At 33.9% G+C, this 69,409-nt stretch overlaps 9 protein-coding genes and 1 long non-coding RNA gene across 21 annotated transcripts; 5 read left to right on the plus strand and 5 right to left on the minus strand.

Moving 5' to 3' along the window:
* Positions 1-6,318: 6,318 nt before the first annotated feature.
* On the plus strand, positions 6,319-10,890 carry LOC140875258 (auxin response factor 9-like). Its single transcript, XM_073278910.1, has 14 exons — positions 6,319-6,880; positions 6,994-7,112; positions 7,279-7,374; positions 7,563-7,619; positions 7,735-7,887; positions 7,970-8,054; positions 8,240-8,330; positions 8,592-8,756; positions 8,844-8,957; positions 9,049-9,121; positions 9,196-9,349; positions 9,444-9,982; positions 10,119-10,306; positions 10,392-10,890. The coding sequence occupies exons 1-14, from the start codon at positions 6,829-6,831 to the stop codon at positions 10,498-10,500; spliced, it is 1,995 nt and encodes a 664-aa protein (XP_073135011.1). The 5' UTR covers positions 6,319-6,828; the 3' UTR covers positions 10,501-10,890.
* A 1,965-nt stretch (positions 10,891-12,855) lies between these two features.
* Positions 12,856-15,444, plus strand: LOC140875054 (26S proteasome non-ATPase regulatory subunit 8 homolog A). Its single transcript, XM_073278599.1, has 6 exons — positions 12,856-13,044; positions 13,557-13,635; positions 13,742-13,844; positions 14,325-14,588; positions 14,950-15,061; positions 15,188-15,444. Exons 1-6 carry the CDS (start codon positions 12,940-12,942, stop codon positions 15,326-15,328), a joined length of 804 nt encoding a protein of 267 aa, XP_073134700.1. The 5' UTR covers positions 12,856-12,939; the 3' UTR covers positions 15,329-15,444.
* Positions 15,445-15,823: 379 nt separating this feature from the next.
* On the minus strand, positions 15,824-22,906 carry LOC140887505 (bZIP transcription factor 16-like). 8 transcript variants are annotated; one of them, XM_073294803.1, is made up of 14 exons: positions 22,721-22,906; positions 22,544-22,607; positions 21,998-22,100; positions 21,851-21,904; positions 21,699-21,773; positions 20,538-20,627; positions 20,382-20,441; positions 20,103-20,272; positions 19,587-19,641; positions 18,092-18,128; positions 17,746-18,011; positions 16,825-16,902; positions 16,608-16,733; positions 15,824-16,416 (listed from the first exon to the last, which is right to left on the minus strand). In XM_073294803.1, the coding sequence occupies exons 3-14, from the start codon at positions 22,067-22,069 to the stop codon at positions 16,180-16,182; spliced, it is 1,320 nt and encodes a 439-aa protein (XP_073150904.1). In that variant the 5' UTR covers positions 22,070-22,100; positions 22,544-22,607; positions 22,721-22,906; the 3' UTR covers positions 15,824-16,179. The 8 variants fall into 8 exon arrangements, with proteins under 8 accessions (XP_073150904.1, XP_073150879.1, XP_073150896.1 ...); XM_073294778.1 differs by having other exon boundaries at positions 22,524-22,607; XM_073294795.1 differs by having other exon boundaries at positions 22,444-22,607.
* Positions 22,907-25,010: 2,104 nt separating this feature from the next.
* LOC140879948 (uncharacterized) lies at positions 25,011-28,071 on the minus strand. The gene is made up of 3 exons (XR_012149558.1): positions 28,000-28,071; positions 27,405-27,495; positions 25,011-25,145 (listed from the first exon to the last, which is right to left on the minus strand). It is a non-coding gene; the product is annotated as an uncharacterized lncRNA (long non-coding RNA).
* Positions 28,072-32,860: 4,789 nt separating this feature from the next.
* Positions 32,861-37,785, plus strand: LOC140886563 (uncharacterized). 3 transcript variants are annotated; one of them, XM_073293206.1, is made up of 7 exons: positions 32,861-32,993; positions 33,751-34,309; positions 34,934-35,106; positions 35,298-35,393; positions 36,226-36,482; positions 36,900-37,120; positions 37,239-37,785. In XM_073293206.1, the coding sequence occupies exons 2-7, from the start codon at positions 34,001-34,003 to the stop codon at positions 37,611-37,613; spliced, it is 1,431 nt and encodes a 476-aa protein (XP_073149307.1). In that variant the 5' UTR covers positions 32,861-32,993; positions 33,751-34,000; the 3' UTR covers positions 37,614-37,785. The 3 variants fall into 3 exon arrangements, with proteins under 3 accessions (XP_073149307.1, XP_073149320.1, XP_073149313.1); XM_073293219.1 differs by having other exon boundaries at positions 33,982-34,309; XM_073293212.1 differs by lacking the exon at positions 32,861-32,993 and having other exon boundaries at positions 33,026-34,309.
* A 2,837-nt stretch (positions 37,786-40,622) lies between these two features.
* On the plus strand, positions 40,623-43,572 carry LOC140871862 (uncharacterized). Its single transcript, XM_073274606.1, has 3 exons — positions 40,623-41,165; positions 41,560-41,727; positions 41,836-43,572. The coding sequence occupies exons 1-3, from the start codon at positions 40,623-40,625 to the stop codon at positions 43,570-43,572; spliced, it is 2,448 nt and encodes an 815-aa protein (XP_073130707.1).
* Positions 43,573-44,485: 913 nt separating this feature from the next.
* LOC140875595 (uncharacterized) lies at positions 44,486-45,786 on the plus strand. The gene has a single exon (XM_073279320.1). It carries the CDS (start codon positions 44,583-44,585, stop codon positions 45,498-45,500), a length of 918 nt encoding a protein of 305 aa, XP_073135421.1. The 5' UTR covers positions 44,486-44,582; the 3' UTR covers positions 45,501-45,786.
* Positions 45,787-46,578: 792 nt separating this feature from the next.
* Positions 46,579-50,289, minus strand: LOC140890574 (26S proteasome non-ATPase regulatory subunit 13 homolog B). Its single transcript, XM_073298455.1, has 6 exons — positions 50,053-50,289; positions 48,694-49,140; positions 47,864-47,944; positions 47,383-47,579; positions 47,191-47,290; positions 46,579-46,973 (listed from the first exon to the last, which is right to left on the minus strand). The coding sequence occupies exons 1-6, from the start codon at positions 50,200-50,202 to the stop codon at positions 46,788-46,790; spliced, it is 1,161 nt and encodes a 386-aa protein (XP_073154556.1). The 5' UTR covers positions 50,203-50,289; the 3' UTR covers positions 46,579-46,787.
* A 1,942-nt stretch (positions 50,290-52,231) lies between these two features.
* Positions 52,232-55,991, minus strand: LOC140878329 (U-box domain-containing protein 4-like). Of its 3 annotated transcripts, none has more exons than XM_073281940.1 (5): positions 55,955-55,991; positions 55,011-55,289; positions 54,741-54,857; positions 52,584-54,602; positions 52,232-52,505 (listed from the first exon to the last, which is right to left on the minus strand). In XM_073281940.1, exons 2-5 carry the CDS (start codon positions 55,284-55,286, stop codon positions 52,449-52,451), a joined length of 2,469 nt encoding a protein of 822 aa, XP_073138041.1. In that variant the 5' UTR covers positions 55,287-55,289; positions 55,955-55,991; the 3' UTR covers positions 52,232-52,448. The 3 variants fall into 3 exon arrangements, with proteins under 3 accessions (XP_073138041.1, XP_073138046.1, XP_073138035.1); XM_073281945.1 differs by lacking the exon at positions 55,955-55,991 and adding an exon at positions 55,403-55,937; XM_073281934.1 differs by lacking the exon at positions 55,955-55,991 and having other exon boundaries at positions 55,011-55,937.
* A 2,572-nt stretch (positions 55,992-58,563) lies between these two features.
* LOC140893701 (plastidal glycolate/glycerate translocator 1, chloroplastic) lies at positions 58,564-61,737 on the minus strand. The gene is made up of 8 exons (XM_073302729.1): positions 61,327-61,737; positions 60,893-61,208; positions 60,222-60,483; positions 59,996-60,111; positions 59,819-59,928; positions 59,393-59,570; positions 59,167-59,296; positions 58,564-58,870 (listed from the first exon to the last, which is right to left on the minus strand). The coding sequence occupies exons 1-8, from the start codon at positions 61,636-61,638 to the stop codon at positions 58,717-58,719; spliced, it is 1,578 nt and encodes a 525-aa protein (XP_073158830.1). The 5' UTR covers positions 61,639-61,737; the 3' UTR covers positions 58,564-58,716.
* Positions 61,738-69,409: the final 7,672 nt, after the last annotated feature.

A 69,409-nucleotide genomic window follows, 5' to 3' on the forward strand; every position in this document is an offset into this window, starting at 1 on the left:
CATGTATTAAAATAACACGAACGAATTTCAACAACAATTTTTCATTTTATATTTCATTATTTTAGCCAATTATTATTATTATTTAATTTAGGAATTGCTTGTAGAGAATACTGGGTTCAACGAACCTAACAAGAATTGTACATAAAAATATGATAATTTGTCATCTTTCACAGAGCCAACTACTTCTGTTTGACCCCGTAGAGCTAATCCTTCTGAATTAATGTTTCATGTTTTCGGGGTTTTTTTTAATACAATAGTTATCTTATATTTTTATTTTAAAAAAACATTATAGTATAACTTTGGCATATTCTCCAAGTTGTCATTGTTCCACCATATTACATAAATAAATAGCTAAGACTACAATTGTTTTTTTAATCCAAAAAATTAAACAATGTTATCCCTTCCTTAGTGATATAAATTTCAAAAATAAATCATAACAATTATTGATATAAATTAATTTTTTAATAAAATAATATTAATCATACCATCATACCATCTTATTAAAGTTCCGCCCCAGCCCCCACCCGTACCGTGGTGTGGTAATTTTATTTTTTTTAACTATTTTGTTTTCTTAATTGCACAATCATCCTTATTTGTTTAGATATTTGTCATTTGACCCTTACCAATTTCAATTGTAGTATGACCCCTAATTATCTTTTATAATTATGAAGTTATCCTTATTTTAATATAAATCAAATTAATTAAAAAAAGACTTTAAAAGCACGCAACGCATGCGTAGAAATACTAGTTATCATATTAAGTGTGAGGTCACACCAAATTGGTATATTGGTGTGACATCTTTGTATTTAATATTTTTTAAAAGAATTTATTATTTTTTTATTTTCTACAATTTTAATAAAAAAACAAATTGTACATGAACGCGAACGTGTATGCAATATGTGTACGCAAAAACATATTATATAAACACGCAACACGTATAATTCGATACTAGTATTAATTATAATTTAGAAGCACAGTGGTAGGTCAAGTCACATGTGTGGCCTCGTACAACATGGAGTGGTCCAATCAGACATTAGCAGGCAAATTATTATCGGTACGTTGTAGGACCTACGCCACGTGGATCCGTTTGATGACCTGTACCTGTGCAGGACCACCGTATAAATATAGTCCTCGACACACCCAACCAAAAATACTCTTCCATTACAATTTTGTGACTCGTCGTACATGTATTGGGCATAAATCATAATATATTACCGCGGTAACGTAAACGTAATGCGTGTGTAACATAATATATAAACTAGTGTATTTGACACTTTCGTTGTGTGTGTAACGAAAAAAATATTTTTTTAGTTAAAATTAATTTTGAAAAAAATCTATTACATTTATGAAAACAAAAAATGAATATTTTTTGGATTAAAATATTAACTATAAGGAATAGTTAAAAGATCATGAAATATTTTTTGAATTAAAATATTAACTATAAGGAATAGTTAAAAGATCATGGATTATATTAGTTATTTTCCACTCTTTTTTTCAAATAATTTGAAATTTAAAAATTAATTGTCATACCAAGAAACAATGTTAGTTTTTCTAAGGCCCTCTTACTTAATAAATAGGTATAGATATAATGTGTTTGTATATAATATAAAATCTATTTTTAAAGTATTTAATTTTAATAAGATATTCATTTTTTTTTGCGATTTGACACTTTTATGAGATTTTTTTGCAATTTGAGGTTGAACATAATACGAGACAAATTAAAATTTTCTTGCTTAATATATAGTATGTATATATATATATATTAAATTTATTTCATTAAAATTTTGGGAACAGATTAATGCGTTAAAGGAATAATTTGTTTGACAATAATATTTGTTTGCGTTGTGTAGGCTTGATCTGATTAATAATAAGATCTAATTAAATGTTTAATCAGTCAAAACAAATATATCATAATTTAATATCAAATAATATTTTAGTTATCGCAATATTATTTATCAATATAATTTTATCAAACCCAACAAAACGGGCATATAAGTTATGGATATTTTGAAGAAAAATTACGCATTTAGGCATTATTTTATGTTAGGGGATAGCATATGGATTGATTATCATTCTTGTTGTTATCTCTTGCTGTTATCTTGTGCTTGATTTAAGATATTAGTGTCATGAAAATTTATCTTATCAAAAGATATTGATTTATCATATTTATATTATGCATCACTTATTATCTCATCTACATGTCAATCGTTATATCTTAATATATTATTATTATTTATTATTTTTAATATATAATAATAGATAAACCCCATAAAAAAACTGTTTTGATACGTTGAATAAGTTTTCAAATATATCCTTGATTATCTCTTTATAAAAATAGTCAATTAATCATTACCTTTGTCCACTATCTCTTCCACGATTTTTAAGGAAAAAAACCTACATCAATTAACTATCCCACTACGCACTAACTTCAATCATCTTCACAACTTTTCAATTTTCATCATATTTTTCATTTTACTTCTATTTTTTATTTTACGTATGATTTTTTTTTTCTAATAACATATTGATCAAAAGTAAAAAAAAAAAATAGAAAGACAAAAAAAATAAAGTGATCGTAACTGAAAATATTTCGTTACACACGTCACACGCAACGCGTGTACTATGTTTACTAGTATTAAAGAAAAAAAGAGCGCCACTTAGTAACCAAATTAAAAATAATTTGGCGAAGCCAAATATAAAATATCTAAAATACCCTTCAAAAAGCAAAAAAATAAGAACACAATCTATATCTCTATTTTAAACTTTATTTGACCATAATTAGGGGTGTCACATTTTACATAAATCCCGACCCGCCCTGATTCCCGACCCGTTCCCGTCCCGAACTTTTCTCGACCCGAGTGGTCGGGATTTTTTTCGACCCGATCAATTTCGGGATCGGGATCGGGATAGGCAACTTTTTCCGACGAGATTCCCGACCCAACACGAATATAAAAATAATATTTTTTAATTAAAAAAATAATTTTTTTTAATTTTATGTTTTAATATTAATGTTTATAATTATATACCATATAATTTTTTTTAATATTTATCTTTTTTAATATTAACATTGAGTTATAAATTTTTATTTTGTTTTTTAATTATTATGAATAATTATATGTTTTTTTATTAATCAAATAGTTGTTTTAGTTTATTTTTAATGTACTAAAAAAATATTTTATTTTTTAATGGTTATATATAAAGAAATTTTAATTTATTTGTAATATATTAAAAAATTGTTTGATTTTTTTCATAATTTTTTTTAAAAAATATTTACATAGATTTTTTTTTAAAAAAAATATTATTCGGGATTATCCTCTCCCGATCCGACGGGATCCCGAACATTCGGGTCCCGACACTTCTCGGGTGCGGGATCGGAAGAAAAAAAATATCACAATTTCTATCGAAACGGGAATAAGGCAAGGGGGTTATGGGACGGGTTCCGACCCGATTCGACCCCTAACCATAATAATATCTATTTTTATTTTTTCAATTTATTTTTAAATTTAAATTGATTTGAAACAGAAATATAATACATGTATATGCAATAAAACAACTAAATCTTAAATCTACATACTACTTACATTAACAATATAAAGGGAAATGAATTTCAAATGACATAATTATTTGACGAATTTAGAAATTCATCATAATCAACATGATATAACGTATTAAGTTATTAATTATAAGACGTGAATTTAAATTATACTGATAAATTTTATGAAATGAATTTCTTAACTGTGTCATTTTTGATAAGATATTAGATTTGATTGACCCGTCTCACAAATAAAAATCCGTGAGACCGTTTTATCATATACATACTAATCAATTTTTGGGTTATTATTCATCATGGTAGTTTTCGTTATATTTGCATTGTATCTATTAACTTCTAGCATTTTTAAAGAGTGGATATTTTTTTTCTTTTATTTAAACATATATTTTGAAAATAGGCAGGAAACACGACAACACGAACACGGATTAGTTGGGAAAAAAATTAGGATAAAATAATAATTTAAAAAAAAAACATAGAAAAAGTAGGACCCATTAGCTGAGGTAATTAATTATAAATTGCCTCGATGCTTTGAATTAATTAATAGTTGGTGTTATAGGAAATGTAGGATTTGGAAGAAATCGAGTGGGTTGCCGGGTGAGGTGGAGCCAACCTTGTTGCCTGCCTCGGAACAGGCGGCGAATCAGATGCCGACATTCTACGCCCTTCTTATTCAATTCTTTTTTTATTACTGTAATTAAACTCTAACAACTCAAGTTTCAAGTTTATTTTTTTATTTTTTTTTCGAGTCATGCTACATGTAAAAACTATATTTGTACAACGATTTCTATAATATAAAAATTTCATTTATTAAAATTGTACCATATAATTATTGTAAATATCGATGTACGATTATACAATGTAAAGATAAATTTGATGTTTTTTTGAAAAAAAAAAAAACAAAATTAGTCATTGTAAAATTTTTTTTTTTCCGTTATATTTAATCGGTTTCGATTTTAAGTGAGTTTTTGTTTTATCCATAATTTATCTGTGTCTGTAGGACATATATATATATATATATATACATATATTATAGTCAAGTTTCAAATATCTTTTTATCTTCATTGTTTTAAATAAACAGATGAAAATATCGTCTCCTATGAATCCAATTAGTTGATAAACACTTATTTTGTTAAATTTGCTATCAATGGTTCAAAATTTTACTAATTGAGTCGGATATCACGTCTTCGCACGTCATGTTCTAATTTCAATTTCCGAAGTCAACCTCAATGGAGGAAAAAAAAAATGAATTATTGTTTGTTTGGTTCGTATTTGAGATCAATAATTCTTCTTCTTCAAAAAAAAATAAAAATTTATTCTTCTTCTCCTCGAGACACTCATCCAAACTTTTATTAAGCATACTTATGTAGTATTTGGAATAGCTTATAGGAAGCATTTATCAGCATTTATTTAACAAAATTTCATAAAATTTCAAAATTTTGTGAATGAAAAGTTGATAAGTGCTTTTTATAAGCTTTTATAAACACTACCTTTTAATTTTATCGACTTGCTTAATTTTGTCGCAACTATAAAAATATTGACATATACATCATGGTTATGCTTCAATGCAAAGATTTGAAATTGCACAAAATTCATATGAGAACGTTATTCGGATCCATCTCCGATCCGACTTGAATAATGAAAAAAATCTCTTATCATGGATCGGCTCGATGGATATGTAGATCCATGAAACCATCTCACGATAGACCAATCTATCTACACAACAAGTTAAGAATTTCAGATCAACCCCACCTTTAACTTATGTAAATGTAATAGTTATTATGATTAATTTGAAATACGTACAACATGAATATAATTCAAATCCACTATTCGAATCATTTCTCAAATCAAATATATCTCTCCAAGTCAAATCATTTCATCAAACCACATCTAAAATTCACAAAACATTTTTCTAGTTATCGATTATCACAAAACTCACGTAAGCCGGTCTCACGGATCAATTTGTGAAACATAGATTTTTCGATGCTACCCCACGAAGATCCGATTTTTCAAATTTTTTGTCAATGCTTGCTCGAATGGGATCCAATGGCTCAATTTTTTTGCACGCGAGATGTTTACGTGAACATTTTCGTTATAACAAAAGAGCCGGTATATCTAGCAGATGATACTATCCATATGCTAGCATCGACAGAACAGTGAAACAGGTCTCCAATATCAGTGAAAAATATTATTTTTATTACAAATTTAAACCGAATCGACATGTCTACAAAGTAAGATATACTCATCCATTATTGACTTGAAATTGGACTTAAATATATTAATTTTAAATAAACATAGAACACAATTTAAAAGTATTGTTAAAATAATTATATCTTTGATAAAAAAAAAAGAAAAATCAATTTATCAGAAACACCACTTGACCAATAATTTGACGAAGGGGGGCTCGTTAAAAGTAGATTTAAAAAAAATGACAAAACACCCCAATTCAAGAATTACCCACGATTGTTATTATTATTATTATTATTTTGAAAATAAATTTGGCCACATAAAAGGAAAATTAAAAATGAATGATGATTTATTAATAATAAATAAGAAATATTAAATATGTAGCCCCCAACTTTTTTCTTGTTGCACAGTTATGGCATGTGTCCAAACGCTAGAAACTAACCCCACCAAACTATTTTCCGCCAAAAAAATGTCGTCACCCGGACCGGCTAACCCGGGTTAAACCCAAGCCCCCTTAACCATGGTTAAATCCGTTGGCGTTACACACCACACGCAATGTGTGTGTGTGCAGTGAAAAAGGAGACAACCAACCCACGTTCTGTGAAACTCACACAACTCAATTACTCACCATCGATTCAATCAATAAATAAATATACCAAAAACCCTTTTCCACAGGAGAGAAGCAATCAATCAGGCCGTATTTTAAGCTGTTTCTTGGATTGTTTCCAGTCGTTTCTGTTACTGCTCGTGCTCCCATGTTTATTTTCTTCGTTACATTTACCGTCTTTCTTTATTTTCCCGAGGCGACCGAGCTGGGTTTTCTGGTTTTGGTGTAGTGGGTGAGGTTTTTATCCAACTGCTGCTGAGGTTTTTTTGTTTGGGGGGATAAATCTACTGGGTTTTGTTGTTTGCTGCTGTGGATTGTGGTAGAGGTTGTTTTCGCGAGTGTTCGATGTGGTGGGTTTGGTGCTGATGGGTTAGTAGTGGGTGCATTTTGTGTTGCTGTCATATTATCTATATTTTCGAGTTTTGAGCCTTGATCGAGGGTCTTGAGGTTGATTTCTTGTTTTAAAAAGGAAGCTGTTTTGCTGTAATTTATGGCAAATACGGGATCGTTTTGTCAGCAGCAGAGCAGATGTTCAGTTGAAGGTCGATTTTTTTTTTGGAAATGACTCGTTAATTTACACCTCCTTCAGCCAGTTTCCTGAGTTGTTTTTTGGCTATATGTTTTGGGTTTAATTGTTCTTTTTGGTGAACTGCAGGGACTGGAGGAAAGGATATTCTGTGCGTAGAATTATGGAAGGCTTGCGCTGGTCCTTTGGTGGATGTTCCGAAGGTTGGGGAAAGAGTTTACTATTTTCCACAAGGTCACATGGAGCAAGTGAGTTGTGTTTGAATTTTTTCGGAAGAAATATTTGACTTTTAGGGGTGTTTAAATTTCAGATCTTTTGTATGGAATTACTGGACTTCATAACCGAAATTGTTTTTGAATTTACTTTTGTGGCATTCGTCTTGGGTTTCGTCTAATTTTGTGTTTTTTTTTCCAGTTAGAAGCATCAACAAATCAAGAACTGAATCAAAGAATACCGATGTTTAATCTGCCCTCGAAGATCCTTTGCCGTGTTTTCAACATTCAGCTGTTGGTATGGTCCCCCATTAGCTTTTCTTGATGTGTTATGCTCCTTTACTTTTTGAAAATTCGAGTGTTCTAAATTTTTCACACGCTTTTTCATAATTATCATACTTTCCCAAATTAGTAATTGAAAGACTTTACTTGTTAATTCTAATGGTATGATGGTTTGTTAATGTTATGGAATTTTATACTTTACAGGCTGAAAAAGACACTGATGAAGTTTATGCACAGATTACATTGATGCCAGAAACTGATGTAAGAACCTATCTTGATTTTTGCGTTTTCTTTTATTTTTTACCTGATATTCAGCAAAATGCTGTAAGGTTTAAATTATGAAATTTACACAAGTTTTATGGCTTCATTTTTGCAGCAAACTGATCCAAGAAGCCTTGATAACTCCCCGGAGGAGCCTCCTAGACCTGCAGTGCACTCGTTCTGCAAGGTTTTGACTGCGTCAGATACAAGTACCCATGGTGGATTCTCCGTCCTTCGAAAGCATGCTAACGAATGCCTGCCTCCCCTGGTAACTATTCGTTTACTCCCGATTGCTCGTTTCATCTATGATATGTTATTTTCTCATTGTTCCGCTGTTGCTCTCGGATCAGGACATGTCCCAACAGACACCAACACAAGAACTGATAGCCAAGGATTTGCATGACGTTGAATGGCATTTTAAGCATATTTTTAGAGGTGATTTCTGATTCCAACTACAGATTACTCCTTTAATTCTAGGTGTTCGTATTTTTATTGTTATTACTCACGAGTAAGTTGCTTGATTCATGAATTGCTATAAATGGTCCAAATATATATGGTAAATATCGGTTATCCTATATTCCAGATTCAACACTGACATATATTTGACGTAAACTTATCAGGTCAACCTCGAAGGCATTTGCTTACGACAGGATGGAGTACCTTTGTTACTTCTAAGAGATTAGTTGCTGGGGATTCTTTTGTATTTTTGAGGTTCTCAATGATGCATATGATTATGATAAATTCAATTTTCATTGCTTTTCCCGCTGAAAATATCACATGTTTTTTTCGATGAAAAGTTCCTCTCTTTTTGCAAAGCGTGTTATCCCTGTAACTTTCTGAAAGTTTTCTACATTAGATTATCAAAATACCCCAAAGCATCACGGTTGTGAGTTGCCAAATGGCAACCAGATATTTTTTAATATCTTAGTTTTTTGCTCTATAGTCGATAATTTTGTGGCCTTCTCTTTCCAGGGGAGAGAATGGAGAGTTACGTGTTGGGGTCAGACGGCACACCCGTCAACAAAGCTCGATGCCATCGTCGGTGATTTCAAGTCAGAGCATGCACCTCGGAGTGCTTGCCACGGCATCTCATGCTGTTTTAACTCAAACACCATTTGTTATTTACTACAAGCCAAGGTATGATATAACTTAGCCTGCAACAATGTTTATGCGGTTTAGCTGTTAATGTCCTTATTTGCCTTTTCTGTTTCAAAAACTTTCTAGAACAAGCCAGTTCATCATAGGCCTTAACAAATATCTTGAAGCGGTAAACCATGAATTTGGAGTTGGCATGAGATTCAAGATGCGTTTTGAGGGCGAGGATTCTCCCGAGAGAAGGTTAATTTTATTTTATTTTTTACCATGAACTACCTTGTTATTGAGTTTGCATGTTCTGAATGACTAAAAATTTTCTTTTCTAAGCAATCAGGTTTTCGGGTACAATAGTTGGTGTTGAGGATAAATCTTCCAATTGGGAAGATTCTAAATGGCGATCACTCAGGGTTCGTATTTTTGGTGGTATGCTGGCTTCTGTTTCATGCTTCCATAAACCCTGAAACTGAAATAATTTTTTCAGGTTCAATGGGATGAACATGCATCTATTCCAAGGCCTGAAAGAGTTTCTCCATGGGAGATCGAACCATCTGTGGTGACAACACCCACGAGCATTATGCAGACCCAAACGATGAAGCATAAAAGGCTTCGTCCGCATGTTGAAATCCCCGTTCCTGGTAAGATTATCCTTCCCTGTATTTTTCTGTATTGTCTCAACAACATTTTTATCATAACCTCGTCGTATCTCATAATTCTCGTAATTGATTTTAGAAACACCAACTTCAACTGTGTCAACTGCCTGGAATCTGGGTCACGAATCCTATCAAATTAGTTGCAATCTTGAGGAACAAGGGATCAACAACCATGTGGTTATTACTCAAACTACACCCAACCTAAATGCTTCTTTGAATATGATTGCTGAAGAAATGGAAGAAAGTAAAGGTGCGTCGGCTAGGTCTATCATTTTGAGCCCTTCAGCATCAAGCTTGGGAAAACAAAGCAACAGTCCTTTGTCTTCGCAGAACGACGGAAAGAAATTTGATACTGTTGTAACATGTCGGTTATTTGGGTTTGATTTGAAGCGTCCCTCACTTGTGAACCTCTGTGAGAACTCTACTACCAAATCATTGGACACACGAAATGATGGTGGTGAAGTGTGCGTTCCAAGTACAGTATTATCATGTTATTCAGAGCAGAAATCCGGTGGTTTCAAGGATTTGAAAGACATGAAGCCGGACCAGGTGCAAGTACCAACCAAGGAGGTTCAGAGCAGACAGAATCAGAGTCATTGGTTTAGAAGTCGCACCAAGGTATACAAAGAACCAACAAATAATGTATCCAATAAACATCTTTTTGACATCGAATTATTACCAAATAAGCATCAATCTTTGCATCGAGAGTTTAAATCGAGATTATATGCTTTTGTTTAAAAAATTATTTGAGTAGGTACAAATGCAAGGGGTTGCTGTTGGTCGTGCTGTGGATTTAACGGCATTGAATGGATATGAAGAACTCATAACCGAAATAGAAGAGATGTTTGAAATCAAGGGAGAGCTGCGACCCCGAAAGAAGCTGGAAATAGTGTTCACAGATGACGAAGGGGATATGATGCTAATGGGTGACGATCCGTGGCCGTAAGTTTGCCAACTCTGTTAGTTTCTGCACATCAAACCCTTCTTTTCTTGGGCTTGCTCGCCTATTTACAAACTTTTCTTGCAGAGAATTCTGTAACATGGTTCGAAGAATTTTCATCTGTCCTAGCCACGAAGTGAAGAAAATGAAAGGAACCAAGATCCCTTTACCTCCGTCTGCAGAAGGCGAAGATTGAAGTGCAATTTACTCGTTTGCTTCTGATCCTTGGACCCCTCCACTTCATTTAAATTAATTTCCTTGTATTCGATGGAACGAGGTGGACGTCTCTTGCTGATGGACCAATGGACTAAACCATGTAACACGTTCACTAAACTAGCTTTAGATAGTGGCTGAATCTTGACACTTTTTTAGGTATTGACAAAACTGTACTAGTATCAGGGCAGCTGATTAAGAGAGATTAGAAGATGTGCAATTAGGGAGGTTGTTTGTGGTGAAAATGGATGAGAAAAAGTTTAGCCATCCTACATCATATGTAAATAGAGTGTGTGTGGACTTTGGCATCGAGTACTTGAGCCATTTCTTATGTCTCTATTTCAACAAGTAAAAGTGGTGTCTTTTAATGCCATTTCCTTTTATTTTATTTTTATACAATAGGTTATAAGGTTAGGAGATTTTTGCTTTAAATTGGGATTAACCCATGTTCCTTTTTTACTGAGAGAAGTTTATGTCGCTACAATAAACGAAGTAATTGGCGTTTTTTAGTGCCATTTATGTTGAAATTTATGTGTTCGGGTGAACGAACTGAATGTTGGACTTTGTTGTTTAATTCTCCACTAAGTGGGAAGGGACTCCTGATTTGTTTTTGTATTATATAATTACAATGTTTCGGATGATTATATTTTTGGTCGAAATGATTTTGCCTTTGCCGGAATTTATGCTTTAACCTTCTTGTTAGAATAATTTACCCATTTTTATTTCAACTAGTTGATCTAAGAGTTGTGCTCCACATAAAGATAGACGATTTATTTCAATCTATGTTGAAGATATAACTTTCGTGATAGATCCAATAATAGTTTGTAAATGCAAAATATAAGTGTAATCCTATTTTATATTTTCCCTATTTGGAATTAATTTTCTCAGAATTTTAATTTCGATCTAAATTGAATTCCTACGTACGGAAACGAAGCACGTGACAATAATTGAACTTAAGAAAGGGAGAGCGATGTGAAAGGTTACATAGTGCTCGAGTCTGAAAAACAAAGTAACTTAATGATGATATTGGGACTTGTTGATTAGTGCATATATCTTGGACCATATTAATAATATGCTCATTGAGTGCCACCTCTACTAGGTTCCAACAAAATTTTATTTGGTCAACTTAACTTATTAAAATTAATTTTTTAAAAACATAATCATGTAACATAGCCTGAAAATTTGGGCCAAAAGAAATTTTAAATTTTTGTAAAGGGGAAATTGTTTGAAGTTATTTATATTAACAATATATATATATATATATATATATATATATATATATTATATTATATAGTAGATATCATCTAATTAACTAATTTACAATTAATTTGTGAAATTTGATTTGAAATTATAATTATATTTTAATTTAGTTTTTATAAAAACAAAAATTATTAGACAAATTAGTATTTTTTTTATGACTCTCTTTTTTAGCCATTATATGTTTTGTTATTTATCAAAATGACACTCATTTTGTGTTCTTTGATTATTATTTTTTATTTACAAAAATGATACACGCCTTATAAAATTTATATATCTATTGTGTTTTTGTTAATACTTGTTAAGAAAAACGTTTTTTTTTTTTAGTTTTACAATTTTTATTTTTATTTTTTGTTTTCGTTAAAAAGACGGGCTGAGATTTGAATGTAATAATGTTTTTCATTTTTGTATATGTATAACTAATTTGTCAACATGATTCAAGTCTAAAGAATTTAGGATGTGTTTACTATCATTGATGGGATTGTGAACGAATGAATACTAAATTATATTTATTATTATTGATGTGATTGTACATGTTGATGCTTGGTTGATTAAGATTAAAAGTCAAAGTATGATTAAGCTGGATTTAAAAAGGTGTTTCCTTTTTTTTTAAAAAAAAAATTCGAAGTATCATCTCTCGCAAATCTTCCTTTCAAATTTACTTTACTAGGAGATAAACAAATATAATTGCTCATATCTTAGCTCGAACGACCTATTCTTATGCTAATCATACTATTTAGTATCTACCACGATGCTCCTACATTTCTAAATGATGTACTTGTGGGTGATTGTACTGGCTCTTTTTCTTGAATAAAATAAAATGATGGTTTTGATGTTTTTAGAAAAGGTGTTTTTTTGTTCCCAAAAAAAAAAAGAAAAGGTGTTTTTATTTTTATTTTTTAAAAAATGTATAATATTTGGAAATGACGTGTTATGGGCTCGAACTTTCATTACAGGAGTTAGGTTTGGGCCACCCCAGAAAAAAAAGGCTCATGGGTTGTGGCCCAAAATATGTGGGCCAATGAATGTCGGGTCGACCCCGATTCTTTCACATCCGAACTGGTTAGATCCATCTGCGGCACAATTCTTTTCTTCTGCAGAACGAAGAGGACGGATCCTTTCACATTCTTCTGAAAACCCTAAAATATTTCTGAAGACGGAAGAAATGGATCCGAAAATCACAGAGGTTACCCAAATGTTTGAGAGGTTCCAAGCGGCTTTCGTGCGGAAGGATTATGATACTTGTACTACACTCCTCTCGCAGCTCAAGGTAAATATTTCATTTTTTTTGGGGTTCTGAATTCAACTAATTTTCGTAAATATGTATCGCTCTTTGTTTTAAATTTAGGTTCTTGATGTGTAGTTTCTTGTCTCCGTTGAGATATGCGACTGTAAAAGTAATGTCCACAGTGGGGAACCTTGAAATGTTTCGATTTTGCTTTATCTAATGACAGGGAAAAGCTTTAGTTTTCGTAATTAATATTCGTACTTAGCTATATCGTTTAGAACTTTTGGCTGAAATCAGTATACGAAGTGAGATCTGAATTTTTATTTAGGCCACTAGTATGAACTAATTCTTTTGCCAATGTATGGGGATATGGAATTTTGAGGAGTACGGTCAAGGAACAAATTTTTGTAGATAGTTTTCTAAGTGAAACGCCAGGAACATGGTTTTCTCACAAGTTCAATATGTAATGTGCTTAATTTCAGGAATCATCATTTCTTTGGAATTGATGGAGGTTGATATTGGTAATGAACTGTGTATTGTGTATTTTATTGCAGGTTCTATTGACAGGATTTAAGAGTCTACCTCCACTATTTCAGGAAACACCAAATAACATCCGTGAATTGACGATAGCAAGTATTGTTGTCCTACTTACTACTCGTATCTTTTGGGATGTTTATCATTACATTCGAGATTGATTTTCTCAATACTTTTTACGTCTTCTGCTTTGACCTGTTTTCAGGGGATATATATGAATATGCAGTTGTTCTTAGTGTGAGAACTGAGGATCAGGATGCTTTTGAGCGGGATTTTTTTCAACTGAAACCCTACTATACAGATGCCCGGTAACTTAACTTGATTTCTACGTGCTGGCACAAAAGTTTATTACATGTTAATTTGGATAACAGTGAATCAGAAATCGAGTTTTAATTTATTTCTTGAAAATTATATAACCATGCTCCTCTTAGTTGGCTCACCTGAAGGTCACAAGCCTTTTATGGATCTTTTGTTTTTCATTGGTATATTGATGGATCAGTACAAGTGTTTAAGCACTGAATGCTATTAAAAATATTTTAGAGATTATTTCCCAATAAAACTAATTTAGTAATTGATGATTTGACTATATCTAAAGTTTATATTCTTTGTTGCTTGGTTTCATGTTTCTTAATTGATAATCAAACTGATTTTGTTCCATGCTTTCATATTTTTATTTCATGATGAATTATATGTTGACAACTGTTTTATGTATAGACTATAGTGCACTTTGAAGTGTTGTATTTAAGTTCTTAGGCATTTGTTTTTACCATTTTGATGTAATGGAACAGCGGCCGTCTAACACCATCAACTCAGGAATATCCTATTTTGGGTCTCAACCTTTTGAGGCTCCTTGTGCAAAACAGAATCGCTGAATTCCACACCGAGTTGGAATTACTTCCTCCTAATGCTTTAGAGAATGCTTGCATCAAGCATGCGGTTGAGTTGGAGCAATCTTTCATGGAAGGAGCCTACAACCGTGTTTTAAGTGCTAGACAAACTGTACCTCATGAAACATATGTTTATTTCATGGACTTACTGGCAAAGACAGTCAGGTAATGTTTCCTGATCATCAGGAGTTAACATCAGTAAAAAAGGAAACTCACCTGTTGTGTGTGTTATTGGTAGATTGAGTTGATTTATTATTGTGAGCATTTCTGTATTTGTATTTTGGTCCTACCATGCAATTTGATAAACTGATGTTTTCCTTTTAATTTCACTTGTTCATCGGATTTTCTACACGATGGGCATCTAATATCTTTTCAGACTTCTCTTTGCATATCTGTAGATTGTAGTTCCTGTTTTTGATCAGATCACACAATTTTATGTTATATCCATTTATGTGATTATATCCGTTTTTCAATATACTAAGATCAAAATTCCACTTTTGGGGACTTAATTTATTTTCGGTGGTAGGGATGAGATAGCTGGATGTAGTGAAAAGGCATATGATTCCCTTTCAATAAAAGATGCAAGGCAAATGCTGCTGTTTTCTTCGGACCAAGAATTATCCGAATACATAAACGAGGTAAAAATTGTTGCCCGTATTTTTCCAAATCCCCCTCCCCCCAGATTTTACTATACACACTAGCATGTTGCCTTTCAATGTGGCATTGGAGCAGTGATACTTGGTATATGATGTCGGAATATGCAGGAGCATCCCGAGTGGGAGATCAAGAATGGGTCTGTATTTTTCCAAAGATCCAAAGAATCGACTCCTTGCAAGGAGATTCCATCTTTGCAGCTGATCAACCAAACACTCAGTTATGCTAGGGAATTGGAGCGGATTGTGTGAGAGGAGTCTTTACGTGCTGCCATTTTATATTTGATCCTTTGCTTCAACTGTACTTTTTAGCTACCAATGTATTACTCTGTTTTGATTTTATTGCTCGTTTCCTCATTACCTGATAACTGTGATTCCCGTTCCATCTCATTTTTTTTGTAATGACTTGGAAAAAATGTGATGAAAGTTATACTTTGGCTCAAGCATTCCATTTTTCCCCATATTTCACACTTTTGTTTACTTGGGAAATTTTCATCTTGTAGCGTAGTGTATTTGGGGCTCTAAACAAGGTTAAGGTCTTTTTTGTTCAAAGGAGAGAGCCACTGATATCACAAGGTCATAAACATATTTTTATTTTGTTGAACGAGATTAAACTGACGAACTTTACACTGACATGAGATCTAGTTATTTTTGCCTACATGTTCACTACCCTTTCCATTTTAGAGCTATTAGTTGATCTTCTCCCAACAGAGTGTTATAAAAGTATGACAATAGCTGAATTGGCACGTCAAAAGTCATCATATTAATATTAACCAACAAAAAGCATCAAGCTAAATGAACAAAGGCGTGTTTTATTGTGTAATCTATTCCGGGAACCGTTCCTATGACCAACCATTTTAATAAACATAAAAATACAATCCAACACAATGTGGTAACAGAGTCACGGGTACCGACACCGGTCATCAGCTCAATGACGCTTGTGTTCGTCGACCGGGAAAGATTTGGTCAAAACAAACACGATCAATAGTACTATTAGACACAGCTTCTGAGACTAAAAGGACAACGGAGCTCTCAACTATATCACTATATCATACCATGTAATTTACGGGGTTTCCCAGTCACTATCAGTTAAGTCATTGAACTCACTTTGCATGAGAGCTACAAAATTCATCGCTCACTCTGCATGTGATCTCCAGTCTATTAGGTGTTGCTGCCTGATCGCTGATCATCTCGACTGCACCTTGGATCTTCTTGATCGGGTAGTTCACCAAGTCGCTCCTGTAAAACCACATTTGGCGAATAATTTGCTGGCAAGAAAATCTTACGAAGTGTACCATAAAATGATCAAAACAGCTTCCTCGAAGCCTTGGTGAATAGTTCTGGAAGAAAATTATTTCGATACTTGGTCAAAGCATTGCCAAAATCACCGGTGATCTATAGTGTTTTCTGTGAGTGCAAACTTCTTAAGTGACAACAGAGGAGCACAAGACACAACGAAAATTCAGCATCAGGATCTTGTTAGATGTACCTCTTAAGTATAACAAGATTCAGGCTCAAATACAGATAATACCTTGAGTGACACATTCTGAGCAAGAAGTTGCTCGTACTCATTCCTTATCCGAGCCAATTCTGTCCTGAGAGATGCATTTTCTTCTTTCATTGCTTCTGCACGTTGGGCAAGTTCATCGCATTCCGCCTGAATTCCACAACCAAAAACAAGCAATACAATCAGACATCGTGGAGGCGAGATTAACTAAAATGAGAAAATGGAAGTATTTGCCAGTTACCTGCTTGCGCAATCTAGATCGACGAGCAGATTCCCTGTTTGACTGCTTTCGTCTCTGTCTTTTGAGCTCCCTTTCATCCTGGTGGACTCACAGTGAACATGTAGAAGGTCAAGGTCCAGATGGCAAAACACAAAAATATCTTCTCTACACATAGGAAGTAATGTTAATAAATCACAAGTTAAAAGGAAACAGCATAGACTCTGTCGAGACAGTTTAGTATGTAATCTAGAAAATTCTCCACAATAAAAACCGATATTCGATCATTAAGTATTACCCACAATATTGATCAATCAAAGATTTGTGAAATCAGGATGATAACCGGTGAATCAAATCATAAAACTATCAAAATTTGTCATTAGATCCCCAACAATCTTCATTTTTATGATCTTGTTCTGTTGCCATTCAATGTTCTTCGATCCATTTTCCTTTTTGCTTTTCTTCAGATACTCGATCAACCTTTTATTTTTAGCATGATCTCATATGCAATCTTTGATAATGTTGATGGATCTATGTCGGTCACGAAATACATGAAAAGTAACCATTGTTGCATTGCATGCACCGGTAAAAGAACACATGAAGCGACGGTTAGTATGACTTTTCCCATTGTTGATGCAACATTTTAATGGCTTTATATGTTGTGACTCAGGTATTCAGTAAAATAAGCCATATTTGACTTAATATCTGGAGAGCGGTATTCGACTGGTCTGAGTGAACAGGTGACCAATAAGACTATTTATAGGCTCTAGACCGCCTTCATCTTAAAAAAAGAAAAAAATATCCTCACTTCACTTAAAGGAACTAAATAATTCTCGTCATGTCAAAACCTTCTTTGGCAACTTCAAAAACCAAGTATAAGAAGAATAAACGAGGCCCAGGGCACCCACCACTTATTAGGTTACAAAAAAGGAAAAGAAATGTAACCTGTATCCAGGGCTGTGACTGAGCATTGTCCCGTGATCCAGAAGCGACCATTCCTCCAACAACTGAAGAAGCAGGTACCTTTCCTCGCATTGCAGGTATCGCAGAAGCCGGAGCAGGACCCCAATAATCCATTCCAATGTTCAAGTTAGTTGTGGGACCAGGAATACCACCTACAGCCCCTGCTGCTGGCATTGGCACAATTGCCATTGTTTGATTTACCATAGGGTGAGGCGTGGCCAGCCCTCCATTTTGAGAATTGTGTTCAGCTGTAGCAAGATAACAAGAGTCATGACAAGATTCAGAAACTAGATTAAGACAGCAGAAGTACAATCTACAAGAACCGTACCTGAATCTTGCTGGCCGCCAGACTTCTCTGGCAATTCCTGCAAAAAATATAGAAGGAAGTTCAGAAGGAGAAAAAAGTGTGATCCAATTTTTTGAGAACACATGATTATTTGCAATCTCGTTGGAGGATTTTCAAACATGTAGGGTGAAAACGGAAAGCAGGAAACGCAAAAATCTTATCCGATCGGGTGAAAACAAGACCTATTAAACTTGATCCACTTAATTCCGGTCATTGACTGGGCGGTAAATTTTAATATAAACCTGATGTGACTTATAACCGTGTGGCTTTCTTCATATGCGAGCAACCAAGACCAGCACGTAGCCACCAGTAATAACAAATATATATTTCAATTTTTTACCGACAACTTTTTCAGTACCTTTTTAATTTTATTTTGTATGTTTTAGTAATAAAAAATACGTGCTACTTTACATTTTAAAGAGAACTCTAATTTTTCGACATTTCTCAAATTATAATTATATGGTTTTAAAATATATATATAATCATATGCATCCAGGCTGGGTGTTTACAGTGGAGTTTCTTTAACACCAATAGTTCTGAGTTAAAACTACCTCAGCCTCATTTTCTGGGCGAGTTAAATTGTGACTTGTAGCCCGAGACTATGTCACCCCTAGTGACGGGAAAAGAACAAAAACCAAACATAAACTTCTCAGAGGTCATAAATCTTCAACACACAAAACTTATCTTAGGAGACTCCAAAATTTCTTCGTTTCTCTATAAATGCTGGAGTTTTTGGCCAAGCGCGAGCCAATTGCATAAAGAAACATTTCCCTATGGTCTTTTTGGCCAGTTACTATATGACCCAAATGTACAAAGCAAATATCAAAGTCAAACTCGATAGCTTGAAATATGTAAAAACTGCTGCTTTGCAACGGCACCAGAGCAACATTCAAGATTACCATAAAAGTGAAACATTATGAAATCATGCATTTATGCTCATTATTAAGATGGACTAAAGAAGACTTTAGAATTTTCTTTACCTATTTTTCCTGTCATATCCAAATTTCAACAGATAATGACTGATCTTTGATATGGTAACCAGTAAGAAAGTTGTATCTTCATGTTTAAAATGGTGCCAACTTCATGGGACAACCAGACTGCTAATATTTTGTGATTACTAAGCTGGAGAGTATTATAAGTTCTAAAATTGTAACTGATTACCACCAGTGGAATTTACATGGGATCAATTGTCTATCCAATATATATTCTCAGTACAAGTTACTGTGGATTATTTTTTCTGAATACAGAGTACAGCACCTAAATGGACCTATATTTGATTCAAGAATAATCCAAACTACACAATCACAAACAAAAATGTGTCTCAAGATCTGCTGATCAAACAGCAAAACTTTTAAGGTGATGTATGTTAAAATGTAACGTAACATTATTCATTGATTGATGCCCTGAACTGCAAAAAAGTTTATGCATGGGATTCTTAATTTTTAGCAACTTGTAAAAGTGCAAATGTAAAACTTACATTTTCAGAAATAGCATCGCTTCCTTCACTTGAACCTTCACTTGCACTTTCAGCACTAAATATTTTGACAATCAAACAGCTCGATTAAGAAATTTAGCACAATGTTCAGCACCAACAGATTATTTTAAGAAAAAAACACAGGTAACACAAATTCGCCCTCATAATTAAATATGATAGGACAGGTACCAGCAAACAAATGGGAAGGAGAACATCAAAAACAACAATACATGATGATCCTCAAAACCAAGGGACAAACAAGAAAAGACCAAAAGATAAGGGATATAGAATTTTGTCTGACAACAAAAATAATGTTGTCACAAGAGCTGATATCAAAATTGGATAATTAATTGAAAACATAAAGTCTATACCAAAGTCACTTTCCATGTCCAGGACCTACCCCCCATTAAGCTACAAATTTTGCGGATGAGTGAGCTTTCATAGTTTCACATGCTAAATACACGAAAAATGATGTTTATTTAAGTCCTTTGATTGGGTTGGTTCACACATTCACCATACCTTTTAGAATGCAGACCATTTGCAGATGCACCTGACATCTTGCCAGGTTCATTATTCTTCCCAGTGATCATATTTAAACTGCCTAAACTTCCCTTGGATCTTTTGATTGGCAGTTTTTCCTTCCCTTCAAATGACTTGCCATCCACCTCCATGTTGCTAGGAGAGGTGGCCTTTATGTACATATAAACATTATTTTTCAATTAGTTCATGGGATGATTAGTATATATCGCATTGAACGAAGAATGGAGGGAAAAAATCTCAAGTGCCGTGTTGACTCACAGAGGCTTCAGCAACACCGTTTGGAGAAGGCATAGTGAAAGGACTAAAAGGATAAGATCCCTAAACAAAATCAAATACACAAGGAAATATTGAAGCCACTGTATTGAGATGAGCTTGATCACAAACATGCAACAATAGAAACTTAAGAGAATATACCGGAGCCATAGTTGGATGTGCATATATACCCCCATGAGGGTACATAGCGACGTATGGATGTGGAGGGGTGCCATACGGTGGAATAAATTGCTGCAAGTTGCAGAACAAAAAAGATATATATGACTGTCAAGCAGAGCCTATAGTTATTAAAAAAAACAATCATACAGACATATAGAGAACATAAGAAAATCAAGTACAAAGGTTACAAAATTCCAAATGCTAATGTAGGTAATTGTATCAAGGCTCAATACAAAATTGGCAATTAGAAATAATCGAGGGAATATTAGTTCACGAATAAACGCACTTTTAGATACCATGTGCTGGATGAACTCGCTTAAGCATGAATCACGATATGTTTTGCAAGAAGTCAGATTCTACCACTTATAACAACATACTAAGGTTTTCCTCTCCTGCCCACTTATGGATATAAATCTCTCCTTTATCAAACTTTTCCCTTGTTCACAGATACTTAGCTCAAGAACTGTTTCTACAAATTTAGCAAATCTGATTACAAACCGTCTTTGTTAATCAAACTTGTACCATCCCCGAACCATCAATTCTTTATGTTCATACCTTCCCTCAATAACCAAAACCTGGATAAGCTAGTCAGGAACCAATACTGGGATAAGTTAGCTGCGCAGAAATATTTTGTCACATAACTTAATACTTTCTTGTTGGATTCATCTTAAGTTTGCTCTGCAAGAGCAAGACTGTGTTTCTGTAACTCTGTTGGTATCTCATTGGAACATTGCACTATGATTTCTGGAAATTCAATGGTAGAACTCGAAGCCCTCAAAGCATGCTATATGGTTGTTGTTCGAATGAATCACAGAATTTAGGAGCAATGCAACTTCTGAAATTTATAAAGAACCACACTTCATTTCTTTACAGTGCATGATTGATATCATGACTGCTGAGGGGATACACTACAGATAAGCTGAAACTTATAAGTATAGTAAAGGCTGTAAAGCGACAACAAATTATTGTAGTCTTCAAATGTCATATGTTGAAATTTAGGTTTGCTAACTATTTGATTCTACACTTGGTTCTCATCTCCGAGAACCCTATGTGCATGTAAGCTGATATATATTACTAAAAAAATGATAATATTTGCTAGATTTGCCTGAACCAAAAAATAAATTAAAAATATATATATTGTACCTGAACACCCCACATGTAAGGGTGGGCCTGTGGACTTGATGCCAAGAACCCAGGGGGAGGCATAGGAGAATATGCCTACACAACCACCAATCCATGCCATATAAATATAAAATTCAAAGTGAATGAGGTACAATCAGATGAAAAATAGCAACCTGAAATCCAGACCAATCAGCAGCAACCATGCCTGAAACAGCTGGAGCATGTTCCTGGAAATTTCCCAAAAAATGCAATTTTTAAATCATAAGCTAGTAAAAACTACTATAAGAGTACATGATACCAAGATCCACCAGCAGGATGACCTGTAAAGGAGTCTTTGGTTCCTTTGCTTCTTTCCCCTCCTTGGAGGATTTATCCACTTCACTACTTCCCATGTTTTAGGCTACACCACCTCCTCCAATATCACTATAATCATAACGGCACAACACATTTAGCAAGATGCTTTGCCCATGTTAAAAAAATAAAAAAGTGTTTGATCTTAATAGAAAAAATGGCAGACAGGAAATCAAACTCTTTCCCAGTACATGGAAATTACAAAGTAAATTACGTGCATAAAACAACATAAAATTGTGAGGATGATGATAAGGCCTTCGATATCCGGATAAGAATTATAAAGCAAAAAGGCTGTAATCGTAAAGCAGAATAATAACACGTTAACTCTCCAAAATTACAACCAGACACACAGGCAGATGCAAGGAAAACACCATTACACATTGACTCGCCCAAGAATGAAGAATAGGATACAAACCTGGAAAATTTTCACCTTAAACTCACGTGAATAAACTGAATTAAAGAGCTGATAAATAATTCCTAATTCGAAAGATATACCACACAAAATGAACCCTAACTCGGCAATCTTGAACAGGGAACTCCGCACAGCTGCAAGGAAGCTCAAACCCCAACCCTTCTTTCCTTCAACAATAGAAGCAAATTCAAAAGGTTTAGAATAGAATTATTACGTCATGCGAAATATTTGGGCCAAAAACAACTCAATTTCGTGGAATTACTCAAAGCTGAGTCGTAACTAATTAGAGTGGGGAAAAAAATTTGGGGGAAGATTCAGGAAATTAGGGCTTCCTCTGTGAGATCGTGGACATGCTCGTGTCCTTTTCGGAAGATTTGCAGCGAAAGAATGCCGATGTGGTGTCCACCGTGGATTCGGAATATTGGATGAATGTGTATTGTATGTCGTGGAATGTTTAATGGCTACGATTGGGCTGCGTATGTCTCCTGTTTTTATTTTGGGATTCGCTTTATAGATTATCTCCACTTGGATTTCGAGTATAATATTCATAATACGTGTATTTTATATTTTTATTTATTTATTAATTTATTATTTATTACTTTTATTTACACGAAAACTTTTGAGCCGATATTACATGTTCAATGTCATGAGACGAGTTTTTATTTAATATGAATCATTATATTTATGGTTCGTTTTTTTTTTGTGAGACATATTTCTTGTTTGGGCGATCGATTATATTGAACTAAATTGATCAATTTCACGAATATAGGTACGTGAGATCGTATTAAAAAAAACTTACTCATTTACATAGATTGTTGTCATGAACAAAATATATAATAAAAATATTCAATTATAAAATTGCAATTTATTATGAAGAGATGTCTTTTATAGAGATGTCTTTTATGTGTAGTTAAAACTAGCTGAACGCACACGTGCATATAACGAATTTAATAAGAAGATGTTTGGCTGAGCTTATAAGCTCTATAAAACAGCTCTACAAAATAAGCTGTTTTCGATCTTATAAACTCTTAAAATTTGTTTGGTTAAAAATTTTCCAAATAACTTATAAGTTGCTCAAAATAAGTTGTTTGACAACTTATAAGTTGTTTTTTAAAAAATAAAGGTGAATTTACTTTTTGAAAAACATCTTATTTTAACAACATATTTCTCTAAAATATCATTAAATATTTTCATAAATCTACATCATATCCCAACCTATTAATATTAAATATTATTTAAAAAAAAACTCAAATAACATAAATATTTCTAAATTAAAATATTAAATAGTTTATTTTTTAATATAGTATTATTCTAAAACTATTTTCGTATATGCATATTTTCTTAGAGCATCCACATTGGTGCATTAATAAATGATTATTAACACCTATTAATATTATTGCACCAATGTAGGTGCATTGATTATTAATCTGGGCTGCTATCTGCATTAACGTATTAATGCATGAAGGAGATAGGACATTCTTCGAAAAAAAAGAGGTTTTGAGTGTTGGGTGTGTGCACGCGCCAAACACAAAGATCTGGCGCGTGCACACACGCTCTTTGTGGGAGAGTGTGAGTGGGACATAGCCTCTCCCATATTCTGCAATTAAAAAAATGCAAAAAAATAAGATCTTATAACACCATTATACCGATAACTCGTTACATTATCTTCATATCATTATACCATTTTTTTAAATTTTAATAATAAAAAGATCTTATAACACCAAACGTATCAACATCTTTAAGTTGTTTAAAATAAGTTTACCTAAACACTTTAGCAACTTATTTTTAAAATAAGATTTAACAACTTATAAACTCATAAAACGGTTTTTAAGCTTTGAGAGCTAGCTTGTTAGCTATTTTTAATAAGTTTAGTCAAACAATATTTAAGTTAACTAATATATCTCGATCGAAATATAAATAAGTTGCAAAAATTATGTTTTGTGTAAAATAAGATTAACAACCGAAAACCATGAAACAAATGAAATACGAAAACCCGTTGGGTGTTTTCTTTCCATCCAAGTTGAAAGAAGACAGAAGGAGGCAATTGTCTTATGTCTATATTAAGATTTCTATGCACGTAATCTATTAATATATAAAAGCACAGTTTTTGCTAAATATGAAAAGTTTTTGTCAAAAAATTGTTCCAACAAAAGAAATATCATTTTATATCATCGTATAAATCATTTTATTTGACTTATATTAAATGCACTAACAATTTTCCAAACACATCTGACAAATCCCACTCTTCAAGAATTCATAAATATATGGTGTTGGGTAAATAATTACAAAAAATTAAATTCTTATAAAAAAAAAAGTAAATACAGCTCTTAGAGCTTTACTATTTGACTTACAAATCTTGCAAAAACCCAATATTCAATAACTCATAATTACATGTTGTCCCATAAATAAATACAACTAATTATATGCCGACCGAAAACATAAATACTGCTCTTATTTCAGTCTTGGATTGTGTTATTATTTGAATTCAAATAAAGAAGTCCAACATATTGCAATTTAATAATATAATCAAAAAAGAACTATAAATAATCGAACTACACACGATCAAATTTCATCTCCCAAATCTGATATCACATCACAAATCACAAATTTTAAAATGCTTCCACTGTTCAGCACTATCCGTCAACTGGATAGTCTGAATACACGTTGGGCCCTCAAACTCAGATTGTTGCGGTGCTACGAACAACCTGTTTTTCAAAAAGAGACATTCAGTATAGAATGTGTTTTTTATGATGAAAAAGTAAGAAACTTTATTACCTCATCTTCCGTCAATTCAAATAATTATTTATTATGTATTTGGTAATGAAAAAAGTTTTTTTCTATTTCACAGGGTTCTCGCTACATGGTAGTATAAAAAAAGAAGAAATGATAAAGAGATTGATACCAATTCTCAATGAAGGACATATTTTTGCCATAAAAAATATGGTGATTGTTCATAATGGAATGACATACAAGACTACACAGAACAAATACAAATTGATTTTTAGTACAAATACTAACTTCTGTGAAATCTTTGATGATACATTTCCAAATTTCATGTTTGAATTCAAGCCTTTTTCTACACTAACCATTGCTGGAGACGTGGTGGATGAAAGGTATGCTAATAATTTATAGATTTTAATTTAGTTTTTATTTGCAGGTAATAAATATTTGCTACAAATAATTATTCAACCAAAAATTATTATTAGTAGCATTTGATTTTATGTTTTCACCAAAAAAAAATATAGCAAATTCCAAGAACAACATTAATAATTATAAACGAAAAAAATTAAAAGGCAACATTAAAAGTTAATAATTACGTACACATATAATATTTAAGTACATATACAATAATAATATATTTAAAATTCCAAAATATAAATAAAAATATATATATAAGAGTTCTATAAATAATCATACACATAAGCCGACCATATTTGGAGACCTCAACCATAAATTAAGTACATATATAATAATATTATATTAGTTGGAAAATATACAAATATTAAGAGTCAATCTTTAAGTACATATATAATAATAATAATATATTTAAATTTAAAATTTCAAAATATAAAAGTAAAATAAATAATCATACTTTCAATAATTAATTAATGAAATTGCGTACAAGTTTTAAAAGACAATTTTATCTGAAAAATGTTAAAGTTTATTCACAACTTAATCAATAAATTTTTTTAGAGTTTCAAACATGGAAGACAAAAAATACAGAACACAAATAGTTATGCAAACAATAATTATTAATGGTAGTTGCATAAGAATTTAGAATAAACGACCAAAATTAAAAAGCAACATTTAAAAGTTAATAAATAAATTACGTACATATATAATATTTAAGTACATATACAATAATAATATATTTAAAATTCCGAAATATAAATATAAAAGTAATATAAATAATCATACACATCGGCAACCATATTTGCATAAGCCAACCATATTTGCACACCTCAACCATAAATTAAGTACATATATAATAATATTAGTTGGAAAATATACAAGTACTGTAAATAATAATCTCATCATGTATTTTAGATTTTCAAAAATATCATTAAAATATTAATACATTTAATAAGTACATTTATTGAAATTGCTTAAAAAATTTTAAAAGATCTTGTCGGGAAATTGAAATAAGTTTGGCTAAGGAATTATTTACAATACAATAATTAATTTTTTTAGACTTTCAATACATTGAAACAGAAAATCAACACTACCCCATGCCTATCATATTTACACAACCCAACAATATTTGGACAACCGAAGCATATTTACACAGTCTAAGCATATTTATATAACACATGTCCGATCACACAGATAAATTTTAAATCCAACATCAAATAAACACCATTTGCTAAAAAAAAATCTCCCACAAAGCAAAATGATCTCTAACAAGTAGAATCAACAAAATCTCAGAAGATAAAAACAAACGGTATGTTTTTCAATTTCGTATATTGCAACGAATTTTTGAATGTAATATATTAATGCATTACATCTTATTTCATATGTTTTTTAACATAAATTTCCTACAAATAGTTGACAAGAAATTAGAGTGCATCATCTTTTAAAGAAACCAGCTTGAAAAAATGAAAAGGTTGACAACGTCGACAGTTATTAATAAGTGCACCAAGAGTAATTCCCACACAAACGGTACGATTCTCATGTATTCGTCACTATCTCCATATCAAATTTCAAATATGATATCGCGTCTCTTTTTTTTCTGCTGATCTACTATGTATTTATTTTTTATATTGCATCTCTGAAAAAAATTAAACACGAGAGATTTCAAATATGGTAATGCATCACTTTTTTTTCGTTGATCTACTATGTCTCTATTTTTCTGTATTGCGAGTGATTTTTTTTTTTTTTTTACTAAATCTACTGTCTTTATTTTCTGTATTGCAACAGAAACAATATTTGAAAATATACAAAAAAAATATTTGAAAATATTTTACGTTTAAAGATTAGGAAAGTATGGATCCTTTGTATCCCACACAAAAAGATTGAACACAGTTCCACACATGGATCTAATTTTCCGTCATAGATCTGCCTCAGAAAAAACAAAATTAAATACCAATGACCATAAGTTAAAGGTAAAAAACAAAATAAAACCGAAATAGATCAAACAACATAAAAGAAATTCTATGAATTTCTGAATCTCAAGTTTACAATATTTTTTTTAAAGTTTGAGGTTCAGATCTGTTAAAAAAATGTCTAATAGTTTTCGAATAACTGTTGAATATATAAATCTGAAAAATATATACCAGATTTCCTGTTCAAACAGAGTAAACAACAATAGCTACATTGTAGATCTACTCTGTCGTAGATCTGTCTGAGAAAAAAAGTGAAACACCAGTTACCAAATGTGTGATATGTAACAAAAACAAAAGAAAACTGATATCGATCCAACAACATAAAAGCAATTCTATTATTACAATAGATTTTTTCAAAGATACAAGTTCATATCTTAATAAAAAATATTTCTCATATATTTTCGAAAATAACTATTGAATATATATAAATAAATCCGAAAAATATATACAAGACTACCTGTTCAAATCGATACAAACAACAATATCTGTGCGAAAACCTGTATAATTACAAACTCCGAAGAGTCATTAGGATCTCGCCATTCAGAAAAAAATGAAGATCAAAAAATCGTAAGAAACAGAGAAAAAGAGAAATAAATGATATGCTTCTCATCTGCCGACATATAGAGAGTAACCTATTGGAAGAATTAGGTTAAACTCTTCTTTGGGCTAAATACATAATTTGCATTGGATTTTTTTATGGTCTATTGGATCATTATTTCACATAGAATGGGGCTTAATTCAAATTGATTTGACATATTATTTGTAATTTTTTTTGAGAAAAACGGCCCAATTGACATGGATTGAACTACTATATTTTATTTTTTGAATAGATGACAAATAATTATCTTATTTATATCAATTTTGATTACGATTTTAAATTAGAATAATTTTAATATGATTATATGCTTTTAAGCTTTATAATTTTATTTTTTAATGTTTTTAAATAATATAATAATAACGATAAAAAAATCAAATCATTTTGACAAGTTGGACGCTTAGTCGTCTTAATTTTAGATTTGATTAAGTTTAACTTGAAAATTATTTTTTAAAACACATGAAACATAATTATATTATTTAAATAAAATTTTATATTTATGGTTTTAAATTTCAATAATCTCTTATATATTTTGAATCTAACAAAAAAAATTAGTTGTTAAGTAATAATAAAATAATATTGATAAAAAAAAATCGAATCTAGATTTGGTTGATATATTGTGCTGTAATATATTGATTGAATTCGTCCAAATCCACTCGTGTTCACACCTCGAAAGAGTTTGTACTATTTTTAAATATTTATTTTAGTTGTTTTTTTAAAAAACTAAATTAGAAATTTACATAGAATTGAGTATATTTATTTTGACCCTTTTATGTTGTTGTGTAGAAAATCTGGAGGTTTTTCAGAATGTGAAATAAAAATTTTATTTGTTAATTGTATGATTTATAATTTTTTTATTTGTATTTTAAATATTTATAGAAATTTGCATAGTAATTATTTTTTTAATAATATCATCCCGTGCATCGCACGGGTGAAATACTAGTATATACATATATATTAATTTTGTTTTGTTTTAACTAACTATTGTGTAAACAAATCTACACACTATATTAAATTGATAACTTTAAAATGGATTTTTTTATAAAATTTTATTTTAAGGTGACATGGTTATTTTAAAATTTTAAAATAAGATAAAAATATAATTATTAGAATATCATAGTTTTTTTTTTTTTGACGGTTAGAATATCATAGTTAGGTCATATACATATGTAGTAAAATAAATTTTTCCTATTTTTTTTAAATAACAAATATCTTTTTTGTAATTTGAGAAGACGATATTTTTGTTTATCAAAAAATACACCGATGAGGTACTTACACCCCTGACTCTAAATATAGACTAGTGTATCGATGCATGCTTGTGAACATACATACATACATACATATATATATATATATACATATATATATATATATATATATGTATATATATATATATATATGTGTATATATATATATATACATACATGTATATATATACACACACACAAATATATATATACATATATATATATATATACATGTATGTATATATATATATATATATATGTATATATATATATATTTGTGTGTGTGTGTGTGATTGTAAAACCCTAGGCGTGAAACCAACGACGTTATCATATAATCTAGGTGTGTGTGTCTGTGATCAATTATTGATGTAGCAGTTAAAAAAGTTTATGTTGTGTCACGTCACTGTTATATCAAAATAAAAAAAACCCATATTTTTTAAAAACATTCTTCCGTTATCCTAAACCTCTACAACAACTTTTTAATGGACCCCACTTTTAATTCTCTTGTTTTTATTCTAAGTTTCATTTACCATATAATCTTAATTCATATTTTCAATTAAAACTTTTAATAGTATTTAAATTTTATTACATTAATTTTTATAAAATTAAAAATTTGACAAAAAATAAACTAAAACATATAAAAATTAGTATGTATTGTCTAGTTTGGATCATTTGAAATTAATTTTAATGAAAACCAAATTACTGAGAAAATAACATTACATAAAATGATGAAATTAAAAATAAAATACAAAAACCAGAAAAATGTGATTGCACATACAAATAAAAATCCAAATGCAAATACAAATACAAACACAAATACAAACAGAAATACAAACAAAAATACAACTACAAGTTCAAATCTAATACATATCTCATTTTGTTAAATCATTTCACAAGTATGGAGATGCACACGAAGTTGTTTCTCCGTCATTTTAGTAGTATCTTTCATGAGGTAGTCATACTCATGTTGGAAGACTTTAGATTTCTTGTTTCATTAGCAACATTCAAACCCTCCAATTTATCCAATTTTCGGTGAATGAAATCTGTAAATTTTTCCATACATTGTCCATGTTTTCTTTGATCATCTCTTCCAACAATATAAATTTTTTTTTACCCTTCCTCTTAGCTGCTTTTTGTCCAAATGGACGAGTGCGGACTTCATATTCATCCACATCAACACTCGTGTCTGGATTAGAAGATGATGTGTGTGTGCTCCCGATTCAAATGCCACTGTCTCTTTCCTGGAGTGATGGTCTCCTGATTGTGGAACGTACTTCTCACATTCTTCGAGAATTCTCCAAACATGTTCGTACTTGAAAGTCTTGTTCTTTTTATTACTCATCAAGCCTTCATGTGTCTTGGTTAGTATATCATCGTCACTCCAGCCGCTTACACGGTTGCTATGTCACTTATTATAAATTCCACTAAACTCACTCACCAACCTTTGAAAGTTAAATAAATGTGATTTTACCTGCTTCAATTGTCTCTTTGCAGTTCCAACAAGACGATGTTCATTGTACTCCTATGTAATACTTTTCCATAAAGCTTCATTTTTTTTGTGCATTGCCAATAACTGGATCAGTGCTTACAAAAATCCATGACCTTGTGAGCACCTTTGTCTTTTTTCAGTGAACAAGTAGTATTCTTGTTCTTTAGATCATCTTCTTCATAGCCCGTCTCTGTATTTCTATCGAGGTCAATGTTATTGAGCCCAAATTGAGACGAATGTGGCAGAAATTGAGACTTCGGTACAGAAGTTGGTGTTGCGGCCTCTAAACTAGTCCTTCTTGATTGTTCTGAAGGGAATGTGGATCTTGTTGGATTGTGAAGTCCATAGGAAGAGTAGGACACATGTAAAGTTGGTTGCTCATCATCGAAAAATACTCACGAGGATACATAATATGCGGAGTTCGATGGACATTATTTGGATTAATTGGAAATTTGGAGGTATCGGAAAATTATGAGGATGTTGTGTACACATGAAATGTTTGAGAAATTTTGAGAATATTGTGTAGGACGAACGTTGTAATTTTGAGAAGATTAATTTTTTCAGTATTTGAAGAGTTCAAATAATTCATAAAAGCTCTGTTGTAATTTTCATCCATGTTAGATAAAATTACAAGTATATGATAAAAGAGGATGAAAGATGTAGAGAGAGATATTATGAATTTGATGAAAATAACGAAGAATTGAGAGAGGTATTTATAGGAGAAAAAAATAACTGTTGTAAATTAAATATAAAGTCACAGAATTCAGAACGTCTCAAAATATTGCCTAACGATTACATGAATTTGTGCAGTTACTTACACAAAGAAACGAAAAAGGCAAAAAAAGAAAACAAAAAAATAAAATGGATGGCAGCAGGCAACGATGCTCCTGCTACATGCTGCTGATACGCGTGTTATACACACATGTGCGTCACAAGAGCTTGCGGTTGGAAGCATTTTTTTTTAAAAAAATGAAAAATTGGTCTTAAAATCTCGGAACCGATAAAACCCACCACCCCTGCAGTGGGGGTTGCGTTTTTAGTAGGGCTAAAACATGGACGCGGTCGTAAAATTCCATTAAAAACACTCACATTAGTGTTCATATGTGGGTATTATACACTCAATGTAAAATCATTATATTACATATACTCTAATAACATCAAACACCAATTGAGTGTATATCGCCCACATATGAACATTAATGTGAGTGCTTTTAATGAAATTTTATGGTCGCGTCCATGTTTTAGCCCAAGTAAAATATGACCACCAATGTGGGTGCTCTAATACGGGCAAAGCAGATTTTGCACTTTTTTGGCAAATTTTTCAAGATTTTGTTAAAATAATAATAATAATAATAATAATAATAATAATAATAATAATCATTTTTGAACCATTATGAACCGTTAGAGTCTTAGACACTAGACACCATTGTCTCAAATCCAACGACTTGTAAATTAGTAAATCAGCTACACTCTTGTTCTTTTTTTCTTTTTTTTTTTTTAAATCGACTGACCTTTTTAGTACATGATAAGTTAACGGCGAGTGAAAGGTTTTTTTTTTATTATTATAAAAAAAACCCTATTAAATATACAAAATTGAATTATTTATTTGGAACAAAAGAGGAAAGAAAATAGTCACTAAAACATGATAGATACGTTGATTTTACAAAGATGAATATCATTTTCTCAAATAAAAAATACTCAGGGGTACAAAATGAGTGTAATTAGTAAATAAGAAAACATATATTGTCTAAAAAAACCATATAAAATGACTAATTCGCTTAATAATTTTGATTTTATTAAAAATTAAGTTAAAATATAATTGTATTTTCATCTCAAATTTCACCGTATCGATATGTATTAATATAAGATAGTAAGATAAATTTTTTTTATTATAAAAAAACCGATTAATACGAAATAACAACAAAGGTTAAAAATGATAATTATATATATATAATTTAAAATCTCAGGGTCAATCAAATGGCTAAAAGTGAGTTCCAAAGTGTTCGCAGGAAGCGAGCCCCACCTTGACCTCGCGTCCGTGTCTGCTTAGGTCTCTTTTCCTCGGCTTTCAACCATTTCCACTTTCTCCGATCTTCGTTACATTTTTCTTCGAGAGAAAGGTATGATTCTCTCCTTTAATTTCTAGCTCGTTCATTTTTTTTTTGTTTAATTTGTTGCCATTGTTGGAGTATTTGTTTGATACAGGCATATATTTAATTATCGTGTCTCCGATTGTATGAATGAACCTCATGTATTTGGAATTAATTGTCTTAACATCGTCAGAAATCGCAATCTGGCAAACAGATGAAAATGTTATTGGAAATAGCTGGTGGTTTAATGTGAAAAAAATGGTTTCAGTTTGGACCGGAATGCTGTGGATGTAATCGCTATTGAATTTAGAGTTTTTTCCCCCTTAAAAAAAAATTATTTAGAGGAGAGCTTTCCCGAAACTAGAATTTGTGCCAGCCATCAGCTATGATCTCACTATTGGAGGGGCAAAATGTTCCACCACATCCAGTGTTCCAAAATAATTTTATCGTGTTCATGTTTTCATTTTTCTAGCTAATACCAGTTGGTTGATTAGGGATTGATGCAACACTTAGCATTCTTGATGGACATGACCATCTTATCATCAGAGTTCCCATTTCTTTACCTCTTTCAAATTTGATTGTCGCCACACATTTTCCCATGGATTATATTTGAATGTCTTATACGTTTAGCAATTAATTGGATGACAGTCTGTATTTGCTTGAATCAATGACTGTGTTACACACTCATGTTGAGATAAGACATTCTGTCTTCTTGGGAGATGAGTTAAAAGGACGTCTTTCCCCTCGGTTGATAAGGCTTTGATTGCTGTTATGCTAATGTTCGCAGGTTCTCATGATCTCATCTCAATTGTTTTTTATCTCAAGATGATGCCATCACGGAATTAAATGACATGGATCGAGAAACAAGATCTTGGCATAAACACTTTTGACCTCGAAATCTCACATTTAATAATTCCGATAGTTGTTTTTTCATTGGCATCTTCTTCTATTCCTTGTTGTATAACTTCCAGTCTATTTGTCTGCATCCTGAAGGAGTTCATTTACTTATTGATGATAGTGAACATAGCAAGTCTGAGATGGCCACCTTTGTCAACAATAAAAATGCATCCAAAACTCTATCTATTTCATCTGGTTCTAAATCTTACTCACGGAAGCCTTTAGTACCAATCACATTGCTAAATCAATGGAAAATTGGAAAGGGAGCTGGTGTTCAGATAGCATCATTTCTTATTAAAGCTATTGCATTAGAGATGGTGCGGAGGTTTTCAAGGGCGACATGTCCTTTTATCTGGAGTGGGCTGCAAGCATTGCAAGTACTTTGTTACCCCCCATTCAAGTGGATTCAGCGCTGGAATCCTTTTGGAATGTTGGTTAAAGGCATGCAGGTGGGTTCTGAACTGAAAGATTGCTCCTTTTAATATGACTGAACCCATATGTGATCTGACACAGGTCATTTTATGTTTGTGCCAAACGTATATTTTTATGTTTTACGTATATAGAATTGAGGCTAAAGCCTGTCGTGAAATCATTTATGATTTCAAAAGTATAATTACAGATTACTAGTGACACTCATCTCATTTGTGGTTTTCGTTTCTTTACTCCGGAAACTGGTGTACTTGTTTTGTCTTTTGTATCTCTGCGTTCCTTATCGCAAACATTGTTTCAGGCACAATTTTGGGCATGTTTTTTGTGTGGTGGCCCCAACCCCTATGAAAGGGATGTGACAGACAAAAATTAACAAGTTGTGAAGTGGTAATTTAATCCAACAAAATGCTAATTTCATTTTTTTTTTGAAAGAAATTTCATCAGTTTTTCAAAGTTTATAAAATGTCACTGGGTAATGGAGGCAATGACACAGCTTACTCAACATTGAAACAGAGTGTTGTGTTTGTTGTTGTAGTTGATAGTTTTTATATCTAGAATTAGGACCTGGCATCATTTTGGGAGCTTTAATCCGTTGGCACTATTTTCTGAGGCTAATTTCTGGACTGTTAATTGCCTTTTTTCAGATGTTATCACGCCCTTTATTGGTTCTCTCTATTGTGGATGCCTTCTCTGATCATTCAGACAGCAGCAATCCTGCAGTTGATAATACTGAAAATAATAATATCAATGACGATTCTCAAGCATGTTCAGACTCTCATTCAAGATCCTCATCTGTGCAGTGTGATGATGACGTAAGGTGTGAAAATAGTTGTTCATGTTATATACCATTAACATTAATATTTTATGGATGATTTCTCTAGCCTTGCCTACATGTTACCCACATTTTCACTCTTCCATGCTCATGGAAACTCACTGCAGTGTAATTTTGATTCTGTTAAGACTTTTTTCACTGGATTTTCTGTTCTTTGACTTTCTTTCATTGTACAGAATTGGCAATGAAAAACCTGAAGACGTGCCTTCCACAGGGTGGTTCTGTAATCTTTGTAAAGAGCTGGAAAATCAGGGAATTACTTTGCCAGAGAGGTGAGTAACGTGAGTTTGTTACTTGTAGTGTTAATAAATCTGTTGAATGGCTCTTTTAAATAGAAAAGAAAAAGAGAAGAAAAAACATCTCATACTTAGAGTAAAATTTACAGGCCTTTGTCTTTACTTTTTTGTTTCTATTTTTTATGCCTCACATTTTCCCATCACATAATCACCTTTCTTCTGTTATGCTCTTCATATTTCCCAATCCCAGTAAATGTTTGGATTCAAATTTTTTTTCGGATTTAGAGAAGATATGTGTTCCTAGTGTTTTCTTTTCATTTCATTTTTGTTTTAGAAAAACCTTTCGTTTTGTGGCCAAAACAATTTTTAAATAGTTATTTTGCTGTAACTTAAATTGGTATTTGACTAATTTATTCCATCTTTTACTTATTTATTATTTCATCTTGGAATGACGATGAAAGTATTCACTCTGAAAAGTGATAGTGGTGATTATCAAGTATTATCAACAGTGATTTACAGTCTTTTCCAGCTGAACATAGTCATTTTCTTTTGCATTGGCTTGAAATTTCCTTCTTTCATTCAATCTTGGTTTGGCGTGCCATCAGTGCATCATATATGATGTGTCACATGTGTTTATGCCAAGCTGTGTATTTGTGTCAATATGTAGAAAATATAGTTTGGTAATAAGATTTGTAGAACCAGAGTAAATCAAGTTAAAGAAAAGATATTAATTTTAGGTTTATTGACATGTTATCCCGAATAATTGAAGCCAATTTTTTCCTTCATATCGTGATCACCAATCTGTTAGTTTATGTATATCATGTAATTTCTTGTCTATATGGAGTATCACATCGTTGTCTTTGTACAGAATTAATGAAGAGGAACTCCAGAGGTTTTATGTAGCCGCAAATGGGGATATATCGAACTTGTTTCTATCAATTAAAAAAACAATACGCTGGAGAGAGACTTACAGACTTCTCTCCGAGGAGGAACTTGAGATGTGGTCAAATATGATTTTCTGGCATGGTTTTGATGTGAAGCATCGACCCTGTCTTATTGTTCGTCTTGGGCTGGCATGTATCACCTTGTCGTCCCGTGATAGACCTTGCTTTGTGCAGGCAGTGGGTATGCTCTACAGCCACTCTTGGAAAATTTTTGGTGTTCTCCGTATTGAATTTTTGCTCTGAATATCATGTGTAATGAACTAGCTGGTTGAAGTGAAACGTCAAAAGGGATCATTTTGAGTACAATGCTTTATTTCTTTTCGCCTGTTTTCCCCATATTTTTCCACTCCCTTGATGCTAACAGAATGTTAGGGTCAGTTGCAAGTTTATGAGTCATTGTCTTTGTGGTGTCTAAGCCTTCACATCTTTTCTCGCAATATATGTAACACTCCTCACGTCATGTTCGCTAATATTTTTGTCCTTGCAGCTTAACTAGCACCATATTTGTTCCTCTGATTCTTTGATTCACGTACTCAATATCTATGTACTTGCAAAACCAGATATTGTGTGCTCGGCTAATGTCTGTTTGTAACTGAAGTATCTCAGGTGGAGCACGGTGTCCTTTACTTGGTGGATGGAGAGAATCCTCAAATTACCGTAATAGTGGATTGTCATGGGTTGTCACCTTTGAAAATTCCCATGCAAATGATGAGACACTGCTGTAATCTTTTGCAAGATAACTTCCCAAATGTTCTTGGTTGTTTAATCATTATACGGTTACCTCCGATAGTTCGTGTTATGGCACAAACATTTATACAAGTAAGCTTATGACTACTTTACGTGACAAATGGCTTGACACAGAGAAAATAAAGCCAGAACTTTTCATCCGCATATCCAGTTATTTAAATTTGTGCTATTTTTTCTGTCCCTTACTCAGGTTCTCAAACCAGTCACCAAGCAAAAACTGAGAATCGAAGGAGTGGCATATCAGAAAGTTCTTTCCGATTGTTTCGAAACACTTCCATCATATCTCGGTGGTTTGTGCTCTTGCGCAAGATGTGGTAAACTGGGAAACGGCAACATGCCACGAAGTTTGGATACCCATGCTGGGGCATCAGAGGCAGTTGCTGAGATCACAAATGCCGAGGATTTCTCATCCATCGCACCAACTTATCAGTATGATACACTCGTGGACAATAGCTGCAGTCAAACATTGCGCGCTGCTGTCATAGGTATTCTCATTCTCTGGGTTTTAATCGCTTTTATTGAAGGAATATATGATCCCTCAAGTCGTCCAAATTTTCCCCCGTGATGTTGTAATAGAGGAACGACCCTATTATCTAGGTTAAAATGTCTGTATATCTAAGCAATGTAGGTACCGATATGTTGTAGTTATTTGTCAACAGTTTGGTACGGTGATAAATTTGTAAGAAATAATAAAATTCCGTGAAGTGAGGAATTGACACCTTCTTGAAAGTCTCCAATTTTTTGTCCACTTTAAATTTGGAACAAGGCTTGAAGCCAAATTGCAGACTGTTGTTATAAACGGACAGGAAAGCCAAATTTGAGTAAGAATGACACTATTTTGAGAGGCATTTAGTGACTTGAGATTACAAGATATCCTATTTTAAAAAGAACCTACCCGTAGATGATGTGGCGACGAGAAATGGCGTAAATTGACCACAGTTTGATTTTCTAGATCATGGTGGTGTATCATGATATCTTTTGTTGTAGAACTTCGATGCATCAACCACCATGTTTGCAGTGCAATATCTGTATCAGACTCCAATGTCAATCGTGTGGTTTTCAATAAATTCAAGTTGAAATTAATGCTTAGCGCACATTAAGTCGTGCTTTACGTGACCCACAAGGTCCAAGAATATTCAATTGGCTCCACTTAGGATAATCACGGTGACTCTTCGGATTCCGAACAAATAAAGAGAGGTGACACCATCTGTTTTTACTAAATCTTGTCGAATTATTAACCTTTAATCTTTCTCCTTCTCTGTTTGGCTCCACTTCAAATGGGATGTGGTCTCAAATTGCTGAAGCCATTATTAATAATCGCAGCATCAATCTCACTTCCATTAAATTAATCCAAATCATTGGCCGCAACGTTCTTGATTTCTAATTCGGTGTAGCGTTCACATTTTAGGTTCTGTGATTAAAATTAAAAGACATAATCGGCCCACTTAATAATCATGCGCTGTATATCTTTATCTAGGGCAGAATTAGTGGAGGGAAATAATGATGTAAGCTGGCTTATGTTATAAAGAATTCAAATATATCTGCACTTAGATTTTAGTTGGATCCACATCAAATTAGGTGTGACGTTACAAAAAGAAAGAGAGAAATAATAATAGTACAATTCCGTGTAAAAATAATAATAAAAAATATATATTACAATTTCGGATGTGATGGGTAATTGGGATGTCCTAACTTGCGTGCGTCAGCATCACATTCGCATATGCTGACATGACATTTTGATTTTTGTCGCATATGTATGAATGACGTCCCAATAGCAAAAATAAAAAGAAAATAATTTTCATTTTAACCCATTGAAATTGGAATATCACTTGTATTTGTATAATCGCTCAAAATTTTACTTGGACTAGCTTGAATTTTTTTTAAAATTAGCTCAAGATTTAACCATGCATAGCCAATTCGATCAAAAAATAAATAAATTTCGTTGTATTTTGGAAATTGTTGATTTCAAATATATTTCGGATGAAATTTGAAATTTCACATAACAAGTAAATCAATTTTCAACCGTGATTTTAATTAGGTCTTCTGATGACTTACATATCCAACTATCCAAAGATAAATTTTTTGCCAGAATACGAGAGGCAACGTACAAGTAAAGGTGAATTATTTTATTAGGGTTAATCTTAATTAATCACCAAACCTTAATCCTATTGGTTAAATATTTTTATTTCTCCTCTACACGTGACTTAGTCAAATGAGACAACTATTCTATATGCAAGCATTTATTTAATAAGGGAATTTTATCTTTAATCACCCAAAACTTAATTAATCATTAATTGCGAGAAATGCCCAAACCCATTAATGAATAAACAATATGTTACTTTCACCATTTTAATTAAAAGCAAAGATAGATGGAATATTTTTAAAAATATATTCCAGTTGACCCGGCCCGGCCCGACACTCATGGATTTCGCCTTTATTGAGTGGGATCCCTACACTTATGGGTCGTAGAACGACAGCTACCATTTTTCTACGGACAAATTTGAAAATCTAAATTCTTTTTAACTTTCTTTATTGTCAGCTGAGAGTTGAGACAAATTGCAAGGAGAGTAGGTACTGATTTGGTGTACGTACAAATACACACATGTAATATATTAGAGAAAATTACACTAACATCCCCCATCAAATTGCAAAAGGCCCTTGATATTTTAGCTATCACAATAAATGATCAAGGAACCATACTCTAAATTTCTGTCGTTTTAGCTAAAAATATTATATTTTAGATATTATCTCTATTTATGTCGAATATATAGATGTTGAGTATCGAAATATGAATATTTGCATTCATCTGCTATATATTTGACACTCACTTTTCTTATCCCTTATCACGCGTAAAAATTATAACATATACAAGAGATGTGAATGCTAAAAAATAAAAAATATAAAAGAGATGAATGCAACTTACCCTAAAAGATATACTTTTCACTTTGCCTCTACTGCAACTTTCTATTAGAGTCATATCAATGTTTTAGCTACATCACACTCACCTTGATTACATGCACTTATACTACATTTCACCCCATTGTAAGTAATATATATATATATATATATATAACATTCAAATTCTTGAGGTATATATATACAATTATGATAATTCAAAATTCGAGGATGTTTGTGTGATTAAAACAAAGTAAAAGTGTATATACACACGCACATTATACAACCAAACAAATGAATGCTCCACCTATAAGCTTTATCCAATATATGCTTAGATAAGCTATATTCGCACTTCGGCAATAGATTTGCAACCAAAAAGATAGTGTTGTTATATATCTATATGGCTTTTTCCTCATTGATATTCATCACATATATATTATATCAAAATAGTAGCAAAATATAACTTTTACTTTAACGAACTTGTGACGTTATTTTAATGCCACTAAGAAGGTTCGCCTCGTCCCTCATTGACCCTTTGCCCTCTTCAAAGGATCAAAAACTCACTTTCTAAACGCAATATCTTTTTGCATTACAAAATCCCCCATTTCACCTCCAACAACATGCACCATCTTCTCTTGGTTAGCCTCTAATCCTCACACGACAAAAACCAAAGTTGGCCATGTCGTCCCAAATCGAATCAAACCGTTTCAAGGCAATGTGGCGGCGCTGCCTGGCCTCAGCCTTCCGCACGGCCATAGCATGCACCATAGTCGGCGGAGCCACCCTTTTTGGCCCGGAGTTTCTCACCCGACAAGTAACATTGCCAGCATTTTCGTACGTGACAGTGATTCTCATCATGAACGACGCCACCTTAGGCGATTCTTTCCGCAGCTGCTGGCTGGCGCTTTACGCCACCGTGCAAGGCGTTTTGCCGGCCATCTTCAGCTTGTGGTTGATCGGTCCGGCCAGGCTAAACGTCGGGACCACGTCGGTGGTGGCGGGACTGAGTGGATTCATAATAGCTCTGCCGGAAAACACTCACTTGGTATCGAAGCGTATAGCGCTGGGACAGATTGTTCTTGTGTACGTTGTAGGTTTTGCTAATGGAGAGAAAACAGATCCCATCATGCATCCCGTGCATGTGGCGGCGAGCACCGCCTTGGGGGCGGCGGCTTGCGTCTTGGCGACGTTGTTTCCGTACCCAAGTTTGGCTTTTTGTGAGGTAAGAAAATGCATGCATGTGGTGGGGAGACCCTAGTGCGTGACATGCATGGAAAACATATATATAAACCCTAATAAAGTGATACACACGTACACACAAAAAAATAACAAAAGCATATATGTACATACACACATATATATAAGTACAGACACACACTCACACACGTGTAATTAGGAAATTATGAATGAATTAATGAATCAAATGTATATATTTATTGATAATAGTAATCTTTTTAACTGATAAGAGTTATTTGTACCAAGAAAGTGATCAATCACTTGATGATTACTAATTTATTACTAGTCTTAATTATATATATATATATATATATATATACAAAAAACAAATAAAATTATCAAGACTAATATTGGCCATGCAATGTTGTACAATATTTCAGGTGAAAGAGAACTGCAAACTCTATATACAAAATGCTTCCAAGAGGCTTAAATTATATATGAAGGCTTTCTCCGAAGAAGATAGTACGGCGTCGAAGGGATTGATTTCGCAAGCCAAGCTTCTTAATACCACAGCAACCAAACTTCTAAAAAATATCGAATCCAAGCAAGTAAGAGTACTATGGATTCCCACATGAAATAATAAATTAGTATTGATTAGGTAAAATCCTTATTAAAAAAATGTATATTGACATGTCATGCTACAATATTTTGAACAGGAGAGCATGAAATGGGAGATAATTCCAGCCATGTTCTTTAAATCCTACAACAAAAATCCAGCAGAGAAATTGACAAATCTTGAATCCATATTAAAGGGAATGGAGATTTCCTTGACAGATTCTTCCGAATTCCCAGTTAAGAAATTGGATTCCCAGCTGATCAATAATGGCCTTCTTGTGATGGAGGAGCAATTCTTGAACCAAGTTAACAACATGGCCGTGGAAAAGACGATCTTACCGCGGTCTGATACAGAAATGGATTCAGTATTTTCTCAAACCTTGCAAACCAGTACCGTCCCATTAACGAGCAAAGATTTCCCCTCCTTGTTCTTTATGTTTTGTTTAAAACTCATGCAAGGTAAATCGACACGATCCGTTTTACCCGAAGTTTCATCCAAACCAGGATCAGAATCATCAAATGAGCACTCACAGAAAGAGAAAAGTTGGCCCTTGATCACAAAAGTATGGAGTTTCAGTCCTATTACAGTTAACAGAACAAGATTAATGCCTGCCTTAAGATGCTCAGTTTCTTTAGGATTCGCGGTTCTGTTTGGATTGATATATAGTAAGGAAAACGGCTTCTGGTCGGGTCTTCCTGTGGCGATAAGCCACGCTGCAGCACGCGAAGCGACGTTCAATGTTGCAAACATTAAAGCACAAGGGACAGTTTTAGGGACGGTCTATGGAGTGATGGGGTGCTTTCTTTTCGAAAAATACGTGCACATAAGATTTATTTCACTGCTTCCATGGTTCATTTTCTGCAGTTTCTTGCGAACCAGCAAAATGTATGGCCAAGCCGGTGGGATTTCTGCGGTTATAGGGGCCGTGTTAATCTTGGGAAGAGATCATTTCGGCACCCCTAGTGAATTTGCAATAGCTCGAATCGTGGAAACTTTCATCGGTTTATCTTGTTCTATAATGGTGGATATGCTCTTGCAGCCTACAAGAGCTGCTGTTTTGGCCAAGATTCAAGTTTCCAACTGTCTCCAAGTGTTGCACGAATCCGTGGGATCGGTGAGCATCGCGACGTGGGGCGAGTTTTTCTTAGGAGAGCGGCGAAAGAAGCTGAAAACTCATGTAAATGAGCTTGGAAAGTTCATGGAGGAAGCTGAGATGGAACCCAATTTTTGGTTCTTGCCTTTTCATAGTGCTTGCTATAGTAAGCTCAAAGTGTCTTTGTCAAAAACGGTGGATTTCTTGCTTTTCGGGAGCCAAGCACTCGTGTTCCTAAAACAAGAATTGTCAAGAAATGGAGACACCAAGATTTTAAGACAAGATTCTATTGTCAAACTAGAATCCGACATCAACCTCTTAAAAGATGTGATTTCCTCTGCCATAGAACTCTTTAAGGAAGTTAGTTTGGTGAGATCACTCGAGAAAATCGAACGCGAGTTCGAGAGGAGGAGAGATTCGCTCGATCTTGAGTTGGGAAAATCCTCGGTTGCATGTGTGATGGAATGGTCAAAATTCGATGATGATGCGCTTGAAAAGAACACAAGTTCTTTTCTTCAACATTTAGAAGAAGTTGTGGATGAAATGGAGGTGGATGAAGTCAAGAACCAAGTGATTTTGAGCTTGTGTTGTTTGATGTTTTGCATGAGAGGTTTGCTTAGAGAGACCAAGGAGATCGAGAAGGCAATGAAAGAACTCGTTCAATGGGAGAATCCCTCGAGTCAAGTGGATATGGTTGATATTTTATGTAAGATTTGCGCATTGGGAAAAAGTGTACAATGTTAATTCATGTGAAATTAAAGGATATACAATGGTTATTGCTCTGATTCTTACAAATATATTTTGAAGCCTGATCAATCTTTTTTTTTATTTAATTGTACCCCATCTTTATTTTTCTGAATTCATAAGTAAGACAATATTATCTCATATTCATTAGTTAAAAAAAATAGATAAGATAAAACAACAATAATTATAGATTAATTCATATCTATTGTCTGAGTATAATTTATGAATAACACTATTAGCGCAATAAAGTAAAATGGCATCACTATTTTCGAGTCAAATCACAAATGCCATTAAAACCAAAACATTTCATTTTTCCAAATTATATATAAAGTGAAATTATAGTATATGTAAATTGGATGTAATTTAGATATATGATATATCAGATCTCTCTCAGTCGTCTCACATATATTTATTTGTGAAAATGATCGATCCGATCCATATGTATAGTAACAAAAATTTTGACATACAAAATAATACATTTCCATGAGTTGAATTGAATAATTAAATTTGTCTCAAAAAACTACTCGCGACGAGACAATTACACAAAAATTTTAGTAAATTAAGAAATAAGTAATTGAACAACATTATATCGTGAAATATCTACATATGGTGATGTCATTTGGATATTTATCTTTTTATTTATTATATATTTAGATCTTATTAGAATCTTTTTAATTGGTTTATTACATTGCATATTTATGTCCTAAAATCTTGTAATTTTCTAATACAAAAGTATTATTTAAAAAAAACAAAAATATTAAATAACATGATATCTTATTTTATATAATTTTGCTCAACATTTTCAAAAGTAAAGCTTATATAGAATTAAGATGCATATATGAGATTAAATATATATTTTATGGAATTCTTACCAATTTCATAGGGGAAAAAAAAACAAATGATTGAAAATCAAATGAGTTTGACTTTGTGTTTTCCGGCAAGAATAGATTGGAATTGATAACAAAAAATGAGTGAGTTTGCCCTAATTTAATTTAACACAGAGCTTGGAAATGGCGGCCCTGATTTACCAAATCTTCTCCTCCTCCGCGCTGGTGTCGCTAGGGCTGTACCACCTCGTCTCCGCCACCAAGCACCACCTCAAATCGCCGCGCGATTACGCCGCCAAGCTCTACCACCCCTTCCCCAACTCCAACCAGCAGCATCGCTTCCTCAGGTATTTACAGCTTCACCTCGTTATCGTCTTCCTATTCATCGCCCTAATCCACCAGCTCATTGTCTCCTCCGACGCCGATCCCCTTCTCAAGGGCCGGACGCCGGTGCACCGCCTCATATCACTGCAGTCCGCCGCCGTGATATTCTGCTTCATCCTCCTCTCCGCCGCGGTCCTCGTATCCGAAGCCACCTCTCTCCTCCCTCTCCCCTCCGATCTCTTCTTCGCGATCGCCTCCGCGCTCTTCTTCCTACAGTACTCCCTCTCCGCATCCGACGCCGCGGTACAGACTTCGGATCTCCAAGCCAAGTGCGATTCCGTCGCGGCGCATGTTTCCGCATTGTCGTCTGCCCTCTGCCTTGTTCTCTGCTGTGAGCCCAAACTCTACGCGGCCGATGCTGCTCTCGGAGCCTCTTTCTGCCTGCAAGGGCTGTGGGCCCTGCAAACAGGGCTATCGCTCTACGTGGATGCCTTCATCCCGGAAGGCTGCCACAAGCTGCTTGATGTCGTGAGCGGGGTCGAGGGATCGACCAAGTGCGAATTGGATGACTCGAAGCTAAGGGCAGTGGCAGTCTTGGATCTCATGTTCGTGCTTCATGCCCTTTTCGTGCTTGCCATTTTTATCGTGACTTATGCTGTTATTGCCAAGACTTTGGGTATCCGCAGCAGATTTGGATCATATGAAGCCTTGCCCACAGGGGCTGCTGCAGATTCCAATCATATTCAGTTAAAGACTATTGCCGGAACTCAAGCCTGATCAGCGAGGTATTTTGTCTTCTTTAATCCTATGTTGAAATCATTGTACTTCATACCAACAACTTCGAGTGAATTTTTGTCGACGAAAGCGAGCATGTACGATGTGGCCAAATTGAAATGATTCTCGTTAAGCAACGCGTGGATATTTGATAGGAATTCTTTACCTCAACTATTTTGTTGTATCTTTCACTTGTTTACTCGATGCCAATGTACTTGGAGACTAAACTAGAAATCTGATGTTACGGCATGAAGTAATGCAAAGAATTCCTTACAATATCCAAACGATTATAAAAATTAAGATGCAAAACTTGCATTATAGATCAAAACAAGATTTCCCTTTTGCCCTCTTTGTTCTGTTAATCTCAATAGCTTTTCAAGAAACCGAAGAACATTGGGAATCTAGTGGTTTGGGTTTGGAGGGATCGGATGAAATAAAATTCATAATCGAAGAAATATCCTCTCCTCCACTAACTCGCACCAGCCATGACATTGAGTAAACGATGAACCTTACTTCACTGTTTAAGTATATAGCATGCAGAAAAAGTTTGCTAAAAATTGATGTAGTCCTCAAACATCGACATCTATAAGGTGGTAATATTTGATTCAACTACTATATTTGTGTTTTAAATAGAATCTATTTTGCATAAACATTTTCTCTTTCTTGCCCACAAACCTAAATTTTCGGTACAATTCATTGTCCGCATTTTGCAGCACATATATGCATGTATTAATAATAATAAAAAAAAGATTTTAAGTTTTTAAACTGAACGTAAAACTGAAATTGCGTTAACTCGAGTCTCGAAGCCCATAATTTTCATTCCAAGTGTTTACCAGACAGAACACTTTTGACGTGCAAAGAGCCTCGTTATACCAGAGGCGGTGCCGATAGCGACCTTGGCAGGTGCTTGTTCATATAGAAGGAAAAAGTTCATTCAGTACCTCTCCCTTTCTAATTCAAATCGACCGGTAGATTCGACCCCGATTATGATTTCACGGAGTCTTTATTAAGTAAAAGACGCAGTACACAATTTTCCGATAACTTTCTGTTAAATGAAATCATTTGTGAAAGTAGAATATCATCGAAAAGCATGATGCTGCATCGAACATATCAAGTCAGAAATATGTTGCTAATGGTCCGAAGAAAAATTTTAAAACAAAAATACAAGCATGGATGGTAACATACAATGCAGCCCATGAAAACTCTGATTTTAGATCTTTTTAGTGAAATCAGTAGTAGTAATTGCCTCTAAATGTAATCCGCAGAAATGACAAGGATAAGCCAAAAAAGTTACGCTGCAACAAGATCTGGTGTTTCCGCCTCCACAGATAACAAAGCAGTGTGTACTTTATCTACCCAGTTGTCGAGCCTGTTGCGCAAGGACTTGATCTGAGGAATTCCAAGAACTCTAGGTTGCACCCACGATACATAAACAGTTCCCTCAACTTGATCAATTATCCCCTCTATCAGATGCACCTGCAGCAACAATTAGGCAGCAGTAACCATCTAACCAGGCCAAATACATAATTTGAAGTCCAAAACGTGTCTGGAACAGTTAATGCTACTTTTTCAGTTTAAACCTAATATGACATATTTAAGATGATGTCATAAACCCAGAAAGTTGTAATACCGAATTCAAAATATCACTTGAGAAAAAATTGGATTAAGAAGATATCAATTCCATCGTACTTACTGAAAGGCTCTTCATGAGAAGATACTCCACATCTTCTACGGTAAGCTTTGTCCGGTCAGCGATGACACTCAGTGGAATAGTTCTATCATCTGATGAACGGCTGCAGGCAACAGATGTTTCACGAGCTCATCAAAAAATAGAATAGCACAGTAACTCATTAACATCAGCCATTATGTAATTCTCCTAATTCACCTGAAAATAATCTCCATCAAGCAGAGAATGTTTATCTTTTCCAGAAGCTTTTTCTCATTCTGGACCAAGGCAGGTTGGGTACGCAGAGCAGCTCCATGAACATTACATAGTTCTTGATAACGAATTAAATCACCAGAGTTGAACGCTTCGATTATGTAGTATAACCACCCAACTTTAGTCCCCAGAAGACTTTTTATCTGCAGAAATGCCAGATATAACAAATAGTCCAACAAACATTTAAAAGATACGATAATAAGAAAATTTTTAGAGCAATGCAACCCCGTCCATTGATTTGAAGTACAATGTTTGTTTTTGGTATGCTTGTCAGTGTTGCACACACAAAAGTATGAGGTAGACCATAAAGTTCATATAAAGGTACCATGTAGGGTATGGGTACGTGATCGTTGAGAATTGAGAAACCACTAGACGGGCATCCCTTAAATATCATTTCCGAAAGATAGAACTTTTACATGATACTTACAATTGGATGCGCAAGAAGTTCACCAAAATTGTAGATGTTTTCCCCCAACAATGCTGACAGAGACAAATCAAATGCCAAATCCTTGGAAGCAACCAATGGCATAGTTAGTTAGCCAAAAAGACAGCATTAGTAAATCTCCTTCACTTAGAAAATCATACTACAAAAGAACAAAGGAAAATGCTTATGGAATGAAGCATTTATATTCAATAGTAACTTCATCAACTCATGCATGAAACAATGAAAAGAACCTTGCTGCATTCCGCATTATCACAGCCAAAAAACAGGACACATAAACTTGAAAATAAACATAAATGACTCTATCCATAAGCATATCAGCAAGCACAGATTTCACCCAGACCACAAAGGTGAAAGGTATACAAAACTTCTTCATGGTTCCGATGTTGCACGTGGCGTACGCTTTCCTGTACTACTCAGCATTGAGTTTTTAATCAGTAAATTTCATAATATTATTTTCTTTCTAGCCCAGTAATTACAACTGGCAAAAGCCTCATCAAGTGGATTATGTAGTAGACCAATTCAGATCGATCAAACAAATTACCACAAAATATAAGAACAAGGCAAAAAGGAAAAAAAAGATGATTACGGACTTCGTGGAATTAAATTAATATTGTTGATTCTGTTGCCACGTGATTTGAAAGAAACTAGATACTTTTTCTCTCTTAAAAACGTATTCAACCTTTTTTTTACATTATCTCAGTAAAATATCATAGGTTTCCATTATTAGTTGAATTCCAAGACAGCCATGCATAACCTTGGTATCACCAAGCTGCCTCTTATATTATGAACTCAAAAGAGCACAAACAGCCTACCAGCTTGAATGATTCTGAGAGAGAATCCACGGCGGTGTAAGCTAGAAAAAGGAGAGCACTTTTATAAAATTCTGCAAACTCTTGACGAGATTTATGGTATTGTGATGAAACCCAATAGAAGCTGGCATACACAGACGGATCAATGTCAGTCATGCTATCAAGTGTGCATTTCCCCTCATCTAAAAGCTTCTTGCATTCTTTTTGATCTCCCTGCTCGAGCTTTAATGTACCGATTTGAACTTTGATATAAAGTATCGGTTCCTCTATGCGCATTTCTTTTGTATCACGTAGCTTTGCAATCACTCCTTCGAGATACTCTACAGCGGCCTCTTTCTCTGAGTATTGTCGAGAAACTATAACAGCAAAATGAGCAAGCTTGAGAAGATTGATCTTTGTCTCAAAATCAGTTATGAAATTGTGGTAAAGTTGAATTAGTGCATCCCCAGCCTGAATTAGAGAGATGAAAGAAATTTATCGTTATCTTCTAAGATAAGCTAAAGAAGCACAACAATGCAAAGAGGTAAATTATTGATATGGGAAGATAGACTACTCATAACATATTGTATAAATTAGGAAGGACAATCATTACTGTATCTAGCAAAGGATCAAACTACTGCCAATTGTTCATAAAATAAAGAGTATAATGTATGCCACTAAGGCCAACCTTTAAAAATAGCGAAATTGGCTATGAGATAAAAAATGCAATTCACATCACGATATGTTATGCAAAGTAACCAAATGGGTCTCGGGAAATCTCTCCACAGTTCAAACCCTTGATGCGTCTAAATCAATTGTATTGACTACATAACAAAGAAATAAAACTAGTTACACATACATATTTACAAGCTCACAAGTAACCATCGTCGAATCAATAAATAAATGCCTTTGATTAAAAAAAAAAAAGAATTCAAAACAATATATTCGATTCTCTTGCCCTCTGCAATCACTTTTCAAAGACAAAATAGAATACCAAAGTATCTAATCATAAAATGCAAAGACATTCACACAACCTTAGGCATCTAAATTCAGAGAGACCGATACCCAATAAAGGAACTCCTGATAGCGTATGTTTTCTCAGTTCCTCAACAAACTTAATGAACTCTCCCACCATCGATACTCAAAATAAACTCCATTGCATCACTATGAATTCTCACAAATCTCTAAAACCACCCCCCAAAAAAGAATCACTCGAACAAAGCACTAAATTCCCAAAACCCATAAACACCATGCCAGTGCCCATAATGAAACGAACAAAACAATTGCACAAGAAAGTAAAACGGAAAAATTACATGACTACAGTAGCAAAATGAATAATAATTCACCGGAAAAGTAGTGGGAATCAATTGTAGGGTTTAGTACCTGAAATACGGCGAGTGCGACGAACTGTTCGAGCTTAAGAGTGAGCTCATGCCAGAGCTTGCGTTGGTACAGATCTGAAAGCGAGCTGTACCACTCCGACAGCTCGGGGTGCTCATTTCTTTGTGTCTCCAAATACTGCAAAGCCGCCATAGATCTTCGGCTCTCTTTATTCGCTCTTCAATCAACACACTCAAAATTTATACGGTGTTTCATGTAGATTTTTCTTTTCCTTTCTTTTCTTTTTTTCGATAATGATAATGATATATATTTCATTCCACTATCTTTAGTATATATATTTTTGTAAAAAAAATAAAAAGAATTATATCTTTATTATTTTAGTTTTGTTTTAATTTTTAAAAAAATTTCCATCAAAGCTAATGACTTGTAGATACCACCGATTTAAATTCAGATTGAGTCTATGCTACCCCAATCGGGCAGTGCTCGGGTGGGGTAGCAACGGCCCGGATCACCCGGGTGATCACATTATGTGATCTCCCAGGTGATCCGGGCCCTTGATGCTGGCAGATTGGGCAGTGCCTGATTGCCAGCATAGACTCAACCCTAAATTTAGACCTTTTTAAAAATAACATTAATGTGATATTTTTTTTTTGAGAAATATATTGTTACAATTTGGTCTCGAATTATACTTGACAGTGTTCGAGTTGGTAGAATATGCGAATATTTAGTCATTAGTTAAGTGATCGGACGAGTGAGATATATGAATGTTTGGTTAGTGGTCAAGATATCAATTCACCTTGCAAAACACTAGTGGGATAACGTTAAAAAGTTGGTAAAATCTTCATCTTATGTACCACTATTTATTGATTTTAACTTATCACCTAAGCACGGTGCTACAAAATTAATACAATTTCAGTTGGCCTATAAAGTCATGACAAGCACATTTTGGACCTAACCCACCAAGAAAAAATTGTCATAAGCAAACGCTAAATATAGTAGTAATCAGTGAGGTGAAATTATTTCATTTGCCTTCAAATCGAAGCAAAGCAAACTCCCTTTTCCCTATAAAAATATTGAATAATCTTCTCATCATCCTTGGCAAAGAAACCACCCACAATGGTCCATTTCAAAGCTTTCCTCTTGCTTTTGCTACTCGTTTTCGGCTCCTCCATGGCGGCCAAGATCCCTTGTACCAAACATGGGAAACATGGTAAATGGAGATGGCAAAGGCAGCCATGGATGAACCATGGAAGCTTTCGTGGTCGCACTCGGGGACGACTCGTTGTTCCGACAGTCGAGAGTTTACTCCAAGTCCCCAAGTTCCCTGTTTGATCTGTTAGTTTCAAGCTATTGATATATGGTTGTGATCATATTGTTCCCACTTTCTTGTTGAATCTCCTCCTTCAACGTTGTAACATGTCACAACTGCTCGACACGATCTCGAACTTGTATACGTATTAAATACTTCGTATCTTATTAGACGAAGGGGAGACCTATGCATGTAATGTATGATTTTTATAAATGATACAAAATGGCTTGCCAGTGTGTATATTTTATATGATGTTATTGAAGAATGGTTTTTGTTCTTATTTCATTAGAAATCATTTTAGGCGTACACTGAGATTGGATCATGGATGGTTCTGACAATGGACAATGAAATGGTTGTTTCTTGTCCAGAGATCGCAGCAATCATCCCACATTATTCACCAGTAAGAAATTTCAGAGACTTGTATTAACGTTGCGCTCAATTAGGACGAGAGCTCGAGTTCGAGACTCTTCTCAAGTTTAAAAAAAAAGAGTAATAATATGACTGGTGACAGTCATGGGCTGTCAACTTCAAGATAAGCATCATTTCCATATCGACCACGCAAAGCGATTCCTAAAGAGCTAAAATTCAAGTTTTTTTTGGATTTATCTCATCTTCTTGGGATAAATTAGCTGGAGAATCCAGGAGATAAGAATTTAGAAATGAATGGGAGTGGGGAAGGAATCATTACCAATTTGGTCAACGTCAAATAATGTCTTAAAATTTAGCCATGAACATGTTCTCCTTTATGTCAAGATGAACACGAATAGCGGGCGGTCTCAATATTTCTTCTTGTATTTGTATCCATCCAAAATATTCCCATTAAAGTAGTTGCATTATGCAGTCTGGCAATCGTAGTCGAATACTCGAAAGAAAACAGGACAAGAAATGTCAAGGAAGAGGAATTCACATGTATTGTCATCCAACTAACCTTTCATAGATACATCTTTCCATTCAATTCTTTTGGTGCAAGGAAAGAGGAGGAAATAAATCATACAAGGTACGAGGAAGAAATAAAACAAGACAAGATTTTGTGTATTGAATCAATTGTTTGCACTGAATTCTATTATATACCTAGCTATCTATGTTTGTGTGTGTATATATTCTACAACCCCTGAAGTTCTTATCAAAGTCAAGTCCGAGAATTGCCTCTCCATTTGCTTCTAAGGAGCTGAAGAAGTTGATTTGCCTGCAAGGGAGCAAACAGAAAATTACTCCATTTGAAATCGAATAGCAAATTATACAGACTTGATTTAAGTAACCTCACCTTCTCTCGGGCTCTTGGTGTGCCAGACTGCGACAATGCCGCCAATGGAGGGATGACACCTTCCTGCAGGACGATACGACAAAATTTGTTGCTATGATTGCACAGCTGCAGGAGAGCTGCAGCTGCATTCTCTTTGCCTCGTCCAGAACCAAGCTCAACGACTTCAACTAGAACTGGGATTCCTCCTTCCTCGCCAATCGACATCCTTCCCTCATGAATTGTGGCGAGATTAGATAACACGGCCACTGCCTTATCAACCATACCATAAGTAGGGTCCATCAACTCTACAAGGTACTTCACTGCACCTGCCTGCACGATAAGGGGCTTGTTCTCATGATTGATTGACAGGTTAAATAATGCAGTGGATGCATCTTTCTTGCCTCTTGGAGTCCCATTTGCCAGTAAACCAACCAAGGGAACGATCGCTCCTGACCTTCCGATCTTGATTTTGTTTTCTTCAATCACCGAGAGGCTGAAGAGGGTTGCAGCTGAATTCTCCTTTGCATCGGTGTTCCCATTCACGAGGACGTAAATAAGGGATGCGATACAATCAGCATTTGCAATGGCAGCCTTGTTGTTATCATTGATTGAGAGGTTGAGAAGAGCGGTAACAGCGTTTTCTTGGACAGTCAAGTCAGATGAACGGAGCAGATGGGCCAACAAACTGATAGCCCCACAATTTGCAATTACAACTCGGTTTTCCATGTTATGCTTGGCAAGTAGCCGAATATTTTCTGTGGCTTTGATTTGTGAGACAAGAGAACTACTCTTAAGATCCTCAACCAGCTTCTTAACTTCGGTTTCAACTTCTATGAGATCAGGTCTCATATCAACAACAGGAGAAGAAACAACTCTTGAAACAAATCTCTTGGATGGCCTGCGCCGAATTGCTTGGCCACGAGTCCTTGGCTCCACCGGCCTCAATGATAAATCAAGCTCTCTCAGAGGTACATCGGTACCATAGTCTGAAGCAGGTTGAAGTTCTGCAGGAAGCTCCCCAGAAGCATCACTGGCATTTGCAAGTGCTCCCACTTCATTGCCAACTCCTTCTCCTTGGAAAGTAATAGAATTAGAATGAGTGCTGGATGCTGAGTTAGATCGATTATGAACCTGTAATGGACGTTCATAAGTGCCAGCAGCATCAGTTTTAGATGGGGATGTCATGAGAAGGTGGCCTGCTTCCAAACCTCCCTCTCCTGCGTGGTCTGACCTGTCTTCAGAACTTCTTGGGGACACTCTTTCTACGTCTGAACCGTTTCCATTTATAGCAGCTTCTGCCAATGAATTCTCTGATAATGGTTGAAGATGTGATGGAGACGCTCCCTCTCTTTGGGTTGCAGTTGATGGGATTGATTTCTTTATTGGAGAACCCAAAGATCCATCTGGTGGACCGAAACTTTTGACACTCCTTACTCCATGGTAATGAGCATTTGCAAGCCGTGAAGCAGATTGGTTTGAGTCGATAGATATTGTTTGGTCGGGCAGCTTCACATTGTTTGATTCACACCAACTTGCAATGAGTGCTTTTACAGTGTAATTAGGAATAAGATTCGTGTGTGCTAAAGTATGCCGTGTCTTTGGACAAACAGTAAACCCAAGATCGATCCACTCCCGTATAAAAGCACGCTCATAAGTTTGTCCAGACGCAACAATAACAGGATCAGTCATGAGTTCAAGAGACAGAGGGCAACACAAATCAGGAGGTATTGGAACAGGATTATCGGGTTGTGACTGCTTGATCATCACAAGGAGGTCATGCATGTGCGCAACCAGCACAATAATTTGATCTATATACTCAGCTTCACCAGCTTTTTCAGCCTGTTCAGCATTTTCTTTCAATTTCTCAAGGGCCACAATCTCGATCAGTAGTTCCTGGTTTGACTTTAAGCTCAAGCTATCAGCAATTTTTTCCAGGCTTTCTGGGATAGCTCCAGAACCCTCCACTTGATCCTTAATAGTTTTTGTTATTATTGACGATGTTTGTTCAGGTACAATAAGCTTGATTTCATGTACACAATGCTGCAATTAGCAGTGGCAAACACCACAAGGAGAGGTTAAAATGCATGTCTCATCCCTCAAATGTGACCCCGAATGATGGTTTTTTTGTAAGACTCAGGCAGCAAACAAGGAAAAAAAGAACCAAACACCAGCCACTACCTCAAGAGATGCAGCACTGAATCCGGATGGAAGGCGTTGATCAAAAGATTTCAGCAACTCGAGAATTTCCAAACCATGATTTTGGACCTTAACCAGAAGTGATTCAACTTGTAAAACCTGGATACCAAGAAAATATTAGCCAAAACAAACTTGTCACCAGGATGCAAGAATTTTAACACAATTAAAAACAGTATAAAATAAAGAATCCTCCCATTCAGCCTCCAAGTTTGTTTTTTGGGCTCAAGATTTCACACTTAGTTCATCACTTACAAAGTAGATTTTACTCATCAGCAGTTGCCAGTTTTCAAATATCTCTCTCAATTCATCAACATATTGATGGAGTCCCGTGACTTCCTTTTCAAACACTTCATCCGAGGCAAGTTCAGAATCACCGATGGCATGAAGTATTGGCTTTAACAACTTCAATATTTGTTCAATCCTCAGATGATATTTTTGAACTAGTTCGTCTTTCATGCTCTCATGATTCACTAATTCAGAAAGGCCAGTGATGCTGCTCAAAAGCGACTTCAGCAACGATATCTCCATCAGCTGGTACAGCAAAATGACTACTGATTTCAGTTTAAAGACATCAAAATAATAACGCATAGGAGAATCGCTAAATATTGATTCTAAAACTGCCCACGAAAACTTGTAGCATTTACAAATTACAACATGGAAGAAAGAAACTCCACTGAATTAGCTATGCAACAAGAAATCAAGAACAACCAAACAATTCCATTCCAAAAACGAATAACATCATTAAGACTCGGTATTATAAATCTACAAAACCGAAACAAACAAACAAAAAAATCTAAAAGATCACGTCTTGTGACCAAAGAATTTGAATTTGCGGGCTTAAACGGAAAGATAGCATGACTACAAATTACCATAGACCACTAGAAGAGATCAATTGAATGCTAGACTTCTATATCCCATAAACGCATGCATGAAAACTTTGGTGCCATGGCTCAAAAAAAAAAAAAAAACCTTTGGTGCCATTAATCGAGCATCATTATTCATTAAGAACATCATTTCAGCATGGTTTGATGTTTGCAACATCACTAATTAAATTGATTGCCAATGCCACAAGTCATAAGCAATAAGTAACAACATAGCCAAAAACTACAGAGAACTAAAATTCAAGAAAGAAAGAACACAATTCCAGCATCAGAAATAGAACATAAGAAGCAAAAAACGAAAAACATATAACTAACAGTCAGATTTTTTGCCCGAGGCTCTCTCTGCCCAAGAATCCAGAGAATGTTTATTAATTAAGAATGACGAATAGTGAAAGAAAGTTGGACAATTTATAGTGAACTCGGAGTCTTCACGCGGAAAAGAAGGGAAAATGGGCTTCTGTTGACTGATTCAAACCCCATAGACCACTTAGCATTTCTTGTATTTAAAAAAATTTAAAGAAAGAAAATAAAGTGATCACCTACTCTGGTCGTCTTAAAAATTTTAATTATTTTTTAAAATATACATTATAAATATATACAGATATAATACGACTATATTATGTTATACGTTTAAAGCTAATAAATTGATTAGGTGCAAATTTCAAAACTGTATTTGTAGTCAATATGATGCACTCGTTCGGGGAAAAAAATGATAATAACAAAACTTAGTGATAATTAATTTGATTAATTCAATTTTATCGTAAGAAAAATTTCTATTTTTTATAATTTCATCCATATATTAATAATGACACAAAAACTCTTATGTGACCGTTTTATGAGATGGATTTTTTTATCGGACTTATGAAAAGTTATTGATTTTTATATTATTAAATGGGGTTTTTAGAATTATGATGAGACAATGAAAAGATTTTCGATACTAAAAATGAGTTTGGATTAGTTTGAAATCTTTTAGTACTTTCGGTTAATGTAGAATGAAAACATGTCGATTCGCATAATTAAATACGGGAAATATTAAGTAATTAACCTCCATTTGAGTCTCATTTAAAAAAATAACCTCCTGTTTTTTTATTACTTATTTTTACTGTTTTGTCCTTTTTTAAACATGACTCTCATTATTAAGTATTAGATTTTTGAACTCTCAATTTGATGAGAATTTAAAATATATTAGATTTTTGACCTTCTTAATTTGATGGCAATTTAAATATGCCGATTTGCCAAAGTAAAGAGTTATAAAATTTAATGATTTGTGCTATAATTACATATATAATTAAAATTTAATAATTTTAATTTATTAATATGACTCTTCTCCTTACCAAATCCACTAATTAAGGTATTTCACCAACAATATTATTTTTAATTGAAAATATTTAATTTATCGATAATTTATATACACATAAAAAAAAATTAATTAAAATTTTTTTTCTTATAATTTTCAAAGATGATCATAGAAACACAAAATCATCAAAATGTCAAGTTTGATATTTATTGCATTGCAATAGCTAGAAATCCTTAATAAATCCACTCAATTTCTTTGCATCATTAATTATTTAATTTATTATGATATCGGTTCTTCACACAATTTAAAAACAAAGTAATAGACACCAAAAATTAAAAAAAAATCAAAGGAATAAAAATTATTTAAATATAAAAAATAACGAAAAATTTAATTTTTTTTAAAAAAACATAAGTACCTTGGGTATGGAGAAATGGAAGGTGCATAAATTTAAGAGTGGGAAATTTATTTATTTATTTATTTATTTTTTTTAAAAAAGGGAGAAGGTTAAAACAATGGAAGAAGAAAGGAGGAGTTGCACGGAGGCGGCAAACAATGCTGAGAAGGGAATTAGGGATTTTAGATGATTAGTCTAATTGAGATTAAATAGCTTAAAGGGTAATTTTGACATATATTAAATTAAAACTCATTTACAAGGTTAGTTTACAAAATAAAATAATAAAAAGGTCAAAAATCTAAGTAAAAATTAAAAGAAGGTTATTTTTTAAATTGTCCCAATTAAATACATTACAACTATATTTGTGAAATATATCAATTTTATCCATATTTTTTTAAAAAAATGATACTTTTTCATATAGATGAACTAAATAGAAAATTTGTCTCACAAAATTGACTCGTAAAACCGTCACATATGAGTCATTTTCTTATTAAACTCAAAAATTGTCTTTTAGCGCTTTAATACATAAAATTCTGCTTAAATTTTATTTTAAAAAAGAAAAGAAGAGAAGAGAAGAGAAACGTCATTTTTCTCAAGATCTTATATCATGTCATAATTTGCACTATGCAATTTATCTTTTATTATTGAATTGTTATTGATTTTTATGTTACACACATCGTGTGCGTAATAACTAGTTTAAATGAAGGATTTCAGAATTTGATTATTGAATTTTTAATTCAAATAAAATCAAATTATTCGAATTATTTTTAAACTAATAAAGTTTAATAATCAATTTTTTCTTAAAAAAATAAGTAAAAAAAACATTTCAAAGGTATAGTTATCAGAAAGAATTTAAATTCATTTCACAAATAAAATAATTTGATCCGAAATAACGTAAGGAACAAGGGGTGATAAGCTAAAGGGTAATGTTACATATACACGGAGGATTACACATTGGGTTACATATTGCACTTGAAATTACATGATTATCCTACATGCATTTTTTAGAGATTTTTTCCAAATAAAGTGCATGGATAATCATGTAATTTCAAGTGTAATGTGTAACCCAACGTATAACTCTCCGTGTACATGTAACATACACCGAATGATTAATGTAATGTGTAACCCAACGTGTAACACTCCGTGTACATGTAGCATACACCGAATTATTTTCTTTTCGAAATTTTGTGGGTTTGCTTGACTCGACCCTGTCCCACTTACGAGGCTAGTCTCTCCATGAATGCCACTTTTATTTATTTATTTTATTTTTCAATTTTAATGATACACATACAAAATCAACGCGAAATAATGAAAAAAAATAAAATAAAGAAACAATACCATAAAATAAAATATATGCTTCGGATTTTGTTTTTGTTATTTATTTACTCAGCCAGTAATTATGGCTAGCAGGCTTTGTCTAACGGCCGGAAGAGAGCAAAGCAGAGATCCAAAGATGCCAGTGAGAGCATATGCAATTGCACAAAATGGAAGAGCCTCAGGTTCCTTTGCGGATAACGCAGCCGTTCCCAATCCGTGCGCACTGATCACAACAATTATATCATAATATTTTTTTTATAAGAAATATTTTACTAAACTAAACATTAATTTTGAAAAAGTTAATTTGATGGAGATGGCCGGCTATACGAACAAGATTGGGGTCCAAATATATAAGAATAAATGTGTATGATAGGAATTAGGAATGTAACTCAATTCAAACGTAGCCTAGAGATTTTTCTTTGGGTTCACATGTTACTATATTATATTTAGATGTTATATATGATGATTAATTGTATATGATCAGTCCATATATAATGATCAAATGTTGAATCTAGGTACCTTGATGCGGTTGCTATTCCTCGAGCGATGGGGTCGCGGAATCCTAATCGGTCAAGAGTTGCCTGAACGAAGTTGGCGCCCACAAGTCCCGTCACCACGACTACAGCAGCTGTGAGCGATGGATTGGGACCTTAAAAACGAAAATGGAGCATTTTTCTTGATCAGATGGATTGAGAAAATTGACATCGAGTTAAAAGTGTAGAAATAATTAACGCAAGTTTTCGACCTTCAAAGAAAGTCACAATGCTGAGGGCAAGTGCCACAGTGATGCATCTGGGCAGGATTGAGACGGTCAGGGACGGTTCCAGGCCGACTAGGCGTCCTATGATAGCAGTGGAGTACAAAGAAAACAAGGTGGATATTATGACTGAAGTGAATATTTCTGATGCATGTCTCTTAACCAGCTGCAAATTTTTTAAAACCAGGGGAAAAAAAACATTAATCAGTCACTGTTTCAAGCACTTGTAGTGAAACAAAACTTGGGTTTTGGACATTTTGCAGCCTGCAGCATATTTTTGTCGCTATTCCGACGAGTAGAAACTCAGCTTGTTCAAAATTTTGTAAAGAGAAGCTGGAAACAAGTCTTTTACGCGTTTCCAAACACTATCTTAGATTCAAATGAGAGTGATTAAGTAGGAAGAGGATCAGTTACCTTTCTTTGTCGGAACATGGAGAAGGCGAAGGAGAGTATGACAGATCCAAGAAATCCCATTAAAATGTCACCAGCTCCAGGATTTGATGAAGCCTTAGTAAGGTAATAGCCTGTAATTTTAATTTTTACCATAAAACATCCACAGTTTTTTGCATGGAAATTTTGTTAGAATGTTACCAAGAACAGGATTAAGCCCGCAATTCGACAGTTTTCCATAAGCCAATGCTGCTAATTCTGCTGAGACCGTACAGCAGATAATGGGATGGAAAACCGTTTTCACTTGAGTCGGAAGCCTAAAAACACGAAAAAATGACCCTAAAACTGAGAAACATAACAGGTAAGAACACATAAACAGAACCAACATATATATGTATTGGGTTGAGCAAATTCTTGTTATGGTTACCCGGAACCGATTATGTAGCCTAGCACAGTAGAAGCCAGGAGAAATGGCAGGCATGTTCTAGCATTGGTTCCTAGTGCAGTAGGGTAGAGAAATGCTGACACGAATGATACGAGGAAGATACCGCCCCAAAACCATAATTCGAGTGAAGTGAAGGGAGAAGGCTTAGGCATTGGTTCGGCTGGTATCATTTCTGTTTTAACCATTTTTCTCACTGCTATAGCTGTAAAACCTGCCACAGACAGTGAAGCCAGCCAACCTCCAACTGCAGTAAAGTAGATAGCAAAAAAAAACTCCGTGTGATGCATTTGTTTGCAGCAGGAATGAGCCAGGCCTCTTTGGTTAAAAGATGCAAAGCTTGAAAAGAAACAAGTCTTTTATTTTCCTAGACTAGATCAAGCAAATGTTATGTCCGCCGTCGTACTTTAGAATCAAACATCTTTGGCATTGATTGTAACAAGATAACTTCTTATTTTCATTAGTGGAAAAAGAATCTGATTTCAAGTTGCAAATGCCAACAAGTTTCTTGATCCGAACTTCCGAATGCTGTCTTAAAACATGATCAAGCATACAAAAATATGGTACAAACAGAAAACAACATACAAGTGGACATCCGAAACTTGGGATTTTCAAGCTGCAGAATCCGAATAAGATAACTGGATCAGTCACATTACCTACAATGAGAAGGATTTTAAATCCAGAAGCAGCAGGTATATCTTTGACAGCAAGAGGCAGAACCACCAAAGAAGGCACGTAAAACAACGGCAGCCACCGTTGAATAAACAGCAGCGCCGGCTGAAAAAAGTCGAGCAGAGTAGTCGCTGCGTCGGGGATGGTGGCATCAAGAACCACCAAAATGGTGAATATACAGAACATCCCAAATAAAGCACTCGGGAACTTAATGGCAGCATCCACAAATGCCTTCTTCAATAGCTTATCCATGAATACTATGATCCCCAACGAAACCGCCAAATGCAACAGCTTTAAAACCTGAAAAAAGAAACAGAGAAGCTCCTGAATATATGAAAAATGCATCTTCGGCTTATCAAGTCATCCCATCTAATCTAATGAACTCCTCGAATGATACTTATGCATTAGTACTACTTACCATTGTTTGAACTCCTCCAGAAGTTAAACCAGCCTCTGATCCAGAGGATTTCACAGCAACCATTTTCTTGGAGTGAGTTTTAGGAGCTTCGAAAACCGATAATCTTGAATCGGGTCCAAGAGCATTAACGGGTGGCAGAGTTTCGGCCGCTTTGCCATAGCTGTCGTCTGCTTTTCGAGCTCCAACTGAGCAAACCGGAAACAATGGTGACCAGAGTTTTCTGGGTTTTTTGACAGAAGCCAAACGGACTTGATTGGGGATAACACCACGGTGAACAAGAAAAGGCGAAGGGAAGTGAGAAATGGAGGCCATGGGAGTAATAGAGAAGCAGAGGAGGATGTAAACATATTTTCTTGAGTGAGCGGTGTGTGTGTGAAATTTGTGTGGACACTATGAAACGTCTGAAAACTAAAGAGATGAGTTTCACCCGAGAGATATAAAATTGTGTTGATTGGGAATGTGTATAACGTTACAAATTCCCGGGGTCGTGTTTGAGTTACGGTTTTGTTCGTTGACCTTCTGGATTACCCTACCAGCCACACGAACCATATCCACGCGTCCCGTGGCGAGGTCGATATTTTTTTAGGGAGTGTTTTGTAATATGGTTCCACGAGATTGATTTTAAATTTAAATCCGATCAATTTTGTCCATATTTAAAAACAAAAAGTAGTTTTTTTTCATGATCGACACAATGTTATTAGGATGTATTTCGAATTCTGAAAAAGTGGTACGACAGCAGCAACACAAGCAGCAACAATGATGGACAAAGTCGAGGCGAGAGAATCTCTCTATCCGCAAGACGAAATTGCCCGTTAACAGTGCTCAACGTTGACGGCAATCGTCTCTAAGATACAAACATCTAACGATCGTGATATAGCAGCACTACAAATATCACGAACTTCAGCGAACGAAAATAAGTTTCAACTTTTTTTTTGAGAAAGTGAGGGAGAGATTTTGTAGAAATCTGATGTATATGTTATCAGATGTTTTTCTATCAGATTATACGTTATAACTGATCATATATATATAGCCTAAGACTTAACCGATCGAGCGCCCTACTTTGGCCACATTCACTGCCTCGGAAAAATAAGGGTGCGCTCGGTCGATATAATTTGGCCGACCGAGCGCCCAACTTTTCTGAAGCCCACTCTTTCGCAAGGTGAGAGTTGCGTTCGGTCGGTAAATTTCCATCGATCGGGCGCACTAAAAAAAATAATAAATATTTAACCAAATTTTATCCAAAAAGAATAATTGATCATAAGACCTCGCCTCGCTGGCCGGCCGCGCGCCCGTGTGTTTGTTGCATCGATTAATGTCTTGCCTCTTTACAAAACATCCGGTGCCCTAAGAGCCCAATCTCATAAACCAAATTTGGATTATTTAAGGTGAACAATATATTGAACATGTTTCAATGTGTGACAACTTTCCCTCCAATTTATTTCACCAAATTCAAATTGTTGCATCAATTTGGACAAGCTTTTTGGACAAGTATACAAGCCTTTTAGACAAGTAATTCAAGCACATTTACATGTCATTTTATTCCAACAATTCATTCAACATTTTTTTTCCAACACCCAAATAAGATATCCATCTTACATAATTGACATGTGTTTACCGTCTCACAAGAGTTTTTATGTTTGTTTATTTTTTTTTTCCAATTCAATTGTGTTTTTTTTCCCATTTGATGGTCGACTCTGAACATGAGATTCAATTGTTAAAGTTTTGAATCTGACTCTGAGACCTAATTGGTTCTAATTGAATTAGACTAGCCAGATAAACCGCAATAAGTAAGCCTTGTGCAACGGGCTAATACAAAAAAATGTTGGCGAGGGAAATCAAACTCATGAACGTCATTAAAATACTTATCTACTTCACCAACTCGAACACTTCTTTGAAGGCTGGAATGAAATATATATTTTTATATAGAACCTTGGGGGCTAGAATGAAATATATATTTGTATCTAGAATTTTTGAGCGAGACAGAATTGGGAAGATTTCATTTTTCAGGATTATATATGGAGATGGAATTCAATATTGGTGTAATTATAACCAGTTTCTATAAGGGACTGAAAATTTTATAAGATATTAAGATAGTTTAGCCCCTAAGAGGAAATACACTATTTTTTTTCCCCTAACATTGCCTTTATATTATACAGATATGTAAATTTGATTTTTATGTATACATATGTTCCAAAAAATTTTCTCAAATAACTAGTATTGATAGGATAAATAATTTTTTTGATTTATTTATATGTTACTATAGATATAAAAAATATAATTTATTGAAATATATATATGATTTTGTTACAATGTACACTAGTGGACGCTAGGTACTTACAGTTTTTTAATTTATTGAAGAAAAAATCCAAAACATCTGCAAAAAAAATAAAAATAAATAAATAATAATAAAAAAGTTGGGTGCCACCCTGCACGCTAGTGACAAAAATATATATAAATAACATTTTGTTGTGAAAAAGTAAAAATTTACGGTAAAAAGTAAAAACTCAAAAACTCAAAATTTATCAAATTCTACACTTTATAAAATTTTTCTCTCTTCACAATTGTGTTTTTCATCACAAATGAAGACCTATTTATAGATCCACATTTGAGATTAGTCCAAAAATTAATACATCATCATCTACATCATCACACACTAATTTTCCACATTTTACAACTCAATATTCAACATTCAACATTCAATATTCAACATAATATTAATAATAATAATAATATATTTTTCAACACTCCCCCTTGTGATGATGATCGTGATATGATGACTGTCTTCATTACGTGTTTTATACTGCCTCGTTAAAAACCTTACTAGAAAAAACCCAGTGGGATAAAAACCATAGTAAGGGAAAAAGAGTGCAGCCACGTAAACTCCCCCTCATGTTAACATGAGTGATTCTTCACATATTCCGCAGATTGCGCATCCCAATGTTGTATATATGCTTTCTGAATATCGTCGTGGGAAGTGCCTTTGTGAAGAGATCTGATGAGTTATCACTTGATTGAATATAACAGATATCAATATCTTTATTCTTCTCAAGCTCTTGAGTGTAGGCAAAGAACTTTGGGGGTATATGTTTTGTTCTGTCACTTTTGATGTATCCTTCTTTCATTTGAGCAATACATGCAGCATTGTCTTCATACAACGTCACAGGCTTCTTGTCTATTGATAATCCACAAGAAGTTTGGATATGTTGTGTCATTGATTTTAGCCAAACACATTCACGGCTTGCTTCATGTAGCGCAATAATCTCAGCATGATTTGATGAAGTTGTTATGAGTGTTTGTTTCTGTGAACGCCAAGAAATTGCGGTGCCTCCACGAGTAAATACATATCCGGTTTGGGAACGTGCCTTATGTGGATCAGATAAATATCCAGCATCGGCATAACCAATGATACTTTGATTGGTGTCTTTTGAGTACAAAATTCCCAAATCTGTCGTTTCTCGTAGATAACGAAATATATGTTTAATTCCGTTCCAGTGCCTCTTTGTTGGATATGAACTGAATCTTGCCAATAAATTTACAGCAAAAGATATATCTGGTCTAGTGCAATTTGCAAGATACATAAGGGCACCAATGGCACTTAGATATGGTATTTCTGGATCAAGAATAACTTCATCATCTTCACATGGACGGAATGGATCATTTTCTATGTTTAATGATCTTACAACCATTGGAGTACTTAATGGATTTGATTTATCCATATTAAAACGTTTAAGGATCTTTTCTGTATAATTTGTCTTGTGAACAAAAATTCCACATTCTTTTTGTTCTATTTGCAAACCCAGACAGTACTTGGTTTTTTCAAGATCCTTCATTTCGAATTCTTCCTTCAAGTACATCATAACCTCTTAAATTTCTTTATTCGTTCCAATGATGTTTAAATCATCAACATATACAGCAATAATTACACATGCGGATGTTGTTTTCTTGATGAAAACACAAGGGCATATTGGATCATTTACATATCCCTTTTTCATCAAGTGCTCACTTAGCCGATTATACCACATTCGGCCGGATTGATTCAACCCATATAATGATCTTTGCAATTTTACAGAATAAAATTCTCTTGGTTTTGAACTTTGTGTCTCAGACAGCTTAAATCCTTCAGGGATTTTCATGTATATATCACTATCAAGTGATCTGTATAAGTAGGCCGTAACAACATCCATCAGACACATTTCCAAATTTTCAGACACTGCCAAACTAATCAAATATCGAAACGTAATTGCATCCATAACAGGAGAATACGTTTCTTCATAATCAATTCCAGACCTTTGAGAAAAACCTTGTGCAACAAGTCTAGCTTTATATCTTACTATTTCATTTTTCTTATTTCGATTTCGAATAAAAACCCATTTGTATCCAACAGGTTTTACACCTTCAGGTGTGAGGACTATAGGTCCAAAAACATTGCGTTTATTTAGCGAATCCAATTCAACCTGGATGACATCTTTCCATTTTGCCCAATCATGACGAGTTTTACATTCACCAAAGGATTTTGGTTCATGATCCTCGTTTTCATTTATGATGTCACATGCCACATTATAAGAAAATATCTCATCAATATCTTCTATATCTCTTCGGTTCCATATTTTTCCAGTATTAATATAATTGATAGAGATTTCACGATTCTCGTCAGTTTGTGGTTCTGACAGAACATTTTCATCATTAGGTGTTTTTTTCTGGAACACCATTTTCTATTTTATGATCATCGTGTTTCTCTATGCCTTCTCTTTTTCGAAGATTTTTATCCTTGGAACCGACTGGCCTTCCACACTTCAAGCGTTTTATGACATCATGAGTGTCTTCAATTTGTTTCTTTGGAATTTCAATTCGAGCAGGGGCATTTACAACATGTATATATGATTTTGTTACCCTTTTTGTGTCTGCAAATGCATCTGGAATTTGATTTGCAATTCTTTGCAAGTGCACAATTTGCTCTACATCTTTCTCACATTGTTTGGTCCTTGGATCCAAATGTAACAATGATGGTACATACCATGTGATTTCTTTTTCGATGTGTTCTTTTCTCCCCCTAACATTGGAAAGATTTCTTCATTAAAATGACAATCAGCAAAACGTGCTATAAACACATCGTCTGTCTGAGGCTCAAGATATCGAATGATTGATGGGCTATCATAACCGATATAAATACCGATTTTTCTTTGAGGACCCATTTTTGATCGTTGAGGTGGTGCAATAGGCACATGCACCATACATACAAAAATTCTCAGATGAGAAATATTTGGTTCTTTACCAAATGCAAGCTGCAATGAGGAGAATTTATGATATGCATTTGGTCTGATGCGAATTAATGCCGCAGCATGTAAAATTGCATGTCCCCATATAGAAATAGGGAGTTTTGTTCTCATAATAATTGGTCTAGCAATCAGTTGTAGATATTTAATCAATGATTCAGCTAATCCATTCTGTGTATAAACATGAGCAACAGGATGTTCAACAGTAATTCCCATTGACATACAATAGTCATTGAAAGTTTGGGAAGTAAATTCTCCAGCATTATCAAGTCTTATTTTCTTGATTGTATAATCGAAAAATTGATTCCGCAATTTTATTATTTGAGCCATTAGTTTTGCAAATGCCACATTCCGAGTTGACAATAAGCATACATGTGACCATCTGCTGGAGGCATCGATCAATACCATAAAATATCGAAATGGTCCACATGGTGGATGAATTGGCCCATAAATATCACCCTGAATACGTTCAAGAAATATGGGTGATTCTGTTTGGATTTTAGCTGGCGATGGTCTTATAATAAGTTTTCCAAGAGAACATGATTTACATTGAAACTTATTATTCTGAAAGATCTTCTGGTCTTTCAATGGATGACCATGCGTATTTTCAATAATTCTTCGCATCATTATTGAACCAGGATGTCCCAATAGATCATGCCAATTGATTAATATTGAAGAACTATTAACCACCATATTTGATTCGATTGGCCTTATATGTGTATAATGCAATCCAGTAGGAAGCATTGATAATTTTTCAACCACATATTTCTTTCCTGATTTATATGTGGTAAGACACATATATTTTTGATTTCCATCAGTTATCGTCTCAGTATCATATCCATGAGAATATATGTCATTAAAACTCAACAAATTTCTTTTCGATTGTGGTGAATGTAAAGCATCATTTATCAGAAATTTTGTACCATTTGGTAACAAAAATTGTGTTTTACCATAACCTTCAATCAAGTCTACAGGACCTGATATTGTATTCACCATTGTTTTTGTTGGTTTTATTTCCAAGAAATATCTTTCATCTCGCAGAATAGTGTGCGTTGTACCTCTATCCGGTATGCAAATTTTCATGATATTATTTCCATGTTTGCTCATAGCATTTTCCATATCAAACTTCACAAAAATGCAATAAAAAAAATGAAGTACAATACAAATGCAAAATATAACATGCTTTATAATACAAGAATGCATGAAAAATACAAATTTGTTACAATCTAGTTCCACCAATCTTTAATCAATGTCTTCGAAATCATTCAAAAAAATCTGCAGCATTGAAACTAGTTGAACCAATTAAATGGTTACTGTTTTTCAACAAAATTGATCTCTTTTTCTTTCCCCTTTATCGATTCTTTAAAGAGTTTACATAAGTGCTCAGGGGTATGTGACCAATGTCTTGGAGTGTCACATTTATAACAAGCACTCTCATATCTTTATGAGTGATTTTTATTTTCACTCATATTTTCATGCTGCCTTTTTGGGTGGTTCGTGACGTTCTTTTGAGATTAGTTATTGAAGTAACTATCTCGATTATTTTCATATTCACGGCCATAACCACGACCGTGATCATTTCTACGTCCACGTTCATGACCACATCCTCGACCTCGACCAAAATCTAGTTTATGCCTTTGATTTTGGTTTTCATTTTTACTTACGACATTTGCTTCTGGAAATGCCGTAGATACATTCAGTCGGGATTGATGATTTCTCATTAACATTTTTTTGCTCTTTTCTAGTGATATCGAGAGCAACAAATTTAAGCTTTGTCAAATTTGACATGGTGGTACTAGAAAAATAACAATGCATTTATAAGTTAATTTCCATTAATATGACAATACAAAATAATGGAAGAACGAAGATTACAAGTGCGTGTACAATAGAGAAAAAGTATGTGGTGGAAAATCTCTGGTGAGTACAAGACTTGTGAGCATGATGATCATAATCGTTATGAAAAATAGCCTAAGAAATGCCATCATCTCCATCTTCGAAAAATCGAGAAAATATTTTGAGAGAAAGAATGAATTTTGGTGTGATTAAAAATGAGTTTGAGTGAACATATTTATAGGCAAAAACTAGCCGTTTTGTTACCGTTTGTGACCGTTGGGGGTAAAGAAAAAATTGAGTATGTGTTGAATAAAAATTCGTGATAATCATGTAATGCATATAATGATAATCATAATTAAATAATTATGTATATCATATCACATTATTATAAGATTGGTGTCGTAGACAACCTTTTATATAATATTGTGAAATTATACCAATATAGTTAGTATAAAGTCAGGTATAGTATATCATATCACATTATTATAAGATCGGTGTCGTAGACAACCTTTTATATAATAACATGAGATTATACGAATATGTTTAGTATATAAATACATAATAATTTATATCATATCATGTTATTATAAGGTCAGTGTCATAGACAACCTTTTATATAATAACATGAAATTATATATTAATATAGTTAATATATATACATAATAAATATATATCACATTATTGTTTAAAAACCTTAGAGGCTTTTATACTTGTCGTATCCCTTACCGGGAGTGTGGGATGTCGTCTTAACATCCTCCCAGGATTTATAACAAGTTTTGAAAAAAAAACTTATTTTTTTTTCATAACATGATATTATATATTAATATATACACAAAAAATATATAAACAGTAAAATAAAAATTCTTACTTGTTGAATATTTTTGACTTCTTCTTGTATTTTGGAGCGTCGGAAAATATAGAGAACATTCGAGCGATCGTGCTGATAACGTGTTGTGAAAAAGTAAAAATTTACGGTA

The sequence above is a fragment of the Henckelia pumila genome, chromosome 1 (genome assembly GCF_033568475.1).
Source record: "Henckelia pumila isolate YLH828 chromosome 1, ASM3356847v2, whole genome shotgun sequence".
In the NCBI taxonomy this organism is placed as follows: Eukaryota; Viridiplantae; Streptophyta; class Magnoliopsida; order Lamiales; family Gesneriaceae; genus Henckelia; species Henckelia pumila.

What these genes read in the sequence shown, in the direction of transcription:
- LOC140875258 (XM_073278910.1), top strand. Translation starts at nt 6,829, where the DNA reads ATGGCAAATACGGGATCGTTTTGTCAGCAGCAGAGCAGATGTTCAGTT. An exon ending in GAGCAGATGTTCAGTTGAAG is followed by an intron (nt 6,881 to 6,993) that starts GTCGATTTTTTT and finishes GGTGAACTGCAG; the next exon opens with GGACTGGAGGAAAGGATATT. An exon ending in GTTATTTACTACAAGCCAAG is followed by an intron (nt 8,757 to 8,843) that starts GTATGATATAAC and finishes AAAACTTTCTAG; the next exon opens with AACAAGCCAGTTCATCATAG.
- LOC140875054 (XM_073278599.1), top strand. Translation starts at nt 12,940, where the DNA reads ATGGATCCGAAAATCACAGAGGTTACCCAAATGTTTGAGAGGTTCCAA. An exon ending in TTACTGGCAAAGACAGTCAG is followed by an intron (nt 14,589 to 14,949) that starts GTAATGTTTCCT and finishes TTTCGGTGGTAG; the next exon opens with GGATGAGATAGCTGGATGTA. An exon ending in TATCCGAATACATAAACGAG is followed by an intron (nt 15,062 to 15,187) that starts GTAAAAATTGTT and finishes CGGAATATGCAG; the next exon opens with GAGCATCCCGAGTGGGAGAT.
- LOC140887505 (XM_073294803.1), bottom strand. Translation starts at nt 22,069, where the DNA reads ATGGGAAGTAGTGAAGTGGATAAATCCTCCAAGGAGGGGAAAGAAGCA. An exon ending in GCGATGCTATTTCTGAAAAT is followed by an intron (nt 18,129 to 19,586) that starts GTAAGTTTTACA and finishes TATTTTTTGCAG; the next exon opens with GAATTGCCAGAGAAGTCTGG. An exon ending in CTCAGAATGTGTCACTCAAG is followed by an intron (nt 16,417 to 16,607) that starts GTATTATCTGTA and finishes ATTTTCTTCCAG; the next exon opens with AACTATTCACCAAGGCTTCG.
- LOC140886563 (XM_073293206.1), top strand. Translation starts at nt 34,001, where the DNA reads ATGGCCACCTTTGTCAACAATAAAAATGCATCCAAAACTCTATCTATT. An exon ending in GGAATTACTTTGCCAGAGAG is followed by an intron (nt 35,394 to 36,225) that starts GTGAGTAACGTG and finishes GTCTTTGTACAG; the next exon opens with AATTAATGAAGAGGAACTCC. An exon ending in TGGCACAAACATTTATACAA is followed by an intron (nt 37,121 to 37,238) that starts GTAAGCTTATGA and finishes TCCCTTACTCAG; the next exon opens with GTTCTCAAACCAGTCACCAA.
- LOC140871862 (XM_073274606.1), top strand. Translation starts at nt 40,623, where the DNA reads ATGTCGTCCCAAATCGAATCAAACCGTTTCAAGGCAATGTGGCGGCGC. An exon ending in CAAGTTTGGCTTTTTGTGAG is followed by an intron (nt 41,166 to 41,559) that starts GTAAGAAAATGC and finishes ACAATATTTCAG; the next exon opens with GTGAAAGAGAACTGCAAACT. An exon ending in AAAATATCGAATCCAAGCAA is followed by an intron (nt 41,728 to 41,835) that starts GTAAGAGTACTA and finishes TATTTTGAACAG; the next exon opens with GAGAGCATGAAATGGGAGAT.
- LOC140875595 (XM_073279320.1), top strand. Translation starts at nt 44,583, where the DNA reads ATGGCGGCCCTGATTTACCAAATCTTCTCCTCCTCCGCGCTGGTGTCG.
- LOC140890574 (XM_073298455.1), bottom strand. Translation starts at nt 50,202, where the DNA reads ATGGCGGCTTTGCAGTATTTGGAGACACAAAGAAATGAGCACCCCGAG. An exon ending in TCGCACTCGCCGTATTTCAG is followed by an intron (nt 49,141 to 50,052) that starts GTACTAAACCCT and finishes TCTCTAATTCAG; the next exon opens with GCTGGGGATGCACTAATTCA. An exon ending in TTGATGGAGATTATTTTCAG is followed by an intron (nt 47,291 to 47,382) that starts GTGAATTAGGAG and finishes TGTTGCCTGCAG; the next exon opens with CCGTTCATCAGATGATAGAA.
- LOC140878329 (XM_073281934.1), bottom strand. Translation starts at nt 55,346, where the DNA reads ATGCGTTATTATTTTGATGTCTTTAAACTGAAATCAGTAGTCATTTTG. An exon ending in TGATGAGTAAAATCTACTTT is followed by an intron (nt 54,858 to 55,010) that starts GTAAGTGATGAA and finishes CTTGGTATCCAG; the next exon opens with GTTTTACAAGTTGAATCACT. An exon ending in TCAGTGCTGCATCTCTTGAG is followed by an intron (nt 54,603 to 54,740) that starts GTAGTGGCTGGT and finishes TGCTAATTGCAG; the next exon opens with CATTGTGTACATGAAATCAA.
- LOC140893701 (XM_073302729.1), bottom strand. Translation starts at nt 61,638, where the DNA reads ATGGCCTCCATTTCTCACTTCCCTTCGCCTTTTCTTGTTCACCGTGGT. An exon ending in GGCTACATAATCGGTTCCGG is followed by an intron (nt 60,112 to 60,221) that starts GTAACCATAACA and finishes TCGTGTTTTTAG; the next exon opens with GCTTCCGACTCAAGTGAAAA. An exon ending in CCATGTTCCGACAAAGAAAG is followed by an intron (nt 59,571 to 59,818) that starts GTAACTGATCCT and finishes AAAAATTTGCAG; the next exon opens with CTGGTTAAGAGACATGCATC.